This window comes from Ammospiza nelsoni, chromosome 28 (assembly GCF_027579445.1).
Source record: "Ammospiza nelsoni isolate bAmmNel1 chromosome 28, bAmmNel1.pri, whole genome shotgun sequence".
Classification (NCBI taxonomy): Eukaryota; Metazoa; Chordata; class Aves; order Passeriformes; family Passerellidae; genus Ammospiza; species Ammospiza nelsoni.
The window spans coordinates 397853-463948 of record NC_080660.1 but is presented as its reverse complement, the minus strand read 5'-3'; the positions used below and the strand labels follow the sequence as shown (position 1 = coordinate 463948).

The 66096-nt window shown below is 55.0% G+C and overlaps 7 protein-coding genes and 1 long non-coding RNA gene across 11 annotated transcripts; 3 read left to right on the top strand and 5 right to left on the bottom strand.

Annotated features, from left to right (window-relative positions):
• Nucleotides 1–4247: 4247 nt before the first annotated feature.
• LOC132085063 (uncharacterized) lies at nt 4248–4967 on the bottom strand. The gene is made up of 2 exons (XR_009420137.1): nt 4686–4967; nt 4248–4556 (listed from the first exon to the last, which is right to left on the bottom strand). It is a non-coding gene; the product is annotated as an uncharacterized LOC132085063 (long non-coding RNA).
• Nucleotides 4968–5174: 207 nt separating this feature from the next.
• On the top strand, nt 5175–15609 carry VANGL2 (VANGL planar cell polarity protein 2). Of its 2 annotated transcripts, XM_059490298.1 has the most exons (8): nt 5175–5856; nt 7785–8046; nt 8728–8848; nt 10685–11292; nt 11632–11768; nt 12433–12568; nt 12959–13190; nt 13953–14440. In XM_059490298.1, the coding sequence occupies exons 2-8, from the start codon at nt 7976–7978 to the stop codon at nt 14211–14213; spliced, it is 1566 nt and encodes a 521-aa protein (XP_059346281.1). In that variant the 5' UTR covers nt 5175–5856; nt 7785–7975; the 3' UTR covers nt 14214–14440. The 2 variants fall into 2 exon arrangements, with proteins under 2 accessions (XP_059346281.1, XP_059346280.1); XM_059490297.1 differs by lacking the exon at nt 11632–11768 and having other exon boundaries at nt 13953–15609.
• Nucleotides 15610–21122: 5513 nt separating this feature from the next.
• Nucleotides 21123–26889, bottom strand: LOC132084934 (T-lymphocyte surface antigen Ly-9-like). Of its 3 annotated transcripts, XM_059490232.1 has the most exons (8): nt 26792–26889; nt 24744–25037; nt 24379–24648; nt 23739–23849; nt 23492–23536; nt 22662–22720; nt 22144–22227; nt 21123–22015 (listed from the first exon to the last, which is right to left on the bottom strand). In XM_059490232.1, the coding sequence occupies exons 1-8, from the start codon at nt 26844–26846 to the stop codon at nt 21962–21964; spliced, it is 972 nt and encodes a 323-aa protein (XP_059346215.1). In that variant the 5' UTR covers nt 26847–26889; the 3' UTR covers nt 21123–21961. The 3 variants fall into 3 exon arrangements, 2 of the variants coding, with proteins under 2 accessions (XP_059346215.1, XP_059346216.1); XR_009420117.1 differs by lacking the exon at nt 22662–22720; XM_059490233.1 differs by lacking the exon at nt 23739–23849.
• Nucleotides 26890–28657: 1768 nt separating this feature from the next.
• Nucleotides 28658–31120, top strand: LOC132085083 (uncharacterized). Its single transcript, XM_059490451.1, has 5 exons — nt 28658–28832; nt 29219–29551; nt 29659–29976; nt 30580–30690; nt 30827–31120. The coding sequence occupies exons 1-5, from the start codon at nt 28760–28762 to the stop codon at nt 30829–30831; spliced, it is 840 nt and encodes a 279-aa protein (XP_059346434.1). The 5' UTR covers nt 28658–28759; the 3' UTR covers nt 30832–31120.
• A 66-nt stretch (nt 31121–31186) lies between these two features.
• On the bottom strand, nt 31187–38635 carry LOC132085084 (signaling lymphocytic activation molecule-like). Its single transcript, XM_059490452.1, has 7 exons — nt 38575–38635; nt 36526–36843; nt 35676–35978; nt 34077–34187; nt 33176–33264; nt 32714–32860; nt 31187–32595 (listed from the first exon to the last, which is right to left on the bottom strand). Exons 1-7 carry the CDS (start codon nt 38633–38635, stop codon nt 32551–32553), a joined length of 1074 nt encoding a protein of 357 aa, XP_059346435.1. The 3' UTR covers nt 31187–32550.
• A 2459-nt stretch (nt 38636–41094) lies between these two features.
• Nucleotides 41095–45138, bottom strand: LOC132085091 (CD48 antigen-like). Its single transcript, XM_059490460.1, has 4 exons — nt 44919–45138; nt 44223–44540; nt 42754–43008; nt 41095–41536 (listed from the first exon to the last, which is right to left on the bottom strand). Exons 1-4 carry the CDS (start codon nt 44971–44973, stop codon nt 41442–41444), a joined length of 723 nt encoding a protein of 240 aa, XP_059346443.1. The 5' UTR covers nt 44974–45138; the 3' UTR covers nt 41095–41441.
• A 708-nt stretch (nt 45139–45846) lies between these two features.
• On the top strand, nt 45847–51074 carry LOC132084770 (T-lymphocyte surface antigen Ly-9-like). The gene is made up of 5 exons (XM_059490022.1): nt 45847–46282; nt 49202–49495; nt 49657–49926; nt 50375–50473; nt 50695–51074. The coding sequence occupies exons 1-5, from the start codon at nt 45847–45849 to the stop codon at nt 50700–50702; spliced, it is 1107 nt and encodes a 368-aa protein (XP_059346005.1). The 3' UTR covers nt 50703–51074.
• Nucleotides 51075–51617: 543 nt separating this feature from the next.
• LOC132085092 (uncharacterized) lies at nt 51618–57591 on the bottom strand. The gene is made up of 9 exons (XM_059490461.1): nt 57506–57591; nt 54814–55143; nt 54413–54706; nt 53296–53415; nt 53053–53129; nt 52715–52780; nt 52114–52182; nt 51943–52002; nt 51618–51855 (listed from the first exon to the last, which is right to left on the bottom strand). The coding sequence occupies exons 1-9, from the start codon at nt 57576–57578 to the stop codon at nt 51796–51798; spliced, it is 1149 nt and encodes a 382-aa protein (XP_059346444.1). The 5' UTR covers nt 57579–57591; the 3' UTR covers nt 51618–51795.
• Nucleotides 57592–66096: the final 8505 nt, after the last annotated feature.

Here is a 66096-nt window from a genome sequence, read left to right as displayed (position 1 = left end):
CCCACAACAATGGGGTCACCTGGGACCCCCACACACAACAATGGCCGGGTTTGGGGTTTGGGGTCGCAGCTCGGGGTGGGGCCGGGAGTTCGGCTCATTAGGGTGTGAAATAATGGGGTGGGGGGCGCTGCGCCCATTGCTCCATAAGCCCATCGCCCGCCGCCCCATAATTCCCCTCTTATCTCCCTGCCCCATAGCCCCTAACCCCGAAACACCCCGCTCTCCAAATCCCCCAAAATCCCGATCTCTCCTCGCCCCCAATCCCCTCAAAATCCCCCCAAAATCCCCCCGCCCCAAATGCCCCAAATCCCCCCGAATTCCTCCCAAAATCCCCCTGCCCCAAATCTCCCCCAAATCCCGATCTCCCCTCGCTCCAAATCCCCCCAAAATCCCCCTGCCCAAAATGCCCCCAATCCCCCAAAATCCCCCCAAAGTCCAGATCTCTTCCCGCGCCCAATACCCCCAAAATCCCCCCCAAATCCCAATCTCCCCTGGCCCCAAATCCCCCTGAAATCCCCCCGCCCCAAATGCCCCAAATCCCCCCAAATTCCCCCCAAATTCCCGCTCTCCCCTCGCCCCCCGCCCTAGTCCCCACCCGGCCCCGCCTCCCCATTGAGCCCAACATACGCATTTCAATCCCACCAATGGCAGCGCGGCTGTCTGCGCCCGCCTCACGCCATTGGCTAGCGCTCTGGGGGGGCGTGGCCAGCGCGGTCCCACCCTCGCCCATTGAGCGCCCGGCTGTTCCGGGCATCGGCCGCGCCCCCCCCGCGCTCCGCAGGCTTTGGGGACCCCCGGGTGGGTTTGGGGGGCTCGGGGGGATTTGGGGTCACTCCCATTGGGGGAAATGAAGGTGCTGGAGACCCCTGTGTGCCCCCAGAGACCCGTACTGGCTCGGGGGCTGCTGCTGGCCCTGAGCCCCCCAAAAATCCCGGCTCTGCTGCAGGCCGGGGGTCCCCAGGTGTGGCCCCAGGTGTGACCCCAGGCGTGACCCCAGGTGCGTCCCCAGGTGCGTCCCCAGGTGCGTCCCCAGGTGTGTCCCGGGCACCCCATTTCCGCAGGCATGGGGCTGGGGTCTTCCAGCACCCCGGAACCGCTGGGGCTGAAGGTCGGGGGTGACCCCAAACCCGGGGGGGCTCGGCCGGACCCCTCCCCAGGACACCCCAAACCCTGAGGGGGGCTCGGGCGGACCCAGGACCCCAAATCCCGGTTTTTTGGGGGGAGTTTATGGGGTTCAGAATCCAACCCCAACCCCAAAACAAGGTGGGAGCAGCGGGGCTGTGCCCCACCCTGGGCTGAGACCCCTTTGGGGCAATTTTGGGGGTTCAGACCCCCTTGGAGGGGGCGGTTTTGGGGCTCTGAGACCCCTTTGGGGACAATTTTGGGGTGCGGAGACCGCTTGGGGGAGCTCCGAGCTGGGGAGACACGAAGTGGGGGGACTCAACCCTCCTTGCCCCCCATAAAAACGGAGATTCATCCCCAAAAAAACGCCGCCCCCTCCCCAAAAACGGGGAACCCTCCTCAAAAAACGGGGGACCCTCCTCAAATAACGCCCCCTCCCCCAAAACAGCGCATCCTCACCCCAAATGCCCTCGGCCTGGGGGGGGTCCCTGGGTGTTCGGGGAGGGGTCCCCAATATCGGGGGCGTTCGGGGGGTCCGCGGGTGTCCCCCCGCCCCGAACAATGGCCCCGCAGCGGCGCCGGGAGCGCGCAGCGCAGACAATGGGGCGGGCGCGGGGGCGCTCCGGGGGGAGCCGGGCTTTCCTCCGCCTCCTCCTCCTCCTCCTCCTCCTCCTCCTCCTCCTCCTCCTCCTCCTCCTCCTCCTCCTCCGCCGCCGCCGCCGCCGGCTCCGGGTGCGGGGGGGACGCGCACAAAGGTGCGGGGCGATGGTGAGTGGGGGGCGATGGTGAGTGGGGGGCGCCGGGGGGCTCCGGGGGCGTCCCGGGGGGATCCGGGGCTGCCGGAGCGGCCCCGGGGCTGGGCGGGGAGCGGGGCCGGGCCGGGGCCGCGCTCCGTGCGGGAAGGGCCCCGCCGGCCGCGGCTTTTCCTGCGCTGCGGCGGCGGCGGCTGCGGGAGCCCCGGTGGGGAGGGGGCGATGGGACCCCCCGGGAACCCCCTCGGGGCGCGATGCCGCCCCCGGGACCCCCTGGATGCGCCCGGGGCTGCGGCGGGGGCGGCACGGCGGCCTCGGGGCGCTTTGTGCCCATCGCGGGGGCACCTGCGGGGCGTCCCCGGGGTGTCCCCAAGGTGTCCCCATGGTGTGCCCGGTGTCCCCCCTGATCATCACCCGCGCGTGGTCCCCCGGTGTCCCCATCACCCTCGAGGTGTCCCCCGGTGTCTCCTGTGTGTCCCCCCGTCACTCTCGGGGTGTCCCTGGGGTGTCCCCCCCGCTGTCCCCCCGTGTCCCCACTGTCGCCCCCGTTGTCCCCACGCCCTGCCCGGTGCCCGGGGCCCCCTGTGCCGGGCGTGCCCGGTGCCCCCCGGCTCCGAGACAGCCCCGGCCGGATCCCGAGCCGGTTCCTGGATCCCGAGCCGGTTCTGGGATCCCGAGCCGGTTCTTGGATCCCTGACCCGGTTCCCGGTTCCCCGAACCGGTTCCCGGATCCCGAGCCGGTTCCTGGAGATCCCGAGCCGGTTCCCGGATCCCTGAGCCGGTTCCCGGTTCCCCGAGCCGGTTCCTGGAGATCCCGAGCCGGTTCCCGGATCCCAGCCTGGGATGTTTTGTTGTTTTTCCTTTGGGATTCTCTTCTTCCCCCCGCGGGCGGAGGTGAAAACGCAAAAAAAACAACGAAAAAGAAAGGAAAACAGCAACAACAACAAAAAAAAGGAGATTTCGGGAAAATTCAAATCTCCTCCTGGAGGAGCCCCCGGCAGAAATCCGAGGCTGGGGCCGGGACCCAGACGGGACCCCGAGGATTTTCCCGGCGCTTTGTGAAGCTCGGATGATTTAATTAACGAACAATTAACAATTAGCGGGCGGCGGGGAGCGGGGGCCGGGCTCGAGGTGCCCCCGTGTCCCCAATTCCAGAGGGCTTGGGGACAATCCCGGCCCTCGCAGCGATCCCACGGCAGGAAGGAATTCCCGGTTTTTCCCCCGGCTGCCGGCAGACAATGGGGCCGGAGGGAGCAGCCCCGGATCCGGCTCGGTTCGGGATTCGGGATGAGATTCCCGAGAGGTTTTTGTGGATTTATTGTCCGGGCGCGGATGCCGAGGCCTGGGAAGGGATTTGGGAATTCCCAAATTCGGAATTCCGGCCCGAGCCGAGGAGGTTCAGCCCCGCAGGATCCCTGGATGTGATGGAAGCGTCGCGGCGCTCCTGGATCCCGCTGGATCCCGACCCTGCGCTGCTTTTCTGGGATCCAGGAGGTGGAAAATGGAATCGGGGGGGTCCCAAAGGATCGGGAGCTGCTGGAGCAGAGTTCTCATGGATCCAAACCCAAATCCTGGGAGATCCCAGCGTCCTTTGGGGGCAGCAATTGGGATTTTGGGGTTTTTCCTGAAGAAAACATCCGAATTCCCAGCAAGGACATGGATTTATGGGATGGTCCTTCCCAAATCCCATGGAGACACCTGGAAGCGGATTTGGGATTGTTGGAAAGATGAGATTTGGGATTTCTCCAGGGAATCCTGAGTGTTCTCCTGGAATTTGGGATGGGGGAATTTAGGGAAGGGATGGGGAGATGGGATTTGGGATTTCTCCATGGAATCCTGAGTGTTCCCCAGGAATTTGGGATGGGGGCATTTAGGGATGTGGGGTGGGAATTCCAGAATCCTGGGATATTTTGCTGGGAACTTGGGAGGATCCAGGGGGGATTTGGGATCTGATCCCAGGGAATGGGGGCAGGACAAGAGGGAACGGCCTCGAGCTGTGCCAGGGCTGGAAATTTGGGATGGTTTTTCCACGGGAAAAGGGTTGGGAAGGGGCTCAGGTGGGGTTGGATCCCCATCCCCGCAGGGAATCCCTGGAATTCGGATTTGATCCATCCCAGCTCGGACTCGGTGACCTCGGAGATCTTTCCCGGGATTTTCTGGGATTCCCACCCCCCTCATTCCCAGCCCTCCCCAGTTGCTCCAGGATGGCAATTCCAGATCCTTCATCCATCAGATTCCTCCTCTCCAAGTGGGATTTTCCCAGGAAATCTCATTCCCAGCTTTCCCAGAACCCCGGATCAGGAAGGAGCCGATTTCCCGCTTGGAATTCTCCCTCTGGAGCCGTCGGGAAGAAGCTTTTTCATCAGGAAACGCTTTGGATCTATTGGTTTTATTTTTAATTTAATTTTCACTCTTTTGGGGAACATTTGAATCCCAAACGTTGGATTTGAGGTTCCAGGACTTTGATCCCCAGAAAAATTCCAGCCTGGACTTGAAGGCGTTGGGAATGGCGAAGCCTCTCCGGCCCTGGGGGGGTTTTTTGGGGAGCTTTGATCATCCCAGGATTAAAAAATGGGAATTTTCCTCCTCCTCCTGCTCCTCTTTTGCATCCGGCTCTGGCTCCCGGCGTCTCCCAGAGCCCGGGAACCCATTCCCAGCTTTTCCTGGGCTGTGGAACCGGCTCTGCTGGAAAGGATTCCAAGAAAAATCCCTTTTTTGTTGTTTTTCACTGCTGGAACGAGAGGATGAGGAGCTCCAGGATCCAGGATTCCTGCTGGAATTCCCAAATCCCCTTTGGGATGGGGACAATACCTGTGAAACTCATGGATTCCTGGAAAATCCCGAATTTATTTTGGCTGAATCCACAGGCTGGGGACAAGAGACCTCGGAACACCTGGAAAATCCTGGGATTCATGGAAAACCACAGGAATTCTGAAAAACCCCAGGATTTGTAGAAAACCCTAGGAATTCTGGAAAACCCCAGGATTTGTGGAAAACCCCAGGATTTCTGGAAAACCCCAAGTTCACTCCAGCCGCAGACACCGGGATTTTGGGAAAACTCAGGGATTCCTGGAAAATCCCGGGATTTTGGGAAACCCCAGGAATTCTGGAAAACCCCAGGATTCATGGAAAACCCCAAGTTCACTCCAGCCGCAGACACCGGGATTTTGGGAAAACTCAGGAATTCCTGGGAAATCCCAAATCTATCCCGGCCGATTATCCAGAAGGACAATTCCCAAAAATTTTGGGATGCCTGGGGTGGGGGAATGTCCAATCGCTTTTCTGTGGTGCTCCCAAGGAATTCCTGAGCAATGGGATCTGGGAATTGGCGGGATTCGGAAATTGGTGAAAATTGAAAATTGGCAGGATTGGGGAATTGACAGGAGTTGGAAATTGGCGGGATTTAAAAATTGACGGAATTGGGGAATTGGTGGGATTTGAAAATTGATGGGATTGAAAATTGGCGGGATTGGGAAATTGGCGGGATTCGAAAATTGGTGGGATTGGGGAATTGGCGGGATTTAAAAATTGGCGAGAGTTGGGAATTTGGGAATTGGCGGGAGTGGAAAATTGGCGGGATTGGAAATTGGTGGGATTGGTGGGATTCAGAAATTGATGGGATTGAAAATTGGTGGGATTTTAAATTGGCGGGATTTGAAAATTGGCAGGAGTTGGGAATTGACGGGATCTGAAAATTGGCGGGATTGGGTGATCGGGGAATTCGGGAGTTCGGACTTCGGGAATTTGGGAATTTTGGAATTCGGGATTTAGGAATTTTGGAATCTGGGAATTCGGGATTTGGGGAATTGCTCCCGAATTCCCGTTGTTTGTCTCCGCAGCTCCAGGGCGGCCCCCCCGTGCCCGTGCCGTGAGCAGCCCCCCATGCCCGGCCCGTGGTCCACGCCGGCCCCTCCGGAGGCTCCGGACGCCCCAAAGGCCTCGGAGAGCGCCGGGACGGAGCCGCCGCCGCCGGAGCCGCCCGGTGAGGGAGCCCGGGGAGACTGGGGGGACTGGGGATACTGGGAGGGGTGCCAGGCATTACTGGGGATACTGGGGGGACTGGGGATACTGGGAGGGGTGCCAGGCATTACTGGGGATACTGGGGGGACTGGGGATACTGGGGGGACTGGGGATACTGGGGGGACTGGGAGGGGAGCCGGGCACCACTGGGGATACTGGGGATACTGGGACAGGATCCACCCCATTGCTGGGGGGACTGGGGATACTGGGAGGGGTGCCAGGCATTACTGGGGATACTGGGGGGACTGGGGATACTGGGGGGACTGGGGATACTGGGGGGACTGGGAGGGGAGCCGGGCATCACTGGGGATACTGGGGGGACTGGGGATACTGGGGGGACTGGGAGGGGAGCCGGGCACCACTGGGGATACTGGGGATACTGGGACAGGATCCACCCCATTGCTGGGGGGACTGGGGATGCTGGGATGGGAGCTGGGCATCACTGGGGATACTGGGATGGGATCCGGCCATTACTGGGGATACTGGGGATACTGGGATGGGATCCATCCCATTGCTGGGGGGACTGGGGATACTGGGAGGGGAGCTGGGCATCACTGGGGGGACTGGGATGGGATCCGGCCATTACTGGGGATACTGGGACAGGATCCAGGCACTACTGCGGATACTGGGAGGGGAGCCGGGCACCACTGGGGATACTGGGATGGGATCCAGCCAATACTGGGGGGACTGGGGGTACTGGGATGGGAGCCGGCCATTACTGGGGATACTGGGGATACTGGAATGGGATCCAGGCCTTACTGGGGATACTGGGAGGGGAGCCAGGCATTACTGGGGATACTGAGATGGGATCTAGCCCTTATTGGGGATACTGGGATGGGATCCAGCCATTACTGGGATAACTCGGGATACTGGGATGGGATCCAGGCCTTACTGGGGTTACTGGGACAGAATCCAGACATTACTGGAGGGACTGGGACATACTGGGATAGGATCCGTCTGTTATTGGGGTTACTGGGAGCCTGGGATCCAGCCCTTACTGGGGTTACTGGAGAGCCCTTACTGGGGTTACTGGGGGGACGGGAAGCCTGGGATCCAGCTCTTACTGGTGTTACTGGGACATACTGGGACAGGATCCACCCCATTACTGGGATATACTGGGACAGGATCCAGCCCTTACTGGGCCATACTGGGACCCCCCAGCGTCTCCCGGCCCCGTCCCCGTCTCCCGGGCGACGGCGGCAGCGGGAACGGCCTCGGTTTCCATGGAGATCCGTGCGGGATCATCCGGAATTCCGGACAAAGGAATTCCCCCCTTCCCCCTTTGCGCCTCCCTGACCCCTTTCCCCCTTTCCCGGGGCCTTGGAAAAGGGGCCCGAGGGGGTTTTGGGGTGGATTCGGTGGGAATGGGATTTCCATGGAAACCCGGGAGGCTGGGACGGCTCCCAGAGGCAGCCGGGGCCTCCCGGACTGCGGGGTTGGGGCGCCCAGATTCCCCCAAAACCCTGGGGAAAGGTTTGGCAGGATCATCCCGAGGGAATCCCAAATTCCCAGATTCCCAAGGGCGGGGGGGGCACAAACCCAGCTCCCAAATTCCATTTCCCTGTCCATCCCGAATTTCCTCTCCCTCCTGACCCCAAATTCCCTCTCCCTCCTGACCCCAAATTCCCTTTCCCTACCCATCCCAAATTCCCTTTCCCTGCCCATCCCAAATTCGCTTTCCCTTCCCATCCCGAATTTCCTCTCCCTGCCCATCCCAAATCCCCTTTCCCTCCTGACCCCAAATTCCCTTTCCTGGCCCCATTTCCCACCAGGCAATGGGATTCAGGGACAGGAGGGGCTCTGGTCCATCCTGGGCCATCCTGGGCCATCCTGGGCCATCCTGGGCCATCCTGGGCCGGCCCCGGTGACGCTCCCCGTGTGTCCCCGCAGGTGGGCGCGTCCTTTTCTCCTGAGCGAGGCCACCCCAAGGTGACAAAATTGAGCCCCTCAAGGTGACGGTCGATCTCCTGAAGGTGCCCCTGGGCCTGAAGAAGCCCCCGCTGAAGGAGGCCCTGGCCGCCCTCCCGGGGAAGCCCAAAGCCCAAATCCTGGAGCGGCACAAGCCCCGGCGCTCCGACGCCATGGACAACGAGTCCCAGTACTCGGGGTACTCCTACAAATCCGGCCACTCCCGCAGCTCCCGCAAGCACAGGTGAGGGACCCGCAGCCCCTGTCCCCACCCTTGGAGGGTGTCCCCATGACCCCAGTCCCGAGGGAAGTCCCAGTCCCACTTTCTTCCCCCCTTTTTCCCCCCATTTTTCTTGCTTTTCCCCCATTTTTCCTGCTTTTTTCCTTCTTTTTCCTTCTTTTTCCTTCTTTTTTTCCTGCTATTTTTTCCCCATTTTTTGTCCTTTTTCCCTGCTTTTTCCCCCTTTTTTCTCTCATTTTCCCTGATTTTTTCCCAGTTTATCCTGCTTTTATTCCCCATTTTTCCTGCTTTTTTCCCAACATTTTCTCCCCATTTTTCCTGCTTTTTTCCCCATTTTTCCCCCACTTTTCCTGTTTTTTTCCGACTTTTTTTCTGCTTTTTCCCCCCCATTTTTCCCCATTGTCCCTTCTTTCCCCCCATTTTCCCCCCATTTTCCCCCCATTTTTTCCCCATTTTCCCCTCAATTTCTCCCATTTTTCCTGATTTTTCCCACTTTTTTCCTTCTCTTTTCCTTCTTTTTTTCCTTTATTCCTGCTTTTTTCCTGCTTTTTTCCCCATTTTCCCCCATTTTTCCTGCTATTTTTCCCCATTTCCCCCCCCCATTTCCCCCCCATTTTTCCTGCTTTTTTTCTCCATTATTCCTGCTTTTTTCCCTTTTTTCCCCATTTTCCCCGCTTTCCCCAGGGATCGGCGGGAGCGGCACCGCTCCAAGAGCCGGGACGGGACGCGCGGGGACAAATCGGTGACGATCCAAGCGCCGGGGGAGCCTCTGCTGGACAACGAATCCACGCGGGGCGACGAGAGGGTGAGCGCGGTGGGGGGACACAGGGCTGGAACCCCCCCCGAGGGATGAGGGAATTTTTCCCGTTGGAATTTTTCCCGGCGGAATTTTCCCCGTCGGAATTCCTCCCGGCGGGATTTCCCGGCCGAGCGGTCCGGCCGGTCGGGCCGGTCCTGTGGGGAGAACGAGAAAATGAGAAAACGAGAAGGAGACGCGGCACCGGCGGCTCCGGCGCCAGGGCTGGAAAACGCCCCCGGGATCTGATCCCCAGTGAACCCAAACTTTGAGGATTTGCCCCAAATTCCTGCCCAGATGGGACAGGGGAGGCTGCCCCGCCCTTGGTGCCCCTCGTTCCCAAATTTTGGAATTTCTCCAGCTCGATCTCGGCCTTTCATCCTGTCCCAATCCGCCCACGCCGGCGGCAGCTCCGGCGCTTTTCATGTTCCCTCTGCGGTGGCTTTTCCTGGGAATGGGGGATTTTCTGGGAATGAGGGCTTTTCCTGGGAATGGGGGCTTTTTCTGGGAATGAGGGATTTTTCTGGGAATGAGGGCTTTTCCTGGGAATGGGGCTTCCGGAGCCGCCCTGGAGCGTCCCAGGCTTCGCTTTGCCCCTTGGAATGAAATCCATGGAGCTCTGGAATTGCTTGGATGGGAATCATCCCATGGGCAGGGACCCCTCCCACCATCCCAGGGCACTCCGGGCTGGAATTGGGGCTGGAATTTTCCAGCGATCCATGGAAAAAACAGGAATTGGGCTGGAATTGGACTGGAATTTTCCAGGGGTCCGTGGAAAAACAGGGAGGAATCTCCCAGTTTTCCTGGTAGGAATCTGTGGGGAAACTTCCAACACAGAAAACGAAAAACAAACCCCAAATTCCAGGAATGTCCGAGTGCCCAAAACCAGGATGAGGGAAAGACACAAGGACAGGGGTGGGAGAAAGAATCCAGCTGGGAAGGAATCCAGGAATTTTGGCACCTCTCTGGCAGGGAGAGGGGGTTCTGGAGCGGGGAAGGGCCTGTCTGGAGCCATTCCCGACAATTCCTGACAATTCCCAACGATTCCTGACCGTTCCAAGCATTCCCAAGCATTCCCAAGCATTCCCAGCCTTTCCGGCACGGGCAGCACTGCGGGGGCGTGCCGGGCGTGTTCCTGCTGGTCCTGCCAGCCAGGAAGGGTTGGCCAGGAAATCCGGGAGCTTCCCGGTCCCAAAGCTGCTCCTGCCGGAGCTTTCCCGATCCCAAAGCTGCTCCTGGCGGAGCCGGAGCTTTCCCGGAGGGAGAATTCCCAGCGGAATTCCCGGCGGAATTCCCAGGCCCGGGCTGAGGTTCCTCCACCCTGAGGGCGATGGCTCCGGGCAGCGCTCCCGGCGTGGAGGTGGGATGGGGGTTTGGGGAACAGGGAGTGAAGGAATTGGGATTGAGGGAATTCGGGAATCAATCCTTGGAATGTGCCCTGTCACCTCCCCGGGGTGGCATTTCCTGGAGATGCGGTGGGTGGGAGGTCCTGGAGGTCAGGTGGGACAGGTGGGACACAGAGCCACCCCTCAGAATGTCCCCTGGTCAGGATGACACCTGGGTGGTCGATGGGAGGTCTTGGAGGTGAGGTGGCCACAGGTAGGACTCCTTGGAATGTTCCCTGTCCCCTCCCGAGGGTGGCAATGGGGACACTCTTGGTTTGATAGTGCAAAGGATGGGAGGTCCTGGAGGTGAGGTGGCCACCTGGGACAGGTGGGACAAAGCCACCCCTCAAAATGTCCCCTGCTCAGGGTGACACCTGGGTGGTCAGAGGGAGGTCCTTGAGGTGAGGTGGGACAGGTGGGACACAAAGCCACCCCTCGAAACGTCCCATCCCCTCCCCAGGACGACAACTGGGGCGAGACCACCACGGTGGTGACGGGCACGTCGGAGCACAGCATCTCCCACGATGACCTCACGCGCATCACCAAGGACATGGAGGACAGCGCCCACCTGGACTGCTCCCGCCACCTGGGCGTGGCCCTGGGCGCGGCCCTGGCGCTCCTGGCCTTCCTCACGCCCTTGGCCTTCCTCCTCCTCCCGCAGCTGCTGTGGCGGGAGGAGCTGGAGCCCTGCGGGACGCCCTGCGAAGGGCTCTTCATCTCGGTGGCCTTCAAGCTCCTCATCCTCCTGCTGGGCAGCTGGGCCCTGTTCTTCCGCCGCCCCAAAGCCTTCTTCCCGCGCGTCTTTGTCTTCCGCGCGCTCCTCATGGTGCTGGTGTTCCTCCTGGTGGTGTCCTACTGGCTCTTCTACGGCGTGCGGATCCTGGACTCGCGGGACCGCAACTACCGCGGCGTGGTGCAGTTCGCCGTGTCGCTGGTGGACGCGCTGCTCTTCGTGCACTACCTGGCCGTGGTGCTGCTGGAGCTGCGGCAGCTGCAGCCCCAGTTCACGCTCAAGGCCGTGCGCTCGGCCGACGGCGCCAGCCGCTTCTACAACGTCGGTCACCTCAGGTGGGGACGGCCGCGGTGGTGGCGCGGGTGGATGTTCTCGTGGTGGGAATGGGGATTTTGTAGCGTGGGCTTGGTGGGTGTTGTCGTGGTGGGAGCTCTTTTCTCTGGGAATTGATGGAATCACGGAATGGTTTGGGTTGGAAGGACCTCACAGATCCATGGGCAGGGACACCTCCCACCATCCCAGGTGGCTCCAACGCGACCTTGGACACTCCAGGGATGGCACAGCCACGTTTTTTCCCGGGAATTCCCTCCCAGCCCCTGCTGTCCCTCGGTGTGTGTCCCCCCCACGCATTCCCGCTCTCCCCCTGCCCCACGTTCCCGATGTTCCCCCCACAGCATCCAGCGAGCGGCCGTGTGGATCCTGGAGAATTACTACCATGACTTCCCGGTCTACAACCCCGCCCTGCTCAACCTCCCAAAATCCGTCCTCTCCAAGAAAATGTCCGGCTTTAAGGTCTATTCCCTCGGCGAGGGTGAGGTTCCATTCCCCCTTTCCCCCCTTGGCTTCCCCTTCTCCTTCTCCCCCCATTTCCTCCATCCTCATCCTCGCGGTCGCTCTCGTGGACGTTTCTCCATCCACATCCTTGTGTTCCTCTCCGGAATTTTTTTGGAGGGAGCTCCGGGGATTTCCTCCCTTCTTTTCCGGAATTTTTTGGGGGAACTCTGGGTTCTTCCTCTCTGGAATATTTTTGGGGAGCTCTGGGTGCTTCCTCCCTTCCTCTCTAGAATTTTTTTGGGGGAGCTCTGGGTTCTTCCTCTCTGGAATTTTTTGAGGAGAGCTCCAGGGGTTTCCTCTCTTCCTCTCTGGAATTTTTTGGAGGGAGCTCTGCGTATTTCCTCCTTTCCTCTCCGGAATTTTTCTGGGAGCTCCAGGGGTTTCCTCCCTTCCTCTCCGGAATTTTTTTGAAGGAGTTCCAGGGATTTCCTCCCTTCCTCTCCAGAATTTTTGGAGGGATCTCTGGGTGCTTCCTCCGTCCTCTGCGGAATTTTTTGGATGGAGCTCTGGGTGCTTCCTCTCTGGAATTTTTTGGAGGGAGCTCCAGGGGTTTCCTCCCTTCCTCTCTGGAATTTTTTTGGGGGGGGAGCTCCGGCTGCTTTTTCCGAGCTCATCCCCAGTCTGGATGGCTCCACCAACAGAGAATTCCACCAACAACTCCACGGGGCAGTCGCGGGCGGTGATCGCGGCGGCGGCGCGGCGGCGCGACAACAGCCACAACGAGTTCTACTACGAGGAGGCCGAGCACGAGCGCCGGGTGCGCAAACGCCGTGCCAGGTGAGGAAAAATCCACGGATTCCCCGATTTGGGAATGCTGTGGTGGGTTCTTTCCAGGTTTTTCATGGATGGGGATGTTCCAATTGGTGATTCCAGATCAACCCAAGGGCAGTGGTTTGGAGGGGTTGTCAGCCGAGTTGTTTGAAACTTGGGTTCTTTCATCCGAGTGAATCCCAGCAGATCCAAGATTCCCATCCTGGATCCATGGAGATTCCTATCCTAAATCCAAGGGAGTTTCGCATCCCAGATCCAAGGGAGTTTCCATCCTAAATCCAAGCAGTTTTCTAACCTAAATCCAAGGGAGTGTCCATCCTAAATCCACGGGGTTTTTTTCCCAAATCCACAAATTTTTCCATCCCAAACCCCCGGGTTTCCCCGCCTCTCCCGCAGGCTGGTGGTGGCGGTGGAGGAGGCCTTCACGCACATCAAGCGGCTGCAGGAGGAGGAGCAGAAGAACCCGCGGGAGATCATGGACCCGCGCGAGGCCGCCCAGGCCATCTTCGCCTCCATGGCCCGCGCCATGCAGAAGTACCTGAGGACCACCAAGCAGCAGCCCTACCACACCATGGAGAGCATCCTGCAGCACCTCGAGTTCTGCATCACCCACGACATGACCCCCAAGGTGCCCAAATGGGGGTTTGGGTGGAATTAATCCCATCTGGGATGAAAAATGAGGGGTTGGAGTGAGGTGGGGTTGGGTTCTTCTCGTGGGGAACTGGGAACGGAGCTGGAGCTGCTGGAGAAGGGAATGGAGAATCCTGAGGGTGATGGAGGGGCTCAGCCTGGAGAAAAGGGGGATCCAGGGGGGATTTGGGGTCTGCCAGGGGGGATTTGGGGTCTGCCAGGGGGGATTTGGGATCTGATCCCATGGAAAAGGGGGATCCAGGGGGAATTTGGGATCTTCCGGGAGGGATTTGGGATCTGATCCCAGAGGGAATTTGGGATCTTTCAGGGGGAATTTGGGATCTGATCCCAGAGAAAAGGGGGATCCAGGGGGGATTTGGGATCTGCCAGGGTGGATTTGGGATCTGACCCCAGGGAATGGGGCAGGACAAGAGGGAACGGCCTCGAGCTGTGCCAGGGGAGGCTCAGGGTGGGAAATTTGGGAAAATCCCCCCTGGAAAGGCCTTGGGAGGGGCTCAGGGAGGTTTGGAGTGACCACTCAAGGAATTCCTGGAATTCTGGGGGACCAGGTGAGGATTGCCCCCAGCTCTGACTCGATGACCTCAGAGCTCTTTCCCAACCTGGACAATTCCCAAAAATCCCAAAAAATCCCCCAAAATCCCCAAAGCAGCACCACGGGGCTGTTTTCCCTCTAAAACAAACCAAAACCAGGTCTGGGCCACCTGGAGGTGACATCCCCGTGTCCTTGCCCTCTCCCAAGGCCTTCCTGGAGCGGTACCTGACGGCCGGCCCCACCATCCAGTACCACAAGGACCGCTGGCTGGCCAAGCAGTGGACGCTGGTCAGCGAGGAGCCGGTGACCAACGGCCTCAAGGACGGCGTGGTCTTCGTGCTCAAGCGCCAGGACTTCAGCCTGGTGGTGTCCACCAAGAAGATCCCGTTCTTCAAGCTCTCCGAGGAGTTCGTGGACCCCAAGTCGCACAAGTTCATCATGAGGCTGCAGTCGGAGACCTCGGTGTGATTGGGCCGCGTTGGGATTTTTCCCGAATCCTTCCGGCTCCGAATCTCCCAAATTTGGCTCCTCTGGCGCCGCCGGGACGCGGAAAACCGGAAAAGGCGCTCCCGGCTTCGGCGCCTTGCTGGGATCATGACCACTCGTCCTTTCTTGAGGTGGCTGAGCGCCTTCTCCTCATCCTCCTCCTCCTCTTCCTCCTCATTCCCGAAATCCGGATCCTTTTGGAGCCGGAACTCAAGGGCTAATCCCAAGAATTCCCAGCTTCCTTCTTCACCAGCGTCCTGGAGCAGCTCCGGGGTCCCACCGACCTCCTGCTCCTCCTGTCCGTGTTCTCCTGGACATCTGTCCTGGCTCTGGCCTTAAACCACTTCCCAGCTTGGGATCCCAAGGGAATTTTGGAAGCGTCTCCAGGAATCCGTGGCTGCTATGGAAAAGCTCCCCCTGGTGCACCCCCAGGTTTTGGGAGCATCCTCCTCGCCTCTGCTGAATTTTTAGGAAAAACGAGCGGAAATCTGGGGTTTTTTTGGAGGAGCTGAAGGTTTTGGGAGTGCCCTCCTTGCCTCTGCTGATTTTTTAAGGAAATTTGGGATTTTTTTGGAGGAGCTGAAGGTCGAATTGAGGTTTTGGGAGGGTTTTTTTGGGTGGGTTTTGCTGCTCCTGGGGGGATCCACATCCCAAATTCCAGCGGGAGCTTCCCGGTGCCGTTGGAGCAATCCTGGATCCGTGACCCTGAGGAGCTCCATGAGATCTCAGCGAGATCCTTCAGGAACGTCCCTCAAATGAGGTGATCCCACAGAATTCCCATCGGGATGCAAAAAGAAAAAAATTCATTTTTTCGCCTTCTCCTGGTTTTGTTTCTAAGGTCGCAAATACCTCACGGATGGATTTGGGATTTTATTCCCAATTTTTTTTTGGTTTTTCTCCCCGCTCCAGCTCCCACCTCCACCCTCGTGGGGCCGGAAGTGCCGGATTTCATTCCAGGAGTTTTGGGGTCGGGTTTTGGGGTCGATTTTGTCCTAAGCACTAAAAAAGGGGGAGTTTGGAGCCAGGGGAGGCTTCCCCAGTAAGCACCAGTAGCAAAATGGGGGGACCCACCCCCTACCCGAATTCCAGGAAATTCCTGGGTTTTTTGGGAGTTTTGGGAGAAATTTTTTGGGCAATTTGTACTGGGAGCCCATTTTGGGCCATTTTCCTGAAAAAAAAAAGAAAAAAAAAGGGCGGGGATGGATCTTCCTGTGAGGGGTGGGGAGTTCTCAATTCCATTTGGGAATTTTGGGAGATCAAAATTCCCTTTTTTTGGTTCCGTTTTCGGGGTCGGGTTTGTATTTTGTTTTCCCGCAGAGCCGAGGTTTCTGTGCATGCGTGTAGAAAGTTGTAAAATGTCAAATTAATGGTTTTTAATATATAAAGAAAGCTTGGATTTTCCCGGAGTTTTGCAGTGGATCGGAGCGTTCTGGCAGTGGTAGGAATTTTTTTTCCGTTGGTGTTTGGTTGTTTTTTTGGGCTTTTTTTTGTTTTATTTTTTTTTTTTTTTTTCATAGAGGAACTAAAATTGTACAATTTTGTTTTTTTTTTAATAAAATAAATCTGTTTTGAATTTTTTTTTTTTCTTTTTTTAATTTATTTCGGCTCGGGGGCTGTGGGGCCAAGAGTTTGGGGTTTGTGGGGCCGAGGATTTGGGGTGTGTGGGGTGAAGTCTGGGGGTCTGTAGGGACAAGGATTTGGGGGTTGTGGGGTGAAGGATTTGGGGTCTAAAGGGCAGGGATTTGGGATTTATGGGGCAAAGAATTTGGGGGTTGTGGCGCCAAAGATTTGGGATCTCTGGGGCCAAATGTATGGCGGATATGGGGCCAAGGATTTGGGGTTGTGGGGCCAAGGATTTGGGGTTGTGGGGCCAAGGATTTGGGATTTATTAGGCCAGGGACTTGGGGTGTTTGTCACTAAATTTTAGGAATCTATGGGGCCAAAATTTTGGGATCTACAAGGCCAAAATTTTGGGATTTTTGGGCCAAAACCTTGGGATTTTGGGGCTGATGGTTTGGGGTCGATGCCCAACCCCTCCTGCACTCATCCCACCCCCAAATCCCCCAGAACCGCCCCAAAACCACGGAGGAAAACATCAGAGTGGGCTGCGTGTCCTGGCAGAGAAATTCCAAGGATTTTTTGGGATAAAATCCCACTTTTTGTGCTGTTCCTCATGCAGGGGACACCGGAGGGGCCTCGGAGTGGCATCGTGTCCCCAGGGTGGGGCTGGGAGCCACTGGGGCCACCCCGGGACCCTCAGGAGCCTCCCGGGGGCGAGTCCGGCTGGGGAGGAGAAAATTGGGAATTGGGAGGGGCTGGAATTGTCCCTTTATCCCTGGAATTGTCCCTTTTTCCTGGGAATTGTCCCTTTATCCCGGGAATTTTCCCTTTTTCCCAGGAATTCCCTTTATTCCAGAAATTCCATTTTATCCCAGGAATTTTCCCTTTTTCCCAGGAATTCCCATTTTCCCAGGAATTTTCCCTTTAGCCCAGGAACTCCCCTTTTCCTAGAAATTGTCCCTTTTTCCCGGGAATTTTCCCTTTTCCCGTGAATTCCCTTTATCCCAGAAATATTCAGTTTTTTTCCCAGGAATTTTCCCTTTATCCCAGGAATTTTCCCCTTATCCCAGGAATTTTCCCATTTCCCCAGGAATTTTCCCTTTTTCCCAGGAATTTTCCCTTTTCCCAGCAGTACCGGGGGCTGGGGGGGCTCTGGCTGGTCCAAGGGGGTCTCGGTCTCCTCCGGGATTTTTGGGATGGGCTCGTGGATGTGGGGCTGGACCAGAGCTCCCAGATCTGCAAGGGAAGGGTCGGGATGAGAGCTGGGAATCTCCGGGATTTGGGAATTCTGGGAATCTCCGGGATTTGGGAATTCTGGAGCGGTTTGGGATGGGAGGAGCTTTAGGATCATCCCGATCCCATGGGAAGGGACATTGCCACCATCCCAAACTGGAATTGGGAACTTCCAGGGATGGGATAACAAAATATCCCAATAAAAACTGAATATCCCAGAAAAAAATAAAACATCCCAATAAAATTGAATATCTCAGAAAAAAATTAAATATCTCAATAAAACCGAATATTCAAGGAAAAATGAAATATCCCAATAAAATTAAATATCCCAGAAATAAAATCCCAAGAAAATGAAATATAAAAGAAAATATCCCAGTAAAATCAAAATACCCCAATAAAATCAAACACCCTGTTAGAAAAATACCCCAAAAAATTAAAACAAAATAAAATGAAATAAAATAAAATATAATTAAATAAAATGAAATAAAATAAAATATAATGAAATAAAATGAAATGAAATAAAATAAAATAAAGTAAAATAAAATAAAATAAAATAAAATAAAATAAAATAAAATAAAATAAAATAAAATAAAATAAAATACAACCAAACTTCCCAGTAAAACCAGTTCTCCCAGTTACCCCACAGGGCTCACCTGAGGAGTCACTGCCGCTCGTGGCCCTGTCCAGGATCCCTGTGACCAGAACAGACCCAAAATCTGAATTTTCCACCCCAAATCCCCTTTGGAAAACCCCAAAAGCAGCCAAGCCCCAGTTTGGGTTTGGAGCGGGGAAAAAACCCCAAAACCCCAAAAAATTGTGGAGAAGGAAAGGGCAGAGGTGACCCCAAAAGAGGCAAATTTGGGGCCAGATGGGAAATTGGGGATGAATTTGGGGAATTTCGGGAATTTTGGAGCACAGGGGAACCTCCCAGCCCTGAGCTGTGACCACGATGGTGCTGCACCCCAAAAAGGGACATTTTGGGGCACTTCTGGAGGTTTTGGGGGTTTTGACTTCTGGATCTTTTTGGGGCATTTCTGATTATTTTGGGATTGTGACTTCTGGGGGTTTTGGGGTTGTGGCCTCTGGATTTTTTGGGGTTTTGAGTTCTGGATCTTTCGGGGTCATTTCTAATGATTTTGGGGTTGTGGCCTCTGGGGGTTTTGGGGTTTTGACTTCTGGATCTTTTAGGGGCATTTCTGCCTGTTTTGGGGTTGTGGCCTCTGAAGGTTTTGGGGTTTTGGGTCTGACCTTTGTCCTTTTTCCTCTGGTAGGTGACAAAGAGCACGAGCAGGGCCAGCACCACGAAGATGACGGGGGACCAGTACCGGGCTGAGACACCCGAGGAGGCTCCTGTGGGGACAGAGGTGACATGGGGGGACATCCCCCAAGGAGGTGACAGGTGCCTCAGGTTGGTGGCACATCACCTGGAGTGGTGACACGTCCCCCAGAGTTGTCACACATCCCCCCATAAGGGTGACAAATCACCTGAGACAGTGACAAATCCCCCAGAGTTGTGACACGTCCCCCAGGAGGGTGACACGTCCCCAAGGAGGGTGACAAGTCCCGATGGGGGTGGCACACACCCCTCAAGAGGGTGACAGGTCCTCCAGGGGTGGCGTCACCTCCTCATGATGGTGACAAATCTCTGGGGACAATGATGAACCTCTGGGGACAATGGCACCACCCCACGATGATGGTGACAAATTCTGGGGACAGTGCCACCTTCCAGGGGACAATGCCACTTCTCTGGGGACAATGCCACCTCCCTGGGGACAGTGCCATGTCCCCACAATGGTCACAAATCCCCAGGGACAATGCCACCTCCCTGGGGACAATGCCACCTCCCTGGGGACAATACCACGTCCCTGGGGACAATGCCACCTCCCTGGGGACAATACCACATCCCTGGGGACAATGCCACCTCCCTGGGGACAGTGCCACCTCCCTCCCTTCCCCTGGAACTCACGGCTCTGGTTCCCCGCCGATGTCACCGCGAGGTCCCCGAGGCTCCCAGGAGGGCTCGTGGTGACCCTCGGCCACGCTGTCACCGCGTCCCCGTCCCCGGTGGCCGCGCTGGGGTGTCCTGGTGGCTCCAGGGGGTCCCGTGTCCCCTCCGGGGTCTCCTCGGTGACATTCCCGTTGTTCCCGTTCCCCGACTCCTCTTCCTGGAAGCCGAGGGCTGGGGATTTGTGGGGTTTGGGATTTGACCGTTCTGCCCCAAATTCCGGGGTCAGGAACGGGAACGTCCACCTCAGTGTCCCCTCAGGGGACGTGGGACAGGGTTTGGGGACAGCGCCAGAGGGTGACAGGTCAGGAGGGACCCAAAAGGAAATTTTGGGGAAGAGGAGAGGGAGGGAAATCCCAGGAATTCTGAGGGAGCGGGGATGGGATCCCAGGAATGGCCAGAGATGTTCCAGGTGGGATTTGGGGTGGAAATCCGGGAAATTCTGCCCCAGAGGGTTTTGGGGCTCTGGAACAGCTCCAAGGGATGATCCCAACCCCAAAACCTCCAGGAGGGTTTGGAAAACGCTCCCAGACACCGGGCGGGATTTGGGGCTTTGGGGGATTTGGGGATTTTGGGATGGCCTGGGGCTGGGTTGGGTGATCCGTGCAGGTTTTTCCACCTCAGGAGGTCCCACAGCTCTCTGAGGGGGCTGAGCTCGAGCGGAGCAGCGGCCCCACATCCTGTGAGGTTCACACCTCACCCCTGACGACAAAAACCCCAAATCTGTCACGTTCTCACAGTGGAAAATGGGGGCTGGGGCTGAGCTGAGGCCGTTCCGAAATCCAGGGGGTTTTGGGGTCGTGCCACCAGCAGGGAATTATAAAATACCCCAAAATATCCCAAAATACCCCAAAACATCCCCATTTGGGGCATGGAATTGGGGAATGTGAGGTGGAAGGACCCACCAGGATCATCCAAGTCCCGTTCGTGGCCCTGCTAAGATCAAAACCAACAAAACCAACCCAAAACGGTCCAAAAGCCCCTCCTGATGCTCTGGGATGGATCTGGGGAGCTGGGACAGCTCAGAAGACCCCAAAACCCTCATGGGAACACAAACCACGCTCAGCAAAGCCGGGCTCAACCCAAACCTGAGCTTAACCCCCAGGAAAAACCCTCCAGGGACCTCCCTGCGCTGCACCCGCTGCCTTCAGCCCCTTCCTCTTCCTCATCCTCCTGATCCGAGCCCCCCGAGCCCCCCCGGCCCCACTCACCGGCCCCGGAGCAGAGCAGGGCGAGGCAGAGCCCCCCAAAGCCCCTCGGGCCCATCCTGCCCCGCCCGGCCCCTCGGAGCCGCCTCCCTTCCCCTTTCGGCTCAGGAAGCGGCGGTTGGTGAGCAAAGGTGGTGAAATCGGGGGAGGAACGGGCAAAAAACATCCCCGAGGTCCTTCCTCCACACCATGGGTCATCTCTCCACCCCATGGAATTATTTTTCCATCCCATGGATCCGTTTCTCCTTGCCATGGGATTATTCTTCCACCCCATAGAATTTCTCCATTCCATGGAGAAATCAAATGGATTTATTTCTCCACCCCATGGATCGTCTATCCAATCCATGGATCATCTCTCCATCCCCATGGATCATTTCTTCACCCCATAGATTCATTTCTCCATCCCATGGATCCGTTTCTCCTTGCCACGGGTTTACTCTTCCATCCCATGGGATTGCTTCTCCATTCCATGGAGAAATCCGATGGAATTATTTCTCCACCCCATTGGATTCATCTCTCCACTCCAGGGATGTTTCCCCTTGCCATGGGTTTACTCTTCCATCCCAGAGTCGCTCTCCGTGTCCCGTTTTCCCTCAGATCCACCCCAAATCCCGGATCCCCAATCCCGAACCCTGGCCCTGCAGGGATTGGTGGGGCCGAGGTTTTGGGGGTTCTTTTGGGGGGCTGGGTGCTGTAAAATTTAGAGCGTTCCGGAGGTGAGGAAAGGGAGCAGGTGCTCAAACCACACGAGCTCTGATGGGAGGCCTCACTTCTCGTTCTGCTTTAACTTCCTGGCGTTATTTTTGGTTGGTTTTGGTGGTTTTTCAGCCCTGCGAGGAGCTGAAGCTTTTGCAAGGCTCAAAATACAACAGAAGAAAAAAAAAATTTAAAAAGTAAATTTTTATTTATAAAATGAATCCCTGAGCTTTTAAAAATGACTTTTCTGTGCAAAGAGGGGCTGGTTTGGAGCCTTCCCTGGACATCTCCAAAGAACCCACTGGATGCCTGTCTGGGTGATCAGGATTGGGACTGACAGTCCTGGAGGGCTTTTCCACCCTCGGGAATTTCAGGATTCCATGGGAAAACCCTTTGGAGAGTCTCTTCCAGCCTGCCTGGGAGTCCCGGCAGCTTTGGCAGAGTTTTGGTCCAGAGGTGGAGAGGGTGGAAAAAGAATCCCACCGAGCTGCCAAAAACATGGAGAAAGATTCCAAAAACACGGAGAAAGATAAAAAAAAAAATCCTCTCTGAAATCTCAAAGAGAGGGAAACTAAAGCAGCAGAGATGAGGAGGGGAAGGGAGGTGCCAGGAGGGGGAGATCCCTGAGATTCGGGTCTGGAGCAGGACTGGGGATGTTGGAGCCGTTCTGGAGCCACCTTGTGGTGTCCATCTGTCTGATCAGAGAGTGGACACCACTTAAACCAGTTCCAGGTCCTTCTAAACCAGTTCCAGGTCCTTTAAATCACTTCCAGGTCCTTTTAAAGCAGTTCCATCTTCTTCCAAATCAGTTCTGGTTCTAAATCAGCTCGGATTTCTTGTAAACCAGGCTCAGTCTCATTAAAACAGATTTTTAAATCACTTCCAGGTTTTTAGACCAGTTTCATATTCTTAAACCAGTTGCAGGTCCTTTAAACGAGTTTCAGGTCCTTTAAACCAGTTTCATGTTCTTTAACCTGTTCAGTTCCTTTAAATCGATCTCTTGATCTTCAAACCAGTTCTGGGTCCTTCTAGACCAGCTCCAGGCCGGTCACGGTGGCATTTTCTGCTGTCCCACCATCCGCCTGCGAGGACAGATGGACACAAGCTCGGTTTGGGGTCCTGGGAGCTGATCCAGGGTTTGGTTTGAGGGCTCGGGACCCCTCTGTGCCCGTCCCAGCTCCAGGGGTTCCATCTCCCAGCCCGGGCTCACCTGCTCTGGACGCTTGACCAGGGAATAAATGGTTGAGGGGGGTCCCCCCTCCGCTGGTTTGGCTTTAGTTCCGTCAGGGACGCTCTGGGGGGAAAAAGATTTTTAAATTTTTAAAATTTAAAAAAAAAATTTAAGAATTTTAAAATTTTTTAGGGCTCGGTGCTGGAAAAATTATCCCAAATCCAGGAACCCCACAAAGCGCCACCTCTGGAGGTGTTGTCCCATCCCAAGGCCAGGTTGGATCATCCTGGCACAGTGGGAATTGTCCCCACCCATGGAATGGGACAATTTTAAACTCCCAGCCCCGAAACCCCCATTTTTCTCTGATCCCCTCCACAACCGAGATTTTGGGGCTGGGCACGGAGTTTTGGGCAAGTTCAGGTGCCCTTGGGCCGCCTCCAGCTGTGGCACTTCCCACTGGGAATTCTCAAAAGGAACCAAGGGTTGTCCAGCCATCCCTGGGGTGTCCCCACGGTGTCCCCAAGGTGTTCCCAAGGTGTCCCCAACCCCAAATTCACCTGCTGGGAAGGTCCCACCTCGGCGTACACGGTTGTGTAGTCGTTCGTGGCCCCTGGAACTGGGGAAAAAAGCAGGAATTTGGGGATTTGTGGTGCAGGGAATGCGGGAATCCCAACCTCAGCAGTCCAGGCTTGGGTAAAACCTCGACCCCGAAGCCCCTCGGAGCTGCCGGAGGTGGGAATTGCTCCCCATCCCACCCTCCCCGGTGCCGCGGGGTCGGGATGAACTTCCAGCACCAAGGACAGGGAAAATCCGCCCGGTTTTGGTTTAAATCCCAAATTCCTGGCTGCTTTTTTGGAGGACAAAATCCATTTCTTTCTCCTTCATTGCTCATGGAACAGAGCATGGAAAAGGGGGTTTAAATCCCTTAAAATCCCATTTTTGGGATCAATTTCCCATTGGAATTCCTGGGTGAGCAGGTGGGGATCAGGCACAACTTGGACTCGATGGTCCTGGAGGGATTTTCCAGCCTCGGGGATTCTGAAATTCTTGGCTGGACTGACCCTGAGTTCCCAAGTGGAATTCCTGACTTTTCCCCCTAAATGTCTCTTATTTTATTTTATTTTTCCCCAAATTCCCTCTTTTTTTCATAATTCCGCAGCTGAGCTCCCAGCTCCCCCTTGGTGGTCTGGGATGAAATTTTCCAGCAAAAAATGGAAGGAAAATGGGATTTCAGGAATTTGGGATCAGCCCCTCCCACTCCCCACCAGGACAGAGGGGTCGGGGTCCTTCCCAAACCACGGCACCGGGGATGGTTCCCCTGATCCTAAACGCAATTCCCTGGTTATTGCCACCAGGAAAAGGGCAGGGAACTGCCCCAAAATCCCACCTGTGTCCGCAGGCCTGGGCTGGGAGAGGGGGAATTTCGTCCAGCCTGGAGAAGATGCGACAGAATCAGAACCACAAATCAGCCCCAAATTCACCCCAGATCAGCCCCAAACCCTCCCCAAATCCACCCCAAATTCGCCCCAAATCTGCCTCAAATCCACCCCACATCTGCCCCACCCTGGCTCTGTCCCCCTCCCAGGTCCCCTCTCCTGCCTCCCAGGGCTCCAGGGATGGTTTTCCATGCTCACCTTTGGATTTCCACAGGAACAAGAGGAAAATCAACAAAAGGACCAGGACCAAAATCACGACTATGAGCCCGACCCCAGCCCTGACCCCGACCTGGCTGCTGGAGAGGGCGCCTGGAAAAGGGAGAGCATGCAGAAGATCTCGGGGGATCGGGATCAGCCTATCCCAAACCCAGCATTCCCGTGTTCCTCAGGGGATCGGGATCAGCCCATCCCAGCCCCAAATCCCAGCTTTTCCTGCTCTCAGGGGATCGGGATCCGCCCATCCCAACCTCAACATTCCCATTCCCATCCCAATGCCACCATTTATGTGTTTCTCAGGGAATCGGGATCAGCCCATCCCAACCTCAACACTTCCATCTCATCCCAACTGCAAATCCCAATGTTCCCATGGCTCTCAAGGGATCGGGATCAGCTCGGAATCAGGATCAGCCCATCCCAGCCCCAAATCCCAGCTTTTCCTGCTCTCAGGGGATCGGGATCAGACCATCCCAACTTCAACATTCCCAATCCCACCCCAACCCCAAATCCCAATGATCCCATGGCTCTCAAGGGAATCAGGATCAGCCCATCCCAACCCCAACATTCCTGTGTTACTCAGGGGATTGGGATCAGCCCATCAGGATCTGTCCCCGGCTCTCACCTGTGCAGAGCTCCCCGAGGTTGGTGATGGTGACGCTCTCATTGCTGACGGGGTTCCGTGCCGTGCACGTCAGCGGCTCCAGCCCATCCTGGGATGTTTCGTTCACCAGCAGCACCACGGAGCTGCCGTACCTGTTCTGATCCCCCACCCTCCAGGTGTAGGAGACGTTCCCGAGGCCGGCGCCGGGCGCGGAGCAGCGCAGGGAGGAGCTGCAGCTCCCGTTCGAGCAGTTCTGCGCCTCGCAGGTCACCGTGGGCTCTGCCAGCTCCCCTGCGGGCACCACGGTGTCACAAACCTCTCTTTTAGTGTGAAACCCCCCAAAAGAGCGCTAAAAGCACCCCCAAAACAGCACTGAAAGCACCTACTGAACACCTGCAGGGTGAAGGCGGATTTTTCTCCGTTGATTGTTACAGAGTAGGTCCCGGCATCCTCCATCCTCAGCTGGGAGATGGTGAGCGCGTGGCCGCTCTTGGAGACAGAAAAACGGGTTCTGAATTCTTTTTTATGAAATGCAGGTCGAAGAGGGCCGTCAAATATCACAGTCACTATGGCTTCATTCCCAAAAAACCAGAGTGCTGTCATTCTGTCTGGGTTGTGGCTCTGGAAGGTCACCGACTTGCCCAGGACCCCGTTCACCTCCTTGGTGTCGCTGGCGCTCACTGGGGAGAGAAAACGGGGAGAGAACTTGGGATGGGGATGGAGGTGGGATGGAGGTGGGGGAATGTCGGATGAAGGTGGGCTCAGGGTGGGATGGAGGTCAGTTGAAGGGGGCATGGAAGTGGGATGGAGGTGGAATGGAAGTGGGATGAATTTGGGGTGAAGGATTGCTGAGTTTGGGCTGGAGACAGGATGAAAGTAGGCTGAAGTTGGGATGAAAAGGTGGGATGGAGTTGGGATTAAGGTGGGATCAAGGTGGGATCAGGGTGGGATGGAGAGATGGAGGTAGGCTGAAGGTGGGCTGGAGGTGGGATGAAGCTGGAATGAAGGAGTGCTGAGCATGGGCTGAAGATGGGAAGAAAAAGGAGAAATGAAGGTGGCATGAAAAGCTGGGATCATGGTGGGACCAAGGTTGGATGAAGTTGCAGAACCCAGAGGATGAAGCCCATCAGGGCTGGGGGTGCTTGAGGGCTCATGGGGGGCTCATGGAAGGGTCCCTGGGTGAAGGAAGAGCACGAGGGCACCCCCAGGCCGAGCCCGGAGGGGAACTGAAAGAGAAAGGAGAACGAGGAGCTGGAAACAGCCTGGCCCTGGACACTGCCAGGGGTGCGTGGGGCAGCTCCACCACGGCTTCTCCAGGCTGACCACTCCCTGTGGCCACAGGGAAGGGAACTTTGGAACGGTGGACTCGCTCCAACAGTTCAATGAACTTCGAATGTTGGGGGCACCAGACCTGGTGGGATCTGGAGATTGCATGTGGGATCTCACCATTCCAGGTGGGATCTCACCATTCCAGGTGGGATCTCACAATTCCAGGTGGGATCTCACCATTCCAGGTGGACGCTCACCATTTCAGGTGGACGCTCACCATTTCAGGTGGATTCTCACCACTCCAGTTTGGATCTCACCACTGAAGGTTGGATCTCACCATTCCACGTGGAATCTCACCATTGCAGCAAGGAGAACCCTCCACACTCCTTTGGGTGCAGCCCAGGACAAGGTCCAGGATCCCTCTGGACCCGTCCCTTCCCTCCAGTGACCACACCATGCCCTTGGCTCACCAATTTGAGGAGGAAGGAGCTGTTTTTGTTATTTTTGCAACTTCCCATTTCCAATGAACCGTGCCACCCCATTTATACCAGGAATGGAGTTCTCCTTCCCAATTTTCCTGACAGGCAACTGATCCTGGCCCAGCCCCGAGGTCGGGCTCGGCATCAGCCTCAGCCACCCCTGGGACATGGACAACAGAGCCTGTGGCAGGAACAAGCTGCAGGGGCAGATAAACTCACAGGAATAACAAAACCACAGGATGGTTCACATGATAAACCCCCCTCAGAGCGGGCAAGGGCTGAACCTTGCCCAATTTCCCTCTTTTCAGCCAAAAAACACCCCAAGATGAGACCCCCAAAACCAGGGAGGCAACGTGGAGAGGAGCAGGAGCTGAAGGCAGAGCAGGATGTCTGGAGAACATCTGGAGCAGAGGCTGGGCTAGAGGTGGACAACAGAGAAGGGCACAGAGATGGACACCAGGGATGGACAGCAGAGATGACACCAGGGATGGACACCAGAGATGGACACCAGCCTTCCAGCAGGTTTCCATGGTAGCAGGTTTCCATGGCAGGCCTGGATCCCAACATTGGGCACAAATCCGCCCCATGGAGCTGCTCTGGTGCTCCCAGCCATCCCTTGACCCCAAAAAACCCCAAAACCAGCCCAAGATCTCCTTCCCAGGGGACAAGGAGCACCCGGCACTCACTGGTTTGGTGGAGGAGCATGAGGATGGCGAGATGAGGGATCCAAAACACGTCCATGGATGTCCAGAAACTGAGCGGATTTTGGGGCACCAGCAGGCAAAAATGCGAAGAGGAAGAGCAAGAGCGCCTGCGCGCTTTTTAGTGCCTGGTTGGGGGGAAGTGGTTGTGATCATAAATGACGCAGCAAGGAGAAGCAATTCACACTCAAAAAATGGAAATCTGAGGTGTAAAAACCAAACCCACTGTGTTTTCCATGGAGAGATGGTGGACCAAAAGTGTCACCTGCATCAAGGTGCATCCCACCACGTGTGGGACAAATGGCTCAGGTTCTCCGTGGTTCCCTCAGCCTTGGCCATAAAGGAGCAGCTCCAGTCCCCTCTGTCCCCCCCCAAAAGCCACCCCAAACACGGGACAATGACAATTTTGGGAAACATTGCTTCCCCAGTCAGGATTATTCAGGGAACGTCACATGCAGACGGTCATGACGAAATTTTGGGGCGAGGGGGAAGTGAGCTGGGGCAGATTAAAAAATGTTCTAAAAATGTTCAAAATCGTTCTTTAAAAACGGATTAAAAATCCTAAATAAAACCCAGGTTCCTCTGCCCCAGTGAGGAACTGGGAGCTGCTGACCCAGACTGGTCTGGGGTGGAAGGGAACTTAAGGACAAGATTTTGGGGCTGGAAAGGGGATTTGGGGGCTGGAACCAGGAGGAATTTGGGGTGGGAACAAGGAGGATTTTCGGATGGGACCAAGGAGGATTTTGGGGTTGGAACAAGGAGGATTTGGGGGTTGGAATAAAGAGGATTTAGGGGCGGGAACAAGGAGGATTTTGTGGTTGGAACAAGGAGTATTGGAAAAACAGCTCCCAATATTACCAGTTAGATTGTGCCTGGGCCAGTCTGACCCTCGCTGCTGGGCCAAAGGCAGCAACTGTGGTGTGTCACCCCAGAGATACCTTGGCTAGCTAGTGGTCGCAGGTGGGCACTGAACAAGTCCAGGCTTGTTGGAACCCCGTTACCTCAGGAGGAATAGCTTCAGGCAATGGTGAAGAGAAAAAGGAGAGGATTCTGCTGGAGGGTTTAATGTCCAGAGGTTTATTCCATGGTTACAGAGGTCTGAACGTGAGCAACTGCTCCAACAGAACACCAACCGCATGGTCTGATCACCTTTCTAAGCTCAGGGACAGGGGGAGGGGAGGTACAGGTGAGCCACCAACCAGGTGAGAGGGGCGGGGTCTCAGGGGAAGATGACAGAGGGGCATCCTTTGAACTTGACCAACCACACCACGCCTTGCTGGAATGATAAGCCTGATTGACAGGACTCACTCAGCATGGGGGCAAGGGGGAAGGGAGAGAGGTATAGGCACACCTGGGAAAGTGACCTGGAAGTCTAAAATGGGACATTACAGCACACCGCAACAAAGGAGGATTTTGGAGTGGGAACGAGGAGGATTTTGGGGTTGGAATGAGGAGGATTTTGGCGCTGGAACAAGAAGGATTTTGGGGTTGGAACGAAGAGGATTTTGGGGCTGGAACAGAGAGAATTTTGGGGTTGGAACCGGGAGGATTTTGGAGTTGGAACGAGAAGGATTGTGGGTGTTGGAATAGGGATTTTGGGTTTGAAAAGTGCATTTCGGAGTTGGACATTCCTCCCCAAACCTCCCGGCCCTGCTGCTGCTGGGCTGCCCGAGCTGGGGACAGCGGAGCCACCGCGATGTCCCCAAGCGTCCCCGGCGCTCGCTGCAAAGGGAAAGCAAAACCCCCCAAAACACCCCAAAATTGCCCTCCCGGGGCGACTCAAATCAGTTCCCTGCGAGCTTTGGGGCGGAGGAGGAGGAGGAGAAGGAGGAGGAAGAGGAAGGAAGGAAGGAGCCGGGGCAGAGGAAGGAGCCGGGGCAGAGGAAGGAGCCGGGGCAGAGGAAGTCCCCGGAGGGCGCTCGCAGCCCCGAGGGGTCCCCGCTCCGCTCCGCGATGTCCCCGCTCGGGGGTCGCCGCTGTCCCCCCGCGCTGCTGGCGCTGCTGCTGGGCCTGGCCGGGAGCCGAGGTGAGGAGGGGGCGCGGGGGGACCGGGGGGGCTGCGGGAATTCGGGAATTCGGGAATTGCTGCGGGAATTCGGGAATTGCTGCGGGAATTGGGGAATTGCTGCGGGGATTCGGGAATTGCTGCGGGAAATTCGGGAATTGCTGCGGGGATTGGGGAATTGCTGCGGGAATTGGGGAATTGCTGCGGGGAAAAGCCGGAGCGGCGCTCGGGGGGATGGAGAGGGGCTGGCTGCGGCTTTGGGGGGATTCTCCTCGCTCCTCTCAAACCCCTTGTCCGGGCAGAGCCGAGCCGGGCCGGGCCGTGACGCGGGGCCGGTTCCCCTTCCTGGGCAGCTTTTGGGGTGCGGAGTTTGCCTGAAAGTCACGACTTCCCTGGCTCTGGTTTAGGATTCTGGGGATGTGAAAATCTGCCTGTGCCCCGCGCTGTGACCGAGGGAGGATCGCTGTGCCTGGTGCCGGAGAAGGAGCCCCAATGGAAGTGGACAGAGATGCACTGGGCGGTGAGAATGGATTCAGGAGTGCGGCAGCGGATCCTGACAGCCCCCAGGGATGGAAATGTCTCGTATTCCAGAGGTCCTTTCCATGGGAGGATGGAATTCCACCGGGGAAACTTCTCCCTGTGCATCTCCCCGGTTCGCAGGGATGATAACGGGGTCTATAACGCCCAGTTTGAGGGCAGGCCAGTGATTTCAGCCCAGTGCACCCGAGTGTCCGTGTGGGGTGAGTGCCCGTGTCCCTGTGTCCTCCTGTCCCTCTATCTCCTGTCCCTCTGTCCCTTTGTCCCCCTGTCCCCCTCTCTGTCCCCTCTCACCCCGCTGTCCCCGCAGACCCCGTCCCGCGGCCGGTGCTGAAATCCCAAATCCTGCAGCGGGATCGGGGCCGGTGCCACCTGTCCCTGCTCTGCTCCAGCCCCGGGAACGTCTCCTACAGCTGGGCCTGTGCCGGGGATGGCCCGGAGCCGGTCCCGGGGCAGATCCCGGGGCAGATCCCGGGGCAGATCCCGGGGCAGATCCCGGGGCAGATCCCGGACAGCCCCTCCCGGCTGCTCCGGAGCCTCCCCGAGGGCGCGGATCCCCAAATCTGCCTCTGCAACGTCAGCAACCCCGCGGGGTGGAGCGCGGCCCGCGCCGCCCTCACCTGCCCAGGTGAGCTCCCCGTGGGCCCGGGGGCGGGGCTGAGCATGCCGGGGTTTACAGGCCTTAAATGCGGAAAAAAATGGGGGAAATTTTGGAAAATATAAAAAAAATCATTTAAGGAGGTGTAAATAATATAATTTTAAATTTAACTTTTTTGTGTGCATTCTGTGTAAAAACTATAGTTATATGTATATTAATATCCATAATATTAATATATATATAATATTATTTATATCTATTAATATCCATAATATTAATATATATAAAATATTATTTATATCTATTAATATCTATAAAATATATAAATTAATATCTATAAAATATATATGTAATAGATATTTATATAATACACTTTTATATATAATGGATACTTATTTTTATATATAATATATACTCATTTTTCTATATAAATATACTTGTTTTATATATTAAATATATTATATATATATATATACTTCTTTTTATATCCTTAATGCATAATTATCTATAAAATTTTTATTCTATATAAGGCCAAACTATAAATTTAGAGATTCACGGAATTCTGGGGTGGTTTGGGTGGGAAGGGAACCCCAAATCCCAGCCCAGCTCCAGGATTTTGGGATTCTTTTCCAGTAATTCCAGGGAATTTCAGCCCCTGGAGACCGGTGGTCGTGGCTGTGGCCGAGGGGCTGATCCTGCTCCTCGTGGGCTTCTCCTGCTGGTGGAGGGAGAATTCCCGGGAAGGTTTGTCCGGAATGTGGGGGCAGGATCCCAAATCTGGGGGGTCTGACCACAAACCAGCCCTTGGAACCCCAAAATCTGGGTGTTCTGGAATCAAAAATCCCCAAAATGTCCTAAATCCGGCCCGTTTTCCTTGCAGGATAACAGAGGTTACAGGTGCTTCCCAAATCCCACCGGCCACCAGCGCCGCCAAAATTCCAGAATCCCCATTCCTATGGAATTCTTCTCCTGGGAACTCCAGCACCCACTGGGATCCATGGAATAGAAATATCCAGAAATTCGGGGTTTTCCCCCAAGATTCAACCCCCAGCTGCACCTCGGAGCGAAGATTTGGGGATGGAAAACTCCGGAAACTATGGATTTGGGATTGGGCAGGGGTGGGAATTCTGTGGGGATTTTAGGGTTTGGAAATCTGAGAATCCTTTTTATTAAATTTTTTTATTGGTGCAAATACAGCTGAGCTGCACAATAAACTTGTTTCATTAATTAGTTGGCTGATTAGAGGCTGAATTACACCTCGGGCACAGGAAGAGAGGGAATCCCCCAGATTCTCACCTTGGTTGTCTTCCCCCAAATCCAGGTCCAGCCTGGGAAACGTCTCCAGAATCCAGTTCCAAGGGATTTTTTAAATTCCAAGTTTATTTTCCTTTCCCTCCACCCCAATCCACGAGCTCGGACCGAGGGACACCTGAGACATTTTTGGGATGATAAAATCCTTCAGATCGGTGGGAAAGGATGGGAAGGGGGAAGTTTGGTGTGACCTGGCTCCTGCCACAGAGGGGTCGCCAAAATCCCTCATTCCTTGGGCCAAAATCCAGCGGATTTGGGATTTTTAACCCATTCCAGAGCTCAGGAAACAAACCCTTGTTCTTCCTCTTTGAAGTCCCTGTGGGTTCCCTTGGGAATTCAGGACCACGGGGATGAGATCCTGAAATTCGTCAGGGATGAGGTCGGAGTCCAAATCTCGACGGCCTTCCTGATGTCGCGGGTGTGACAATGACCATTCCAGGTTCCACAGGTGTGGGAATGACCATTTCTGGTTCCACAGGTCTGGGAATGACCATTCCAGGTTCCACAGGTGTGGGAATGACCATTCCAGGTTCCACAGGTGTGACAATGACCATTCCAGGTTCCACGGGTGTGACAATGACCATTCCAGGTTCCACGGGTCTGGGAATGACCATTCCAGGTTCCACAGGTCTGGGAATGACCATTCCAGGTTCCATGGGTGTGGGAATGACCATTCCTGGTTCTACGGGTGTGGGAATGACCATTCCTGGTGCCACAGGTGTGGGAATGACCATTCCAGGTTCCATAGGTGTGGGAATGACCATTCCTGGTTCCACGGGTCTGGGAATGACCATTTCTGGTTCCATAGGTGTGGGAATGACCATTCCAGGTTCCATAGGTGTGGGAATGACCATTCCTGGTTCCACAGGTCTGGGAATGACCATTCCTGGTTCCACAGGTCTGGGAATGACCATTCCCATTGGATCCTCCATCATTCCCAGCCCCAGGTGCATCCAGAGCCTCCCTCCCTTCTCCCACGGCTCCAGGATCCCGCTGGAATTTCTCCAAGCACAGCCTGGAGTTCCTTCCCTGTGTCCAGCCCTTGTTTGACCGTCCCACACCAGACACGCCGTTCATTCCAGAGAGTTGCCCCCAAATCCTCTGGGGTGCTCCCCAAAGGATTCCCCAGGATCCCTGAAGGATTCCCCCAGGATCCCCAAAGGATCCCCAGGATCAGCAGCGATTCCAGCCAGGAACGAATCCCAGGGAAGCTCTGGGGGTGCTCAGGGATCCCCAAAGGTTTCCCCCAGGATCAGAGGTGATTCCAGTTGGGAATGTAGATCCCAGGGAGGTTCAGGCCATGGGATGGGTCACGCTGGCATAAACCGTCGTGGGCTCCTTGGGGGGGACAAAAATGGGGACACAAAGGGATCACAAAATGGGGACACCAAGGGATCAGTGAGGTGGCTGGGTAGGGGGTGCCCCACAAAGGGGGGGTTGGGGATGTTCCCCTTACCTGGGACAGCGGGGGGCGTCCCCGCAGGTTTGGGGACACAGCCGGGGACCGGGGGGCTCCATTGGGGGTCGGGGGTGGCCCGGTGGCGGCGGCGTAGATGGTGGTGCAGGACGCGGGGGTGGCATTGGGGACGGTGCCTTTGGGCTTCTGAGGGAGGGGACAAAGGGTGGGCAGCGACCCGAGGGTCCCCACGGGGACCCCCTGGTCCTGCTGGATGTTTTCCGGACAGGATTGTGCCCAACGGGTCTCGGAAAAGGGGGAAAATCCCCAAGTTTGTCCCCAAAGCCACCGTGGGATGTTGGGCACTCAGCAAGTTGTGTCACTCGGCTTTATTCCCCCTTTTCTTCACCGTTTTCCCCTATTTTTCCCCTCACTTTTACCCTTTTCCCCCCTTATCCCCTTTTTCCCCCATTTTCCCCCGTTTTCCCCAATTCCCCCATTTTTCCCCATTTTCCCCCTCACCTGCACCCGCTGCACCTGGGCGTAGATGGTGGCGCTGGCCGGAGTGACCTGGGAGGGGTCCGGGGTGACCTGGGAGGGCTCTGGGTCACCTGTGGGGTGGGAGGGGTCACACAATCCCAGGATCAGCCAGGTTGGAAGAGAATTCCAAGGTCTCTGAGTCCGACCAGTGTCCGCTCCCCTCTTGGTCATCCCAAGGAATCTCCAGGAGTTCTCCCTGAGCCCCTTCCAAGCCCTTTTCCCTTTTCCAAGGGGAATTTCCCCAAATTTCCAGGCCTGGCACAGCTCGAGGCCGTTCCCTCTTGTTCTGGCTCCGTTCCCTGGGATCAGATCCCAAATCCCCCCTGGATCCCCCTTTTCTCCAGACTGAGCCCCCCCAGCTCCCTCAGGAATTCTCCTTCCAGGATTTTCTCTGCCAGGAACTGATCCTGGGTCTCTCAGAGCTAAGCTGGGAGAGGATCCCAGTGATCCCAGCAATCCCAGCAATCCCAGAGATCCCAGAGATCCCAGAGATCCCAGAGATCCCAGAGATCCCAGAGATCCCAGAGATCCCAGCAATCCCAGAGATCCCAGAGATCGAGATCCCAGTGATCCCAGTGATCCCAGTTATCCCAGTGATCCCAGAGATCCCAGTGATCCCAGCAATCCCAGCAATTCCAGAGATTCTAGAGATCCCAGTGATCCCATAGATCCCAGCAACCCCAGCAATCCCAGCAATCCCAGTGATCCCAGCAATCCCAGAAATCCCAGGAATCCCGGAGATCCCAGAGATCCCAGTCCCATCCCCTGTTCCTCAGGTGACCACCGGGGACCAATCACAGCCAGGGCTCGATGACCTCGGAATTCTTTCCCCACCTCTGGAATTTTGGGGGTCCCCACCCGCTCCAGGACCCCCCAAACTCACATTTGGCCGAGCGGGTGGCCCTGAAGGTGACAATGACCACGATCACGATGATGACGATGACACCGAGCACCACCAGAGGCACCAGGAGCTCGGTCCTCACCCCAGGGACACCTGGGACAGGAGGGGACACACAGGGGAAGTGGCCCCGGGTCACCCAGAGCCCTTTGTCACTTCTGTCACCTCATTTTTGTCATCTGTCACCTGATTTTGGGGGCTGATTTTTGTCACCTGTCACCTGATTTTGGGGCTGATCTCCATCACTTTCTCCCCTGACTTTGGGGCGGATTTTTCTCACCGCTGTACTCTAATTTTGGGCCTGAATTTGGTCACTTTGTCACCAGATTCGGAGGCTGATTTTGTCACCTCTGTCACCTGATTTGGGGTTGATTTGCTGCAGAACAGGAAGCAAAGGGCAGGAAATGCCTCTGAGCTCTCTTGATTTGCCTTATTTGAGATAAAAACCCACTGGGAGCTGGATGTGGGGTCGGAAAAAACCCTAAAATATCCCTGGTGGCTTTAAGGGGGCTCGAGGGACAGAAATATAGTGAAAGTTCAAAGAAATATCTCCAATATCTGTAAAAAATCTCCCGTCTAAAGGGGGATCCCATTAATCCACAGAAATATCTCAAATATCCATAGAAATCTCTCAAATTCCCCCACAAATCTCTCAAATTTCTGCCCAAATCCACCAAGTTCCCACCATCTGGATATCTCCAGAGCTGCCTTCCCACCCCACCACCCTCGGATTCTGAGGTTCTGGAATTCTGGGATTCTGAGATTCTGGGGTTCCAAAATTCTGTGATTCTGGGGTTCTGGAGTTCCAGGTTTCTGGGGTTCTGGGGTTCCAGGATTCCAGGATTATGGGGCTATGGGATTCGGGGATTCTGGGGTTCCAGGATTTTGGGGTTCTGAGATTATGGGATCCCAAGATTCTGGGATTCCAGGGTTCTGGATTTCCAGGATTCTGGGATTCCGGGATTCAGGAATTCTCTGATTCCAGAATTCCAGGATTCCATGATTCCAGGATTCTGGGGCTCTGGAATTCCAGGATTCTGGGGTTCCAGGATTCTGTGACTCCAGGATTCTGGGATTCCAGAATTTGGGATTCTGGGGTTCCAGGATTCCAGGATTATGGGGTTATGGGATTCAGGGATTCTGGGGTACCGGGGTTCAGGGATTTTGGGGTTCTGAGATTATGGGATCCCAAGATTCTGGGATTCCGGGATTCAGGAATTCTCTGATTCCAGAATTCCAGGATTCCATTATTCCAGGATTCTGGGACTATGGAATTCCAGGATTCTGGGACTATGGAATTCCAGGATTCTGGAGTTCTAGGATTCTGTGACTCCAGAATTCTGGGGTTCCAGGATTCTGTGACTCCAGGATTCTGGGGTTCCGGGATTCTGGGATTCTGTGACTCCAGGATTTGGGAGATTCTGGGTTTCTGGAATTCCAGGATTCCGTGATTCCAGGATTCTGGGGTTCTGGGATTCTGGGGTAATGGGGTTCCAGAATTCTGGGATTCCAGGGTTCCAGGGTTCTGGGATTCCAGATTTCCAGAATTCTGGACTCCCGGGGTTCAGGGATCCCGGCGCCTACCCCCGTGCAGGGATCCGCACTGGTCGGTGTCGAAGGTGGCGTTGTGGGAGCTGACGGGATTGCGGGCGGTGCAGACGCAGCCGAAGGCCGCGCTCCGCAGCGGGAACCGGAGCCTCAGGACGCTGCCGTTGGCCCGGCAGTGCGCCCCGGTGCCGTTGCTGTCCCGGCTGTCCCCGCCGTCCCCACTGTCCCAGCTGTAGGAAACCTCGTCCCCCCGCTCCGAGGAGCAGCCCAGCTCCAGCCAGCAGCTCCCGTTGGACGACTCCCGGCGCAGGATGCGGATGCTGGGAACGGCCACCGGCTCTGGGGAGAGACGGGAATGCCAGGATTTGGAATTGGAGGACATGGAGGTTGGTGGTTTCCACCTCCCTCATCCCAGAGCTGCTCCCAAAAGGCTGAGATCACCCAGGAAAAAATCCAGGAAAACAGCAGGAAATTCCAGGAAAAGGCTGGGGATGTCCAACAAAATCTCAGCTTTTTTTGCCGAGAGGTTCCGGCAAAAATGCTGAGATTGACCTCCAGCTCTGGAAAAAGGAGAAATGGAAATTCCAGGATTCTTTGGACATCAAAATGGACATTTCCATCCCCTTGACCACCACACACCTCCCAGACCTGTCCCCAAAATGCCAGAATCAACCAGGAAAAGGCCTGGAATATCCAGAAAAGGCCTGGAACATCCAAAAAAAAGCCTGGAACACTCAGGAAAGGTCTGGAACACCCAGGAAAAGCCTGAAGCATCCTGGAAAGGCCTGGAACATCCAGAAAAGCTCCGGAACATCCAGGAAAGGTCTGGAACACCCAGGAAAAGGCCGGGATCACCATCCTGGCGATTCCCAGGGGATTTTTTTACCAAGCACTTCCAGCTGGATCTGCCAGACCTCCTCGTCCGAGCCCCGGTAGACGCTGTACTCGTAGAGCCGCCCGTCATCCCGGCTGGTGTTGAGGATCTCCAGGGAAAAGTTCTCCCCCAAGCGCATCCGCTCCCGCTCGAACGCCGTGTGGTTCTCGCCCGAAATCCTCATCAGGAGTTTCTTCTTGAGCGGCTCCTCGGTGATTTTCTTCCAGGAGGCTTCCTTGGACTTCTCGGTGTGGTCCTGCAGGTTGCGGGGGACCCGCAGGATCGTCGGCTCCCCCAGAGCCCCCAGCTGCGTCACCCGGGCGCCGATCCCTGCGAAGAGGGGAGCGAGAAGGGTTGGGGCTCGCGGGGATCGTCCCCATCCCAATCCCGGAGGGATCCTCTGGGACTGGGGCAGGGGCGGCGCTGGATCCGGCCTGGGGAGACACAGGAGCCCAGATCTACGGGAGAAACCTCCAGGTCCAAGAGAGAGACCCCAAATCCAAGGGAGAGACCCCAAATCAAAGACAGAAACCCCCAGATCCAAATGTGAGACCCCAAATCCAAAGCTGAGACCCCAAATCCAAAGGAGAGACCTCAAATCTAAAGGTGAGACCCCCAAATCCAAAGGAGAGACACTAAATCCAAGGGAAACACCCCAAATCCAAGGGAAAGGCTTCAAATCCAAAGGTGAGACCCCGAATTGAAGGGAAAGACCCCAAATCCAAGGGAAAGACCCCAAATCCAAAGGGAAAAGCCCCAAATCCAAAGGTGAGACCCTAAATCCAAAGGAGAGATGCTAAATTCAAAGGGAAAGACCCCAAATCCAAAGGAGAGACCGCAAATCCAAAGGAGAGACCCCAAATCCAAGGGAAAGACCCCAAATCCAAAGGTGAGACCCTAAATCCAAAGGAAAGACCCCAAATCCAAAGAGGTCTCGTTCCCAGCTTCAAACATCCTGGAATTTTGGGAATTGCAGCCACCTGGGAGCAGGCTCGGGTACAAATCCCACATTTTCCTTCTGGTTGAGGTGGTCCCAGGTTGGGTTGTTTGGAAAAAATTGAGGGGTTTCATCTCCCACGGCCCGGGATTCCCGTGGGAGGATTTTTCCCCCAAACTCCCTTTGTTGTTTTTTATTTCAGGCCAATGATTCAGAATTTCCTCGATTTGGATTTTCCTCGACTCAGATTTTCCCTCATTTCTGGGCAAACAAATTTTGTTTTTGTAGGAAATTGTGAGAGGAGGAGAAGGAGGAGGAGGAGGAGCCAAATCTGGAGCCCCCAAAAGCACAGAAGGGTCCCCATTGTGCCACCCCCACTTTTCCCAAAGCCTTTTTTCCATGAGTTTTTGCCCAAAAAGGAAAGGAAAGAGGAAAGGAAGAAAAAGGGAAGAAAAAAAGAAGAAAAAGGAAGAAAAATGGAAGAAAAATGGAAGAAAAAAAGAAGAAAAAAGGAAGGAAAATGGAAGAAAAATGGAAGAAAAAAGGAAGGAAAATGGAAGAAAAATGGAAGAAAAAAGGAAGAAAAAAGGAAGAAAAAAGGAAGAAAAAAGGAAGAATAAAGGAAAAGGGAAACAACCTCATGCTGGTGGAACCTGGAATTTTGGCTGGAAGTCTGGAGGGAATTTTGGCTCTCCAGACCCCCCAAAAACAGGGATTGGCCCCATTTTCATGGAAGTTGTCCCATGGCAAAGGGTTGGGATCCTCAAGGTCCTTCCAGCCCAAACCATTCCATGATTTTATTCCTTGGGAATCTCCCAGCCGGTGGATCTGAGCCAATCCTCCGGGAATCTCCCTCTGGAACATCCCAACTCCCTCCAGCACTGAATGAATCCCTCAGGGCTCTCAGAACCCTGCTAAAATTCACCCAAATCCTTCACTTCTCCCGCTGAACTTTTTTCCATCACATTTGACTCCCCTCCTCCCTTTGGGAGACTTTTAGGGACACCCCTCCCACCCCACCTGGAGCACCTCCACCCCAAAGTCCCAAACCCCTTCAGATCCACCAAAAAAAAACCCAAAATCCATGAAAAACCACCCAAACCCCCAAAAATCAGTGAGGAAACCCCACATACCCCCAAGAGCGGCGAGGGTGAGGAGCAGCCGGAGCCAAGCCCCGGAGCCCATGCCGGGATCACGGAGCCTCCGCGGTTCCGGGGCTCGGAGCAGGTGCTGGCAGGAAGAGCTTCACCCCCAGCCCTCTCATTTCCTGTTTTTGGGGCCGATCGAGCTAAACCTTTGCCTTTTATCCCCTTCGGTCGGAAATTATTCAAAGCACGGAGGCTGTGCTCCGCGCCCCGGAGATGGAAGAGGAAAAAGCAGAAGGAAGCAGAGAACGGGTTTGGTTTTTCCGCCAGAGTTCCATCAGCCTGCTGAGGGGTCCTCAAACGGCTCTGAAAAAAAAGAGGAAAAATCCAGTTTTGGAGGAATTTCATGGAGTTTTCCCAGCTCTGGAGAGGTGGAAGCTCCAAAGCGATCCCACTAAGGGATGTGGGCAATTCCTTGGAGCATCCCAAAATCTGCTGCATCCCCCAGGGGTGGGACCGCCCAGAAAGGTGAGAAATCCCCAGATTTCCCGGGAAAATCCCAGCTTGGAGCTCCGTGGGATCCACAGGAGGAGGAGAAGGACGGGAGGTCCCGAAAACTCACCTGGGAGAAGCCAAATCCTCATTCTGGGTGGGTTTGGGTGGATTTGGGGTCAGCTGGGGATGGGGATGGTCCTTCCTGGTGGAAAGGCTGGGAAAGGCCGGGAAAATCCAGTCATGGATCTGCTGCTGGAAAATCCTGACTGGTTTTGGTGGAAAAGCTTTGAAATCCGAGGTTTTTGCCTTTTTCTTTCTCCAAATTTCGCCACTTTTCCCAATTTTCAGGGTGTGGATGGAGAGGGAATTCCAGGATCCCTGAGGCTGGAGAAGAGCTCTGGGATCCAACAATCCAAGATGTCACCAAGTCCCACCTTGCTGTTCCATGGACACCTCCAGGGATGAAAATTCCAGGATTTTAACCCAAACCAAATCCTGGGACTGGATCACATCCCGCTGCTCTCCAGGGACGCCCAACTCAGAGTTTTCCCCGAGGTTTTGCTGCCGGGAAATGATTTTTGAATGACAAAAAAAACCCAAAACCACCCAAAAAAACCCACCCGGAACCTCCTGGGAGGCTCCTCCTCCTTCCTTGCTCAGAAAGCACCTGATAGGTAAAAACCCAAAGCCACCATTTCTCAAAAATCAGACTTTTACAGAAAAAATACAGACGGGAAATCGCAGGATGAATTAATCCGGGAAAAACAGCGGTGGAGTCCTGGAAACTTCTGGAATGGGAGCTTGGAAGGATTTTGGCGTGGCAAAGTTGTTGGTCTTGGGGTGTTTGGGGCTATTTTGGGGTTATTTTTGGGGGTTTTGGGATGTTTTTAGAGGCACAAATCCCACCTGGAATTCCCACGGCCAGGCTGGATTTCTCCATGGATTTCTCCACCTGTTCAGCCCCCAGGTCCCAAAAGTAAATTTTTTAACCTGGAAATGGTCCAGAAAAGCCAAAAAATCCCCCCCAAAAACCCACAGTTTTCCCCACCTGGGATTGGCTGGCATCGGGCAGGGAAAAATTAATGAAGCGAAATCATCCAGAGGAAAATTCCTTTGGGGAAGCATTTTCGGGAACAAGGAACTAAAAATGGTGGGAAAAACCTCTTTTAAGTGGAAACAATGATCCCAAATCCTTTCTTCTCCCCATCAACTCATCCCGGAATTTTCTAGCTGGAAACTCAGCAGCAGGATGAATGTTTATTAATTTCCAGAGGTTTTTTTGACATCCTGGATTTTATAAGTGGAATAAAAGATTGAAATCTCCACATGGGAATGGACCAAGACCCCAGAAAAATATTTCCAAGGGGGGAAATTCACTGGAAAAATCAACTTTGGTGTTAAAATCATCACCCAAGGAGCAGGAATTGTCCCGAGCCGCTCCTCAGGTGGGGCTGGAATTTTCCAAGGAGGTCCCCGTGGACCCTTGGATGGTCCCAAGGAATCTTTGGGAATTTTTGCCCAAAGTAGAACTTTTTGGGATTTATGGAGGTGAAATCCTCGATTTTCCCCTTTTTTGGGCTGGGTTGGCGGAGCTGGAATTGTCCCAGACTTTTCCAGGTTTTTTATTTGAGGCTGAGGGATCATCTCTGTCATTCCCGAGGTTTCTTCCCACCCCGCTGGATCCGTGTCCCACCCTCCAGAGTCAAATCCCACTCTGGGGGACAAAAGAAGGGATTTTGTCCCCAAAAATGGGGCTGGGGGGAAACATCTCCGATCCCTGAGCCGTGGGATGTCCCAGGCCAGGGAAAAATCCAGAAAATCCCAAAGATGTGGTGTCCAGGATGGAATTAATTGGGAAATTATAAAATAAAATAAAATAAGATAAAATAAAATAAGATAAAATAAAATAAGATAAAATAAAATAAAATAAAATAAAATAAAATAAAATAAAATAAAATAAAATAAAATAAAATAAAATAAAATAAAATAAAATAAAATAAAATAAAATAAAATGTGGTGTCCAGGATGGAATTTAATGGGAAATTAAAATAAAATAAAACAAAATGTGGTGTCCAGGATGGGATTTAATGTGCAAAGAAACATTTGGGAAATCCAAAACCGACCCCAAGCCCTCCCTGGCAGGGAGCACCAGAGGCCATCCCAACAAAAGGGGGATCCCCCAAAATCCCAGGGAACCCCGGGAAAGGCTCAGATCGGGTCTCCCCACAGATTTGGGGATGAGGAAGAGGAGGATTTCCAGATGAACCCCAAACTGGACGATCCCGCTGATCCCGTTCCCTCGCGCGCCCGCGGTTTTTCCGCGCCCGGAGGATTTCGGGATCTTCATCCGCATCTTGGTCCCGTGGTGGTGGAAGGTGAGGAGGTGACCGGAGGTGCCGCCCGCGGGGTCCTCAAGCCACGGCGAGCAGGAGGAAGAGGAGGACGAGGTGTCCCAGGGCCACCAGGGCGTTGGGCGTGGTGTGGGTGGAGGATGAGGAGGATTCATCTGGAGGCAGATCCAGGAGCTCCAGGATGGTCCCAAATCCCTCCCCAAACCCAGGAGGGATCCAGGAGCTCCAGGATGGTCCCAAATCCCACCCCAAACCCAGGAGAGATCCAGGAGCTCCAGGATGGTCCCAAATCCCACCCCAAACCCAGGAGAGATCCAGGAGCTCCAGGATGGTCCCAAATCCCTCCCCAAACCCAGGAGAGATCCAGGAGCTCCAGGATGGTCCCAAATCCCACCCCAAACCCAGGAGAGATCCAGGAGCTCCAGGATGGTCCCAAATCCCACCCCAAACCCAGGAGGGATGCAGGAGCTCCAGGAGGGTCCCAAATCCCACCCCAAACCCAGGAGAGATCCAGGAGCTCCAGGATGGTCCCAAATCCCTCCCCAAACCCAGGAGGGATCCAGGAGCTCCAGGATGGTCCCAAATCCCTCCCAAACCCAGGAGGGATCCAGGAGCTCCAGGAGGGTCCCCAGATCCCACCCCAAAGCCAGGAGGGATCCAGGAGCTCCAGGAGGGTCCCAAATCCCACCCCAAACCCACGGGAGGAGGGAAAAGGGATCCCCCAGCCCTGGGACCCACCTTGGGACTGGGATCTGCTCCCAGAGATCATTTTGGGGGGCACAGGGACTCCCTGACCCCTCACAGACCGATTTTTTGGGTTCAGGGACCCATGGGGTCATTTTTAGGGTGTTGGGACCTCCAGAGTCCTTCTGGGGTCAGTTTTGGGGTTCAGGGATCTTCCAACACCACAGCAGAGTCAATTTTAGGGTGGAATCCAAAAATCAGGACAGAGGAATGGGCTCGAGCTGTGCCAGGGGAGGTTCAGGGTGGGAAATTTGGGGAAATTCCTCCTGGAAATGGGGAAAAGGCTTTGGAAGGGGCTCAGGGAGGTTCGGGGTGTCCATCCCTGGAGGTGTCTGAGGAACCCCTGGAGATCCCTCTGGATGGCCAGAAGGGGTCAGTCTCACGTTGGATGGCGTCAGCCCCAGGGAGGTTCGGGGTGTCCACCCCTGGAGGCGTCTGAGGAACCCCTGGAGATCCCTCTGGATGAGGGGTCAGCCCCACATTGGACCGACGACCTCGGAGCTCCTTCCCAACCCCAACAGTTCCATGGGATCGCTCTGAAAGTCCCCAGATCCCCCCCAAACCCCTCTGGGGACCCCCCAAAGGCCAGGCCAGCCCTGGCCGGGGCCGTGTCCGGCCGTGGCCGTACCTGTCCAGCTGCAGGGCCGCCGCAAGGTCAGCGAGGCGTTGCTGGAGGACACGGGGTTGCTGACCTTGCACACGTAGGTTTCCACCGCGGGGTTGATGGAGACCTCCAGGACGGGGCCCTGCTTCATCGGGGCCTTCTGGGGTGGGATCCACTCGTAGGTGACCCCTTGGAGGGCCACGGAGCAGCTCAGGGTGGTGTTGCACACCTGGGGGTCGCCGTTGGTGGTGGCCGTCACGTGGGGCTTGGGGACCAGGTCTGCAGGAGAGGCCAGGGTTGCACAGAGTCCCCATGGAGCTCTGGGACAGTGCCCAGGGTGGCACAGAGTCCCCATGGAGCTCTGGGACAGTGCCCAGGGTGGCACAGAGTCCCCATGGAGCTCTGGGACAACCCCCAGGATGTCACACTGTCCTCATGAGGTTCTTGGACAACCAGGATGGCACCAGGTCCTCCTGGAGCTGTGGGACAGTGCCCAGGGTGGCACAACGTCCCCATGGAGCTCTGGGACAACCCCCAAGATGTCGCGATGCCCCCATGAGGCTCTTGGACAACCAGGAAGTCACAAAGTCCCTGTGGGGCAGTGGGACATCCCCCAGGACACCACAATGTGCCCAAACCCCTGTGGAGCTCTGGGACAACCCCCAGGAAGTCACGACGCCCCCATGAGGCTCTTGGACAACCCCAGGGTCTCACAGCGTCCCTGTGGGACAGTGGGACAACCCCCAGGATGTCACAACATCCTCCTGGAGCTCCGAGATAATGCCCAGGCCATCACAATGTCCCCAGCACCCCCTGGGACAATTCTCTGTCCCCAGACTCGCCGTAGACCTTCAGCAGGACCCTCTGGATACTCTGGGACAATGTCCAGGACACCACAATGTCCCCAACCCACCCATGGGGCTCTGGGACAATCCCCTGTCCCCAGACTCACCGTAGATGCTCAGCAGGACCTTCTGGACACTCTGGGATGATCCCCAAACCCTCTGGAGTTCTGGGACAACCCCCAGGCCATCACAATGTCTCCAACTCCCCCTGGGACAATCCCCTGTCCCCAGACTCACCATAGACCCTCAGCAGGACCCTCTGGATGCTCTGGGACAATCCTCAAACCCTCCGTGGCACTCTGGGACAATCTCCTGTCCCCAGACTCACCGTAGATGCTCAGCTGGACCCTCTGGAGCTCTGGGACAATGCTCAGGACACCACAATGTCCCCAACCCACCCATGGGGCTCTGGGACGATTCCCTGTCCCCAGACTCACCATAGACCCTCAGCAGAACCTTCTGGAAGCTCTGGAACAACTCCCAGGCCATCACAATGTCCCCAGCACCCCCTGGGACAATCCCCTGTTCCCAGACTCACCGTAGACCCTCAGCAGGACCCTCTGGACACTCTGGGACAATGTCCAGGACACCACAATGTCCCCAACCCACCCATGGGGCTCTGGGACAATTCCCTGTCCCCAGACTCACCGTAGACCCTCAGCAGGACCCTCTGGACGCTCTCCCTGCCCGTGTCATCCTCCAGGTACAGCCGGAACTCGCCGCTGTCCCCGAGGCTCAGGTTGCTCATTCTGAGGATTCCGTTCTCCAGGAGCTCCAGGCGTCCCTCAAAGCGGGTCTGGGGGTACCTGGGCTGCTCCCCCCTCTTCAGGCTGGCGATCCTCAGTTTTTGCCATCGCCAGTGGATTTGGGAGTATTCTGAGGGATTTTGGGGCGTTTGGGGGTTCAGAAGTGCCACCCCGCCCACGGCTCCAGCCACCTCCAAGGGCTGGGGTTCTTGTGCCCGGGCTGCCAAAAAAAAATTGGGGATGGTGGAGTTGGGTTGGTCGTCCTTCCCCAGGTCTCATCCCACTTGGAATTCCAGACGCGTTCAAAATGGAAATAACTCAAATATTAAAAATAAACTTGAAATAACTCCGCCCTTTCTGGAGCCCTTTGCATGAAGAGGGGGCAGGACCAGAATTTTGAATTTTCCCGCCCCAAATTCCCAAAACTTTCCAATTTGTTGGGACTCCATGTGGGGACAGTCCATCCCCCCAGGGCGCGGTGGCTCCCGTTGGAGGGACCCGGTGGTGGCACCTTGTGGGGACAGGGTGGGTTCGCCACAAGGTCCCCAACTGTCCCCAAAGCCACATGGCCACCCCAGCCCCTCATCCAGCCCCGTACCTGGCGTGGTGAAGAGGAGGAAGAGGAGGAGGTTCAGCTCCAGCGCCGGCGCCATTTTCTGTCACCAGCGTCACCTCACCGAGGGTGGGACACGGCCGGACCCAGGGTGGGACACCCCTCGAGTTGGGACCCCCCTCACGGGGCAGCTGCTCCCCAAGGGCCCCCAAGGCTGGAACCCCCCAGACTCCCCAAAACCTGGGGCTGGGGGGGTTCTGAAAGCAGGCGGAGAAACCACGTGATGGAGGTTCCTGTTCCTCTTCCGGGCCCACAACCGCAGCTCGGGGTGGGACATGAGGCTATCAGGGCGCTACGAACGGCCCCTGAGACTCACAGAGACGCAGCCCCCCATGGATCCCCCAAATCCCCACCACAGGGACCCCAAAGCCCCTCAAATCCTCAACAAAAGCTACCCAGATCCCCCAAATCCATCAAATCCTCAACAAAAACCGCCTGGGACCCCTCAAAGTCCCTCAAATCCCCTCCAAAACCTACCCAGATCCCCCCAAATCCATAAAATCACCCTAAAATCTACCCAGGCTCCCCAAAATGCCTCAAATCTCCCCAAATCCATCCAGGACCACCCCAATGACCTGATGGTCAATGGGACACCGACCCCAAGGGTCACTGTGAGTGACCAGAGTGACCCCAAAGCCTGGAGGCAGCCAAGGGGGATTTGGGATCTGCCAGGGCGGATTTGGGATCTGATCCCAGGGAACGGGGCAGGACAGAGGCAACGGCCTCGAGCTGTGCCAGGGATGGAGATTTGGGATGGTTTTTCCATGGAAAAAGGGTTGGGAAGCGTCGGAAGGGGCTCAGGGAGGGCTGGATCCCCATCCCTGGAGGTGTCCAAGGAATCCCTTGGATGGCCACTGGATGGCCACTGGATGGCCACTGGATGGACACCAGATGGACACCAGATGGACACCAGATGACCACCAATGTCCAGGCGCGCTCGACCCCAGCTCCCTCCAGGGATTCTACCCCATCCCCGCGGGATTTCCCGGGGTCGCCGCTCCCGACGCCGCCGAGGAGGGGCCGGAATTCCACAATTCCACAATTCCAGCCCCGATTCCTCCCTCCCCCGCCCGGCCACACTCGGGCCACCCCCGCTGTCCCCTCGCTGTCCCCTGGCTGGGGACAAACGGCCCTCGGCGTCTTCCCACGGGCGGGGGACGGCGAGCAAAGTGGAACAAAGGGGAACAAAGGGGAACAAAGGGACCCCCGCGACCCCCGCCGCGCCCTGACCCACTTGGGGCCGGCCCGGGGCCGTCCCCGTCCCCTCCGGTGTCGCCTTGGCTGCGGTGACACCAAAACCGGGAGGGGAGGGACGGGAACGGCGATTGGAGGGCTGCGAATTAACCCCGGTATGCAAATGAGGGTCGTTAGAATAAATTAGAGCGCGCCGACGGAGGCATCCGCGCTCGTCCTTTGGGATGAGGAGGGGCTGGAGCTGCGATCCATCTCCCGAACCCCGCTGGTTTTCTGCTCCCCACACTCCAAAATCGCTGCTTTTAGGGGGAAAAAAGACCCCGGGTCACCACCAGCTGCCCCAAAATCCTGGGAAAACGGGGCTGTGCACTTTCCAGCCCCAAAAAGTTCCGCTGTTCAGCTGGAGAGGGGAAGTTCTGGGGTGACCTCACTGTGGCCTTGCAGGACCTGGGGGGGCTTCAGGACAAATGGAAGGAGAATTTTCACAGGAATTTTCCCCAGAAAAGGGGGAATGGGGTCCGGGGGACAGGGGGTGGGATTTGGGTGGGATTTTGGGGTGGAATTGTTCCCTGTGAGGGTTCCAGGTGATTCCATGGATTCCCCATCCCTGGGAGTGTCCAAGGCCAGGCTGGACCCACCTGGGATAGGGGATGGTCCCTGCCCATGGAACTGGGGTGGGATTTTTTGGGAATTTCAGGTTCCTTTCCACCCTAAACCATTTCAGGATTCCCTGGGCTGATTTAGATGGGATTTCAGGGATCAATCTTTCCCTCACTGAGGTTGTTCCACGGATTCTCCATCCCTGGGAGTGTCCAAGGCCAGGCTGGACAGGGCTTGGAGCAGTCTGGGCTGGTGGGAGCTGTCCCTACCCACGGGATGAGCTTCAAGGCCCCTTCCCACCCAAACCATTCCATGATTTGGGCTCAGCCTCGCTCCTCAGGGATGCCCTGGAGGCCCCAGCCCATGGACACCAATTCCATGGGCACCATGACATTCTCTGGGATAACGCTCTCCAGGCTGGTCCCCACTGAGCACCTGAGCCATTTGTCACACACGGCCACCATGACACTCTTGGTCCCACCCTCATCTTTCCTTGGGAACGGAGTTGGGCTCTGTTTTAAACGCCTCGAGTTTCCTCCTTTTTCCTTGAAAACAGAGTGGTTTTCTTTTAAACACCTCAGGTTTCTGTGTGAGAGTGAATTGTCCCTCCTTGATGTTTTATTTTCGTCACAAACCACATCCAAAGCCACCTCCCCTCCACCTCTATGCTGAAAAGCCACAAGGGCACTTCTTCTTCTTCCTCTTTCTGGCTCAAATTTTTGCCTGCTGGTGCCCCAAAATCCGCTCAATTTCTGGACATCCATGGATGTGTTTTGGATCCCTCATCTCGTCGCCTTCATGCTGCTCCACCAAACCAGTGAGTGCAAGGTCCCCTGGGAAGGAGATCTTGGGGTGGTTTTGGGGTTTTTGGGGTTTTTGGGTTCGAGGGATGGCTGGGAACACCAGAGCAGCTCCACAGGGTGGATTCATGCCCAGTGTTGGAATCCAGGGCTGCCATGGAGCTCCTGCTGGTAGCGGGCTGATGCCCATCTCTGTGTCCATCTCTGGTGCTCATCCCTGTGTCCATCTCTGGTGTCCATCTCTGGGGTCCATCTCTGGTGCCCATCTCTGTGTCCATCTCTGGTGTCCATCTCTGGGGTCCATCCCTGGTGTCCATCTCTGGTACCCATCTCTGTGTCCATCTCTGTGTCCATTTCTGGTGTCCATCCCTGGTACCCATCTCTGTGTCCATCTCTGGTGTCCACCTCTGATCCAACCTCTGCTCCAGATGTTCTCCAGACATCCTGCTCTGCCTTCAGCTCCTGCTCCTCTCCACGTTGCCTCCCTGGTTTTGGGGGTCTCATCCTGGGTTGTTTTCTGGCTGAAAAGAGGGAAATTGGGCAAGGTTCAGCCCTTGCCCGCTCTGAGGGGGGTTTATCGTGTGAACCATCCCGCGGTTTCGTTATTCCTGTGAGTTTATCTCCTCCAGCAGCTTTTTCTTTCCACGTGCTCCCCTGTCCATGTCCCAGGGGTGGCTGAGGCTGAGGGAGACAGAAATTCTGAGCCCGACCTCGGGGCTGGGCCAGGATCAGGTGCCTGTTAGGAAAACTGGGAAGGAGAACTCCATTCCTGGTATAAATGGGGTGGCACAGTTCATTGGAAATGGGAAGTTGCGAAAATAACAAAAACAGCTCCTTCCTCCTCAAATTGGTGACCCAAGGTCACACACCATGGTATGGCCGCTGGAGGGAAGGGATGGGTCCAGAGGGATCCTGGACCTTGTCCTGGGCTGATCCAAAGGAGTGTGGAAGGGGTCTCACCTCTGGAATGGTGAGATCCTACTGGGACTGGTGAGATCCAAACTGGAATGGTGGGAATCCACCTGGAATGGTGAGATCCCACATGCAATCTCCAGATCCCACCAGGTCTGGTGCCCCAAACATGAGAAATTAATGGAACTGTTGGAGCCAGTCCACGTTTCACAGGGGCCGTTTCCTGTGGCCACAGGGAGTGGTCAGCCTGGAGAAGCCGTGGTGGAGCTGCCCCACGCACCCCTGGCAGTGTCCAGGGCCAGGCTGTCTCCAGCTCCTCGTTCTCCTTTCCCTTTCAGCTCCCCTCCGGGCTCGGCCTGGGGGTGCCCTCGTGCTCTTCCTTCACCCAGGGACCCTTCCATGAGCCCCCCATGAGCCCTCAAAAACCCTCAGCCCTGATGGGCTTCATGCTCTGGGTTCTGCAACTTCATCCAACCTTGGTCCCACCATGATCCCAGCTTTTCATGCCACCTTCATTTCCCCTTTTCATCCCATCTTCAGCCCACCTTCATCCCTCCATTCCACCATGATCCCACCTTCATCCCAGCTTTTCATCCCACCTTTATCCCTCGACCCGTTCAACCCTCCTTCAACCGACCTCCATCCCACCTTCACGCCACTTTCATCCTGTCTCCATCCCACCCTGAGCCCACCTTCATCCTACATTCCCCCCACCTCCATCCCACCCCCATCTCAAGTTCTCTCCCCATTTTCTGTCCCCAGTGAGCGGCAGCAACGCCAAGGAGGTGATCAGGGCTGTGGGCAGGTCCGTGACCTTCCGCACCCGCAACACAGAGAGATACGTAGCACTCTGGAGTTTTGGGAATGAGCCCATAGTGGCTGTGAAATTTGAGGATCCTCCTCGACCCTTATTTTATAAAGAAGAATTCAAAACTCGTTTTGCCGTCTCCAAGAAGGGCCGCGCGCTCACCATCTCCCAGCTGAGGATGGAGGATGCCGGGACCTACTCTGTAACAATCAAGGGAAAAAGATCCACCTTCACCCTGCAGGTGTTCAGTAGGTGCTGTTAGTGCTGTTTTGGGGTGCTTCTAGTGCCGTTTTGGGGGTGCTGTTAGTGCTGTTTGGGGGTGCTTTCAGTGCTGTTTTGGGGGTGCTTTTAGTGCTGTTTTGGGTTTTTTACACTAAAAGAGACATTTGTGACACCGCGGTGCCCGCAGGGGAGCTGGCAGAGCCCACGGTGACCTGCGAGGCCCACAACTGCTCGGGTGGGAGCTGCAGCTCCTCCCTGCACTGCTCCACACCCAGCACCGGCCTCGGGAACGTCTCCTACACCTGGAGGGTGGGGGATCAGGACATGGACGGGAGCTCCGTGGTGCTGCTGGTGAACGAAACATCCCAGGATGGGCTGGAGCCGCTGACGTGCACGGCACGGAACCCCGTCAGCAATGAGAGCGTCACCATCACCAACCTCGGGGAGCTCTGCACAGGTGAGAGCCGGGGACAGGTGGGGAAAGGTGGGCCGGGCTGATCCCGATCTCCTGAGGAACATGGGAATGTTGGGGTTGGGGTGGGCTGATCCTGATCCCCTGAGAGCAGGAAAAGCTGGGATTTGGGTTTGGGATGGGCTGATCCTGATCCCCTGAGAGCAGGAAAAGCTGAGATTTGGGGCTGGGATGGGCTGATCCTGATCCCCTGAGAGCAGGAAAAGCTGAGATTTGGGGCTGGGATGGGCTGATCCTGATCCCCTGAGAGCAGGAAAAGCTGAGATTTGGGGCTGGGATGGGCTGATCCTGATCCCCTGAGAGCGCCGCCTCTGCCCTGGCTTGGAGTGAGATCCCCTGGAATGAGGGATCAGGGCGGGATTTGAGGCCAAATCCCCTCTGCCCCAATGCCAGGAAGAGCCAGATTTATTTCGGGATCTTCTTCCTTTTCCAGGCGCCCGCTCCAGCAGCTGGATCAGGATCGGCGTCGTGGCCGGGGTTGAAATCGCGTCGCTTTTATCGATTTTCCTTGTGTCCTACTGTAAATCCAGAGGTGAGCATGGAAAACCATCCCTGGGGCCCTGGGGAGCAGGAGGTGGGACCTGGAAGGGGGACAGAGTCAGGGTGGGGTGGATTTGGGCAGATTTGGGTGGATTTGGGTGGATTTGGGGTGGATTTGGGGTTCTGATTTGGGGTGGATTTGAGGCTGGATTTGAGGCTGATTTGGGGTGGATTTGGGGCATATTTGGGGCTCTCCTGACTTTATCTTGACAGGTTTTTAGCTGGACGAGAGCCCAGGGATTGGTTCCCTGTGGGGCGGAGCCAATCCGCTGGTGAGGTCTGAAGAGCCAATCACCTGGCTGGATTTGCAGATTGACACCACGGGGAGGAGTTGACCACGCCTCTGTGGAAAAGCAGATTTTTGACAAACCAACAAAGCCCAAGAAAATCTCTTTTTCCTCTGGCCTGGGGACGGGTTACTGACCGGCTCCATGCGGCCAGGTTGGCATGGGGCCACCAGGACTGTCCATGGGGCCAGCATTGGAGGTGGCCCCAAAATCCAGAGTGACCACGAGGCCGAGATTGTCCGGCCAAAATCCTCACGGCCGGACCATGCAACCACGGCTGTCTTGCAATGGACTTTGTTCATTTCATGGAAATTACAATTAAAATTAAAATTAAAAGCCAGGAAATAATGGTTTCTTGTGGAGACGTCTCCATGGCATGGCAGGAGAGACTCGTCTACCCAAGAGAATGAAGAAAGGATATTTTGAGTTTATAAATTGACTGAAAGTTCCAGCTTTTGGGACTCTTTACGTTGACAGTGGGAAAGAAAAAACGGTGGTGAGGGGCTGGGGAATAAGCAATCCAAAGGTTTATTCTGATTTTCTTATTATTTTATTTTTAACTCAATTAATAAAGATTTTTTTATAACCTTTTAAAGTTTTGAGCCTTTTTTTGCCCACCTCCTCCTCCCAATCCAAATCCCTCAGCGGGAAACGAGCAAACAACTCCAGTGAGCGCCAGCACCAAACCCACCCCAAAGTTGGTGCGTTGGCCAAAAACTCGGATTGGTGAACCCAAACCTCTTCACGCTCTTCATCAAGAAAAATAAAAAATAAAGAATTGTCAAATTTCCAAACGCTAAAATCCCCACAGAATTCCCACCCTGCCCATCCCGCCTGCCCAATCCCAAATCCATCCCTTCCGGACTTTTCCATCCCCAAATCTTCGCTCCGAGGCGCAGCCGGGGGTTGAACCTTGGGTGGAAAACCCCGAATTTCTGGATATTTCTGGATATTTCTATTCCATGGGTCCCGGTGGCCGCTGGAGTTTCCAGGAGGAGAATTCCACCGGGATGGGAATTCTGGGGTTTCAGGGGCGCTGGTGGTCGGCGGGATTTGGGAACCCCAAGCGCCTGTAACCCCCATTATCCTGCAAGGAAATGGGTGGGATTTGGGACATTTTGGGACATTTTGGGGATTCTTTTGATCCCTAAAAACCCAGTGGATTCTCCATTACCTCCAGGTAGGCGGTGGAGACCAAAGATCGGTCCAGCCTCTTCCTCTTGATGGATGAAGGCTGTGGGGAAAAAAGGGGGAAAATTCCCATTGGGAAAAATGGGATCCCAAAACCTCGGGGGACACGGATTTGGTGTCCCCAAGGCTCGGGGACACTCCAGGACAGCCTCACCCCGTGGTCGAACTGGACCGTGGAGTAAATGGTGAAGTTCACGGGTTCCTCATGGTGCCTGGGGTGCTCCTGTGGGGAAAAAGGGTCAGGATGTGCAAAAAATGGGAAATTTTGGCATAAAAATGAGAGATTTTGAGGTTAAAAAATGGGAAATTTTGGGGATAAAAAATGGGAAATTTCAGGGATAAAAAATGGGAAAGATTGGATATAAAAAATTGGGAAATATTGGGGATAAAAAATGGGAAATTTCAGGGATAAAAACCGGGAAAGTTTGGATATAGAAAACTGGGAAATATTGGGGATAAAAAATGGGAAATTTCAGGGATAAAAAATGGGAAAGATTGGATATAAAAAATTGGGAAATATTTGGGATAAAAAATGGGAAATTTCAGGGATAAAAACCAGGAAAGTTTGGATATAAAAAACTGGGAAATATTGGGGATAAAAAATGGGAAATTTCAGGGATAAAAATGGGAAATTTTGGGGATAAAAATTGGGAAATTTTGGGGATAAAAAATGGGAAATTTTGGGGATAAAAAAACTGGGAAATTTTGGGATTAAAAGTGGATCCAGCCTGGGGATCCCATGGGAATGACCCTACCACTGTCCTGGGAGTGACCGCAGCGTAGATGGTGGCTCCTTCCTGGGTGGCCTCGCCCGTCCTGGCCTGGGGACACAAAATAAAGCCAGAAATGGTTAAAAGGATCAGCTTGGGGCTCCCAAAATTCCCACCCGGATGGGATTTCCCCATGGGCAGCGTGGTCAGGCCGTGGAACTGCCCAGGGTTTGGGTTCCCAGCCCTGGGAGTGTCCGAGGAGTGACCGGACACCGAGTGACCAGGCTGGGGTCGGCCCCAGGGCGGACTCGGTGACCTTGGGGGGTTTGTCCGACCCCAGAATTCCCGGATTTGGGGTGGGAAGGGACAATCCCGGCACTCACGGGGTCCTGGCGGCGTTTCTTCTCTCCCACCGTGGCGTAGACGGTCAGCGCCTGCTCCGGGGCGGTTCTGGGGATCCCTGCGGGGTCAGAATTCACAAAATTGGGTTCCAAGGGTTGGTTTGGGGTCAGAATTCCTGAATTTGGGGTTCCAAGGGTCAGAACTCCCAGATTTTGGGGTTCCAAGGGCCAGTTTGGGATCAGATCCCCCAAATTCGGGATCCTGCCCCGACATTCCGGACAAACCTTCCCGGGAGTTTTTCCTCCTCTTCCTCCACCAGCAGCAGAAGCCCACGAGGAGCAGGATCAGCCCCACGGCCCCGGCCCCGGCCAGCAGCGTCCAGAGGCTGAAATTCCCTGAAATTTCTGGAAAAGAATCCCAGAATCCTGGAACCAGGCTGGGGTTTGGGGTCCCTTCCCACCCAAAACATCCCAGGATTCCCTTAATCATAAAAATTTATGTTTTTCACTTATATTGAATAAAAAATGTATTAAAAAAATATGGATTAAAGGTATAAGAATACCTTTATGTTTTATATGTAAAAAAATTACAGCTTTAAAAATAACATTCAATAAGTATAAAAATAATAATAAGTACAATTATATATATATATATAATTACATATTTTATATAAAAATACATGTAGATTTTATACAGATAAATGTTCATTTTTTACAGATAAATAAGTGTGCTATATGAGAAAATAAGTATGGATTTTATATGTAAAAATAAGTATATTTTATATCTATATAAAGTATATTTCTATATATAAAAATAAGCATAAATTTTATATATAAATAAGTGTACTATATAAACAGTATACATTATATATGTAAGTATATATTTTATGTATGAATTTATTATATATATATGTATAGATTTTACATTGAACACATACACAAAAATTGTGTATCTTACACATAACAATTAAATTAGAAACTATATAATTTATTTCTTTATACATTATTTCTACCTAATATTTTCCAGCAGATTTTCCAGCTAATAATTTCCATATTTTCGATTTTTATCTATTATTTTCCAGCAGGTTTTTGCCTAACATTTTCCATATTTTTTATTTTTACCTAATATTGTCCAGCAGGTTTTTACCCAATATTTTCCAGCCAATATTTTCCATATTTTCGATTTTCACCTAATATATTTCAGCAGGTTTTTACCTAATATTTTCCAGCTAATCTTTTCCATATTTTCCGTTTTCACCTAGTATATTCCAGCAGGTTTTTACCCAGTATTTTCCACCTAGATAAACGATTTTTCCCTAGTATTTCCCCCCATTTTTTCCGTATTTATGGCCTGTAAACCCCGGCATGCTCAGCCCCGCCCCCGGTCCCACGGGGAGCTCACCTGGGCAGGTGAGGGCGATGCGGGCCGCGCTCCACCCCGCGGGGTTGCTGACGTTGCAGAGGCAGATTTGGGGATCCGCGCCCTCGGGGAGGCTCCGGAGCAGCCGGGAGGGGCTGTCCGGGATCTGCCCCGGGATCTGCCCCGGGATCTGCCCCGGGACCGGCTCCGGGCCATCCCCGGCACAGGCCCCGGCACAGGAGACGTTCCCGGGGCTGGAGCAGAGCAGGGACAGGTGACACCAGCTCCAATCCCGCTGCAGGATTTGGGATTTCAGCTCCGGCCGCGGGACGGGGTCTGCGGGGACAGCGGGGTGAGAGGGGACAGAGAGGGGGACAGGGGGACAAAGGGACAGAGGGACAGGAGATAGAGGGACAGGAGGACACAGGGACACGGGCACTCACCCCACACGGACACTCGGATGCACCGGGATGGAATCACTCGCGAATTCTCGAACTCGGCCCAATAGACCCCGTTATCCTCCCTGCGAACCGGGGAGATGCACAGGGAGAGGTTTCCTGGATGGAATTCCACTCTCCCGTGGAAAGGACCTCTGGGATAGGAGACACTTCCATCCCTGCGGGCTGTCAGGATCTTCTGCAACTTTCCTGAATTAATGTCCCATTTCCAGTGCATCTCTGTCCACTCCCGCGGGGGTTTCTCCGGCACCAGGCACAGCGATCCTCCCGCGGTCACGGGGCGGGACACAGACGGATTTTGGCATTCCGGGGATCCTAAACCAGAGCCAGGGGAGCCCCAGGTGAGACTGTGACACCATGAGAGGCTCCACAGCTCCGGAGGTGACACGGTCACTGCCGGGGCCACCCCTGGGCCACACCTGCAGCGTCCACTCCTGGCCCCAGGGCCCATTCCCTATGCCCATCCCAAAAATTCCATTCTCTCCACACACGCCAAACTGGTTTTGCATCTGTTCCCCATCCCATTCCCAAAATTTCCCTTCTCTCCCCATTATCCCAAATTGGTTCTGTGTCTATTCCCCATCCCAAAATTTCAATTTTCTCCACATTGTCCCAAACTGGTTCTGTGTCCATTCCCCATTCCAAATTTCCCCTCTCCCCATTATCCCAAACTGGTTCTGTCTATTCTCCATCTCATTCCCAAAATTTCCCTTCTCTCCCCGTTTTCCCAAACAAGTTGTGTGTCCATTCCCCATTCCCAAATTTTCCCTCTCTCCTCATTATCCCAAACTGGCCAAGTGTCCATTCCCCATCCCAAAAGTTCAATTTTCTCCTCATTTTCCCAGACTAGTCAAGGTCCATTTCTTATCCCAAATTTCCCCTCTCTCCCCGTTTTCCCACATTGGTTCTGTGTCTATTTCCCATCCCAAAAGTTCAATGTTCTCCACATTATTCCAGACTGATTCTATGTCCATTCCCCATCCCCATTCCAAAATTTCCCCTCTCCCCATTGTCCCAGACTGGTTCTGTGTCCATTTCCCATCCCAAATTTCCATTATCCCAAACTGGTTCTGTGTCCATTCCCCATCCCAAATTTCCATTATCCCAGACTGGTCAAGATCCATTCCCCTTTCCATGGGTTCCTCTCTCTCCCCATTACCCCAAACTGGTCAAGTTCCCTTTTTTATCCCAAATTTCCCCTCTTTTCTCAGTTTCCCACACTGGCCAGGGTCCGTTCCCCCTTCCATGGGTTCCCCTCTCCCCACACCCTCCCAGCGCCCGTTCCCCCTCCCCAACCCGGGTGAATTTCCCCCCCTGCCCCCTCTCCCCTCAATTTCGGTTTTCTCTCCTCAGAGCAGCCCCGGATGCCGCAGGCCCCCAAAATAAAACCCGCGGAACATCCGGAGGGCCGACGGCGCTTCCTGCGGCCCCGTGTGGTCAGGGCGGCTCTGGGGGCTCCTGTGCATGGCCCAGCGCCCCTAAATCTGCCCTAAATCTGCCCAAAATCCGACCTAAATCCACCCTAAATCCCCCCTTTCCACCCTCCTGAGCGGATCCCAGCCATCCCAGGGGTTTTTCTGCATCCAGAGTTTTTCTGGGGGCTCCAGGGCACAGCTGCAGGTGCGGGGACACCCCCGGGGCTCTGGAAATTCGGAAAATTCGGGAAATGCGGGAAATCCTTCCCTGGGGCAGCGGGAGCGATCGGGAAGGGATTTCCCCCGGCTCCAGGTGCCGGAATTCCTGCGGGACTCGGGAATTGTCCTTTCCTGATGCTCCGGAGCTGCCAGGGGGGTTCAGGGGGTCAGCCTGGAGAAAAGGGGGTCCAGGGGGGATTTGGGGTCTTCCAGGAGAGATTTGGGATCTGATCCCAGGGGGGATTTGGGATCTGATCCCCGGGAATGGGGCAGGACCAGGACTGGAAATTTTGGGGAAAATTCTGCCTGGAAAAGTGAAAAGGCCGTGGAAGCGGCTCGGGGAGGGTTGGATCTCCATCCTTGGAGGTGTTCGGGGAATCTCTGGAACTTTGGGGGACCAGGAGGGGGTTGGTGCCAGCCTGGTGACCTCGGAGCTCTTTTCCAGCCTCAAAAATCCTGAGATTCTGCGAACCCTGGAGCTGTCAGGAAAATGACACCAAAATCTGCCAAGGTGTGGCCAGGAGATGCTCCAGGCACCTGGAGATGCTCCAGGGTCAATCCATCCCTCAAATCCCGCTGGTTTTCTGCTCCCCACACCCCAAAATCGCCGCTTTCAGGGGAAAAAAGACCCTGGGTCACCCCCAGCTGCCCCAAAACCCCGGGAGAGCGAACGGGGCTGGTTCGGCAGAGGGATCAGAGTCTGGGAACGGGGAAAGGTCCCGGCTCCGCGGTTCAGAAACTGTGGGAACAGAGAAGTCGAGACTTTCAGGCAAACTCCGCACCCCAAACGCTGCCCAGGAAGGGGAACCGGCCCCGCGTCACGGCCCGGCCCGGCTCGGCTCTGCCCGGACAATGGGGGCTTGAGAGGAGCGAGGAGAATCCCCCCAAAGCCGCAGCCAGCCCCTCTCCATCCCCCCGAGCGCCGCTCCGGCTTTTCCCCGCAGCAATTCCCCAATTCCCGCAGCAATTCCCCAATCCCCGCAGCAATTCCCGAATTCCCGAATTCCCGCAGCCCCCCCGGTCCCCCCGCGCCCCCTCCTCACCTCGGCTCCCGGCCAGGCCCAGCAGCAGCGCCAGCAGCGCGGGGGGACAGCGGCGACCCCCGAGCGGGGACATCGCGGAGAGGAGCCGGGACGGGACCCCTCGGGGCTGCGAGCGCCCTCCGGGGACTTCCTCTGCCCCGGCTCCTTCCTCTGCCCCGGCTCCTTCCTCCTCCTCCTCCTCCTCCCCCGGCCGCCCCTGTGGCAGAGGGGACAAGGACGTGTCCGGAGCGCGGCGCTCTCAGCCCCAAAGCTCGCAGGGAACTGATTTGAGTCGCCCCGGGAGGGCAATTTTGGGGTGTTTTGGGGGGTTTTGCTTTCCCTTTGCAGCGAGCGCCGGGGACGCTTGGGGACATCGCGGTGGCTCCGCTGTCCCCAGCTCGGGCAGCCCAGCAGCAGCAGGGCCGGGAGGTTTGGGGAGGAATGTCCAACCCCAAAATGCACTTTTCAAACCCAAAATCCCTGTTCCAACTCCAAAAAAATCCTTCTCGTTCCAACCCCAAAATCCTCCCGGTTTCAACCCCAAAATCTTCCCGGTTTCAACCCCAAAATCTTCCCGGTTTCAACCTCAAAATCCTCCCGGTTCCAACCCCAAAATCCATCCTGTTCCAGCCCCAAAATCCTCCCAGTTCCATCCCCAAAAATTCCTTCTCGTTCCAACCCCAAAATCCTCCCGTTTCCAACCCCAAAATCCATCCCGTTCCACCTCATAAATCCATCTAATTCCAGCCCCCAAATTCTCACCATTCTAGTCCCAAAATCCTCCCCGTTTCAGCCCCAAAATCCCCGTTCCAGCCCCAAACCCTCCCCGCTTTCTGGACTCGCGGTTTTTATGGGATTTGCAGCCCCATCCCGCGCTCCCGAGCCGGCAGGGAGCGAAATTCCCGGGAATTCCGTTCGATCCCGGGGCCGGGAGGTGGCAGCAGGAGACCGCGGGCGGCCGGGGGGTCCCCGAATCGCCCCCCAAAATCCCGAATCCCTCCGGGGAACGGAGGAACCGGGACCCGGCTGCGCCTCCCCCAGCCCCAAATAAAATCCTGGAGCCGTGTCCGAGCTGGGAAAAGGGTCGGGATGGGATGGGACCCCAAAATCCCAGAATTCCTGAACTTCAGAATCCCAAAATCCCAGAATTCCGGAACACCAAAATCCCAGAATCCCAGAATTCCAGAATCCCGAGATCCAAGAACTCAAAGATCCCCGGACCCCAGAACCACGAAATCTCAGAATCCCAGAATTCCGGAATCCCAAAATCCCAGAATTCCAGAATCCCAAATCCCAGGATTCCTGAATTCTGGAACACCAAAATCCCAGAATCCCAGAATTCCAGAATCCCGAGATCCAAGAACTCAAATATCCCCGGACCCCAGAACCACGAAATCTCAGAATCCCAGAATTCCGGAATCCCAAAATCCCAGAATTCCTGAATTCTGGAACACCAAAATCCCAGAATTCCAGAACCCCAAGATCCAAGAACTCAACGATCCCCGGACCCCAGAACCATGAAATCTCAGAATTCCTGAATTCCGGAATCCCAAAATCCCAGAATTCCTGAAGCCCAAAATCCCAGGATTCCAGAATTCCTGAATTCCAGAACCCCAAATCCCAGAATTCCTGAATTCCTGAATTCCAGAACCCCACATCCCAGAATTCCTGAATTCCGGAACACCAAAATCCCAGAATTCCAGAACCCCAAAATCCCAGAATTCCAGAATTCCAGAACCCCACATCCCAGAATTCCTGCATTTCCGGAACACCAAAATCCCAGAATCCCAGAACCCCAAAATCCCAGAATTCCAGAATTCCTGAATTCCAGAACCCCACATCCCAGAATTCCTGCATTTCAGAACACCAAAATCCCAGAATTCCAGAATCCCAAAATCCAGGAATCCAAAGATCCCCCGACCCCAGAACCACGAAATCTCAGAATCCCAGAATTCCTGAATATCAGAATTCTGGGATTCTGGAACCCCAAAATCCCAGAATCCCAGAATTCCAGGTTTCCTGGATTTTGGGACGCCAAAATTTCAGAATTCCAGAATCCCAGGATCCAAGAATCCAAAGATCCCAGGACCCGAGAACCACAAAATCCCAGAATCCCAGAACCCAAAAATCCCAGAATCCCATAACCCAAAAATCCCAAAATTCCTGAATGCCAGAATCCCAGAATTCTGGACCCACAAAATTCCAGAATCCCAGGATGCCAGAACCCCAAAATCCCAGAATTCCAGGATTCCAGAATGGGAATTTTGGGAAGGGATTTTGGAAAACGCGCATTCCAAACTTGGAGGTGTTTGATGGGGGAAAAAAAAAATAGGGGGGATAATCCAAATTTTTCCAGTCTGGGACGGCTCCGTCCACCCCGCCGGGGATGTTCGGGTTAATTGTCGATCCGGGGATTCATTAAGGCGGTTTCATTAATTAATTAATTAATTTCGATTGATTAATTGGTGATGAGGGCGTGCCCTAATCCCGGTGGCGGTGGCAGATGTCCCCCGGGTGCCGCCTCTGTCCCCAGAACAAAGCCCCAGACAAAGGCAGGAGATTTGCGGAATTAGGGAATTAATTAGGGGATTAATCAGGGATTAATTAGGGAATGGAGGGGAGGAACATCCCGAGGCACAGCCACACCCCGGAGCTGCTCCACAAAGGGGCTTTGTGTCCCTTTTTGTGCCGCAATTCCTAAATTTTCTCTCCAAAATCCCAGAATTCCAGAATTTCAGGGGGATTTCGGGAGGAATTCCTGACTCTGGAGAGCAATTTCGGGAATCGCGGCACAAAATTCCCAAATTTTGTGGGAAGGGTCTCAGGGGGGTTGGAGGGGCCGCCCTGGGAGGGGTCCCAGGAGTTCCTGGAATTCTGGTTGGGCTTGGTGGGCTTTTCCAACCTCGTAAATTCTGGGATTCTGGAATTGTGGGATCCTTTAATTATGGGATCCTGGGGTTTTGGGGTCCTGGGATTTTGGGGCTCTGGAATTCAGGAGTTCTGGGGTTCCAGGATTCTGGATTCCTGAGGTTCTGGGATTTTGGGGGTTCTGGAATTGTGGGATCCTTGGATTCCGGAATTATGGGATCCTGGTGTTCTGGAATTCAGAAATTCAGGAGTTCTGGGGTTCCAGGTTTCTGGATTCCTGAGGTTCTGGGATTTTGGAGGTTCTGGAATTCAGGCTTGCTGGGATTCCGGGATTCTGGGTTCCTGAGATCTTTGGATTCTTGGATCCTGGGATTCTGGAACTCTGGGATTTTGGGGCTCAGGAATTCAAGAATTCTGGGCTTCCAGGATTCTGGATTCCTGAGGTTCTGGAGTTCTGGAATTCTGGGATTCTGGAACTCTGGGATTTTGGGGCTCAGGAATTCAAGAATTCTGGGCTTCCAGGATTCTGGATTCCTGAGGTTCTGGAGTTCTGGAATTCTGGGATTCTGACATTCTGGGATCCTGGGATTCTTGGATCCGAGATTTCGGAATTCTGGTAGTTTGGTGTTCTGGAATTCTGGAGTTCTGGGTGTCTGAGGTTCTGAGATTTTGTGATTCTGGGATTCCAGTATTCTGGGGTTCTGGAATTCAGAGACCCCTTGGCCACAGGGCAGCAGGATTCAGGTTGGAGCTGGGGAAACTGAGGCACGGAGGGCCCCACTGGCAGCACCCGGGGAGCTCCGCAGGACCGGGAGTGCCGGGATCACCGGGAGCAGCCGGGATTAGGGCCAGGAGCTGTCTGGGGATTTGGGATTGGGGACTGGGGATTTGGGATTTCACCCTGGCTCCGGATCAGGCTGAGGAGGAGCTCTGGGATGGGGTGGGAGTGGGAATGATGGGGCACCCAGTGACCACCAGTGACCACCAGTGTCCAGCACTCACAGTGACCTGTGTGCAGCAGTGACCACCAGTGTCCAGCAGTGACCAGCAAACAGAGGGACCAGTGACCACCAGTGACCAGCACCCACCAGTGTCACCCAGTGTCCAGCAGCGTGCACAGCACACCCCAGTGTCCACCAGTGTCCAGCTCCCACCAATGTCCAGCGCCCCTAGTGTCCACCAGTGTCCAGCACCTAGCAATGACCACCAGGTACCACCAGTGACCACCAATGTCCAGCACCCACAGTGACCAGTGTCCACCAGCACCCACAGTGACCACCAATGTCCAGCACCCACAGTGACCAGTGTCCACCAGCACCCACAGTGACCACCAATGTCCAGCACCCACAGTGACCAGTGTCCACCAGCACCCACAGTGACCACCAATGTCCAGCACCCACAGTGACCAGTGTCCACCAGCACCCACAGTGACCACCAATGTCCAGCACCCACAGTGACCAGTGTCCACCAGCACCCACAGTGACCACCAATGTCCAGCACCCACAGTGACCAGTGTCCAGCACCCACAGTGACCACCAATGTCCAGCACCCACAGTGACCAGTGTCCAGCACCCACAGTGACCACCAATGTCCAGCACCCACAGTGACCAGTGTCCACCAGCACCCACAGTGACCAGTGTCCACCAGCACCCCCCAGTGTCCACCAATGTCCAGCTCCCACCAGTGTCCAGCACCCACAGTGACAACCAGTGTCCAGCAGTGACCAGCAGAGAGTGACCAGTGTCCACCAGTGTCCAGCACCCACCAATGACCACTAGTGACCACAAGTGTCCAGTATGTACCAGAACCCCCCAGCGTCCTCCAGTGTCCAGCACCCCGTCCCCCAGTCTTGTCCAGCGTCTTCCAGTGTCCCCCAGTGTCCCCCAGTGTCCCCCAGTGTCCCCCAGTACCCCCCAGTGTCCCCCAGTGCCCCCCAGTGCCCCCCAGTGTCCCCCAGCCCTTCCCCAGTGCCGGGGTTTGGCCGCGATCCCCGCGGAGCTCAGGAGTTATTTTGGGGCTGGAGCGGCTTTTCCTGGGAAATGGAATTCCTGCAAATCCCCGGCAGGGAGATAATTCCCGCGGGATGGAGGGAGGGATTTGGGAATTGATTTCTGGGGGAAAAAAAAATGGAAGATATTTAAAAAGGGATCATAAAGAGGCACATTTTGATGGGAAGGGCTGGAGCCCCCAGCCTGGCTGCTCCTTCTCACTGTGGAAACGCTTCCCAAAATATAAAAATCCATGGAAATGGTGAAATTTCTCCTTTTTATCCCAATTCCAGGACAGCAGCTCCCCAGGGAATCCCGATGGAGATCCTGAGGCTGACCAGGATGGTTTTCCTTGGCCACACCAAAGAACCCTTTGGCCACCCCAAAAATCCTTTTGGCCACCTCAAAGATCCTCCTTGACCATCCCAAATATCTTCCTCATCCATCCCAAGGATCTTCCTGGTCCATCCCAAATATTTTCCTCATCCATCCCAAGTATCTTCCTCATCCATCCCAAATATTTTCCTCATCCACCCCAAAAATCCTTTTGGCCATCCCAAAGATCTTCCTCGCCCATCCCAAATATTTTCCCCATCCACCCCAAGGCTCTTCCTGCTCCATCCCAAACATCTCCTGGCACCGGGAATGGGTGAAGCCGGCTCTGGGATCGGCCGGGAGCCGTGGGCTCTGGATGGATATCCCGGGAATTCCGGCACAGATTGGGATTTCACAGCTCCGGATGGATATCCCAGGAATTCTGGCACAAATTGGGATTTCACAGCCCCAGGCTGAGGATGGATATCCTGGGAATTCCGGCACAAATTGGGATTTCACAGCCCCGGGCTGAGGATGGATATCCCGGGAATTCCGGCACAGATTGGGATTTCACGGCCCAGCGGAGACCCCATCTGCTCCTGGCGCCGCGGCGCGAGGAACGCGGGGCCAGTGCCAGGCCCGGAGCTCACGGTGCCAATCCCGGAATTCAGGGTGCCGATCCCAGAACTCAGGGTGCCAATCTCGGAATTCCAGGTGCCCATCCCAGAATTTGGGGTGCCAATCTCGGAATTCCAGGCGCCCATCCCAGAATTTGGGGTGCCAATCCTGAATTCCAGGTGCCCATCCCAGAATTTGGGGTGTCAGTCCTGGGTCTGTCCCTTCTGGGCCCAAGCCCTCCCAGCTGCTCCGGGATTTTGGGACTGGGGAGAAATTCCCAATTGGGGATCCCCAATTTTGGGCTGGGGGACACTTCCCAATGTCAGAATTTGGGATCCAAGGCTGGGATTTGGGACCCAGTGATGGGATTTGGGAGCCAAGGCGGGGATAATGGGCCCAGAACTGGAATAATGAATTCTGGAATTCCAGAACTGGAATAATGAGCCAAACATTGGGATAATGGACCAAACCCCAGGATAATGGAGCAAACACCAGGATAATCGACCAAATACTGGGAAAATGGACCCAGAACTGGAATAATGAGCCAAACATTGGGATAATGGACCAAACCCCAGGATAACGGAGCAAACACCGGGATAATCGGCCAAATACTGGGAAAATGGGCCCAAAACTGGAATAATGAGCCAAACATTGGGATAATGAGCCAAACATTGGGATTATGGGTCAAACTCTGGGGTAACGGACCAAACATTGGGATAAAAGACTGAACTCCGGGATAATGGATCAAACCCCAGGATAACACAGCAAACACCGGGATAATTGACCAAATACTGGGAAAATGGGCCCAAAACTGGGATTATGGACCAAACACCGGGATAATGAGCCAAACATTGGGATTATGGCCCAAACACCAGGATAACAGATCAAACTCTGGGATAATTGAGCAAACTCCAGGATAACAGACAGAACCCCGGGATAATGGCCCAAACACCAGGATAACAGACCAAACTCTGGGGATAATTGAGCAAACTCCAGGATAACAAATGAAACTCCAGGATAACAGACCAAAAACCCCAGGATAACAAACCAAACCAAGCTGTCCAGGCCCTGACGCCTCCTCCTCCTCGCCCTCCCAGATTTTGGGGTCCCCGCTGCCTCTCCCGCCCCCGCGGTGCCCCTGCCCGGCTCCCGAGTGCGGACACAGCGGCTTTTCCCGGCCCGTCAGCGAATTCCCGGCTCCTCCTCCTCCTCCTCCTCCTCCCCAAATTCCTGCCACCTCCGGGGCCTCCCCCGCTCTCGGGACCCTCCGGCACCGAGCGGAGAATTCGGGCGGATTCAGGAGAAAACCCCAAAAAAGCCCAAAATCCGCACGGGCCCGGCGGTGTCCGGGAGCGCCGTCTCAGCTCGCGGGATCGGTTTTAACAGAAATCCGATTTTTTTCACCCCTTTTTGCTGCGGCCCAGCTCGGGCGCTTTGGAACTGGAATCTTCTGGTTCCTCCTGGAATTTGGGAATTCCTGGGGCTGGGGGATCCATGGAAAAAGGAGGGAGCCCCTGGTGTGTCCCGGAATGGGACAAGGCCCGGGATCGCTGCCAGGAAAGGGGAAAAAAGCTTGGAAATCCCCGGGAGAAAGGGAAAAAATGGGGAAAAAAATATTGTGTTTTCCATGGAAAAAACTCTGGTAAGGAGAAGGACGGGCTGGGCGGCCTCTGGTCCCCGTGCTCCCCGACCCCCTTGGCCCAGCTCCGTTTTTCCCAGGTTTCCTCCAAATCCCTCCAGGCGGGAGAAAAAAAAATTAAAAAAAAAAAAAAAAAAAGAAAATTCTATTTAAGATTAAAGGGAAAAAAAAAAAAAAAAAAAAAGGAGGAGAGAGGGAGAAAAAAGCAAAAGCTCAAAAAAGAGGAAAAAAAAAATTCCAGCCCTGAAGAAAAGAAGAATCCCGGGAAATGGAGGAGCTCCCACGCACGCGGGTGTGGGCACACACGCAGGGAGACACGCGCGGGGCCAGATGTGCGCGGGCCGGGCCAGATGTGCGCGCCGGCAGCGCCAGGTGGGCACAGCCAGGTGTGCCCGGGGGTCCCGGGCTGGGCCAGGTGTGCACACAGGGGAGCACAGCCCCGAAATGCAGGTGTGCGCCCCGGAATGCAGAGGTGAGCCCCAAAATGCAGGTGTGACCCCCGGAATGCAGGTGTGACCCCCGGAATGCAGGTGTGAGCCCCAAAATGCAGATGTGAGCCCCCGAAATGCAGGTGTGACCCCCAAAATGCAGATGTGCACCCGACACGTGTGCAAACACGGGCGAGGTGTGAGAACAGGGGTGCACGAACACCCCAAAACACACAGACACCTGTGCACACCCCAAAACACACATTTACACCCCAAAACACACATTTACCCCCCAAAACACACATTGACACCCCAAACGTGTGTGTGGAAACCCCAAAACTTACATTTACCCCCCAAAATACACATTTACCCCCAAAACACCACACGTTTACACCCCAAAACACGTGTGCACACCCCAAACCGAACATTGACACCCCAAAACCCACTGTCACACCCCAAATCCCCCCTCTCCCACCCCAAAATCCCGCTCTCTGGCCCCAAGCGCATCTCGTACACCCCAAACCCCCCTCTGCCATACCAAAATCCCCCTCTCCCGCCCCAAATCCCTCTCGCACACCCCAAACCGCACATTTACTCCCCAAATCCCCCCTTCCCGCCCCAAATTCCCTTCGAATCCCCCTCTCCCGCCCCAAATCCCTCTCGCACACCCCAAACCGCACATTTACTCCCCAAATCCCCCCTTCCCGCCCCAAATCCCCGCTTCCGCCCCCAAATCTCCTTCGAATCCCCCTCTTC

Bases quoted from the DNA above. Each gene is read 5' to 3' on its own strand.
- VANGL2 (XM_059490297.1), top strand. From the start codon at position 7,976: ATGGACAACGAGTCCCAGTACTCGGGGTACTCCTACAAATCCGGCCAC. The intron at 11,293-12,432 runs GTGGGGACGGCC...CTCCACCAACAG, and splicing joins TACAACGTCGGTCACCTCAG to AGAATTCCACCAACAACTCC. The intron at 13,191-13,952 runs GTGCCCAAATGG...CCCTCTCCCAAG, and splicing joins CCCACGACATGACCCCCAAG to GCCTTCCTGGAGCGGTACCT.
- LOC132084934 (XM_059490232.1), bottom strand. From the start codon at position 26,846: ATGGACGTGTTTTGGATCCCTCATCTCGCCATCCTCATGCTCCTCCAC. The intron at 25,038-26,791 runs GTGAGTGCCGGG...TTCTCTCCCCAG, and splicing joins CATGCTCCTCCACCAAACCA to TGAGCGCCAGCGACACCAAG. The intron at 22,016-22,143 runs GTGAGCCCGGGC...CTGTCCTCGCAG, and splicing joins TGGTCAAGCGTCCAGAGCAG to GCGGATGGTGGGACAGCAGA.
- LOC132085083 (XM_059490451.1), top strand. From the start codon at position 28,760: ATGTCCCCGCTCGGGGGTCGCCGCTGTCCCCCCGCGCTGCTGGCGCTG. The intron at 28,833-29,218 runs GTGAGGAGGGGG...GCTCTGGTTTAG, and splicing joins GGGCCTGGCCGGGAGCCGAG to GATTCTGGGGATGTGAAAAT. The intron at 29,977-30,579 runs GTGAGCTCCCCG...ATTCTTTTCCAG, and splicing joins CGCCGCCCTCACCTGCCCAG to TAATTCCAGGGAATTTCAGC.
- LOC132085084 (XM_059490452.1), bottom strand. From the start codon at position 38,635: ATGGGCTCCGGGGCTTGGCTCCGGCTGCTCCTCACCCTCGCCGCTCTT. The intron at 35,979-36,525 runs GTAAAAAAATCC...GTCTCTCCCCAG, and splicing joins GATCCAGCTGGAAGTGCTTG to AGCCGGTGGCCGTTCCCAGC. The intron at 33,265-34,076 runs GTGAGTTTGGGG...CCCACCCCACAG, and splicing joins GGCCACCCGCTCGGCCAAAT to GTGACCCAGAGCCCTCCCAG.
- LOC132085091 (XM_059490460.1), bottom strand. From the start codon at position 44,973: ATGGCGCCGGCGCTGGAGCTGAACCTCCTCCTCTTCCTCCTCTTCACC. The intron at 44,541-44,918 runs GTACGGGGCTGG...TTTTTTTGGCAG, and splicing joins CCTCCTCTTCACCACGCCAG to CCCGGGCACAAGAACCCCAG. The intron at 41,537-42,753 runs GTACGGCCACGG...ATCTGCCTCCAG, and splicing joins GCGGCCCTGCAGCTGGACAG to ATGAATCCTCCTCATCCTCC.
- LOC132084770 (XM_059490022.1), top strand. From the start codon at position 45,847: ATGACCACCAATGTCCAGGCGCGCTCGACCCCAGCTCCCTCCAGGGAT. The intron at 46,283-49,201 runs GTATGCAAATGA...TTCTGTCCCCAG, and splicing joins AGGGCTGCGAATTAACCCCG to TGAGCGGCAGCAACGCCAAG. The intron at 49,496-49,656 runs GTAGGTGCTGTT...CGGTGCCCGCAG, and splicing joins CTTCACCCTGCAGGTGTTCA to GGGAGCTGGCAGAGCCCACG.
- LOC132085092 (XM_059490461.1), bottom strand. From the start codon at position 57,578: ATGTCCCCGCTCGGGGGTCGCCGCTGTCCCCCCGCGCTGCTGGCGCTG. The intron at 53,130-53,295 runs GTTTGTCCGGAA...CTGACCCCGCAG, and splicing joins GAGGAAAAACTCCCGGGAAG to GGATCCCCAGAACCGCCCCG. The intron at 52,183-52,714 runs GTAGGGTCATTC...TTTTCCCCACAG, and splicing joins CGGTCACTCCCAGGACAGTG to GAGCACCCCAGGCACCATGA.